This window comes from Protopterus annectens, chromosome 10.part0 (assembly GCF_019279795.1).
Source record: "Protopterus annectens isolate FY-2018-M chromosome 10.part0, PAN1.0, whole genome shotgun sequence".
Lineage (NCBI taxonomy): Eukaryota > Metazoa > Chordata > Ceratodontiformes > Protopteridae > Protopterus > Protopterus annectens.
Genome location: NC_056744.1, coordinates 492,603,622 through 492,675,710, shown reverse-complemented (window position 1 = coordinate 492,675,710; position 72,089 = coordinate 492,603,622).

Genomic DNA, 72,089 nt, shown 5'->3' with positions numbered 1-72,089 from the left:
GTGAAGTTCTCTGCTTGACATGTATGGGAAGTCTGTTCCATAGCATAGGCAGTCTCTGGGTTATGAACCTGTCCCTCCAGCATATTCTGTTAATTGTGGTAATGAGGTTGAGGTCTCTGGAGTGTGTGGTTTGGAGGGATTGGGATTTCTTTAGATGTAGCATTTCTAACAGAGCTGGGTCAGACATGGCTTTGTAAGTCAAGCAGAGATCACCTCTAAGTAGGTGATATGAGACAGAGAATAGTTGGAGATATTTGAGTCTGTCCATAAAGGAGAAGTGTTTAAGGCCTAGGATCCTCTTTGTGAAGTACTTTTGTGGCCTCTCCAGTAGTTGCAGGTGTCTAGTGAGGTGCATGCCAAATGGGGCATTGTACTCAATGACTGGCCTAATGAGGGAAGAGTAGAGGGAGACAATGACCTCTTTCTTCCTGGATGCAAAATCCTTAGTAATGAGATGTGCCACGTAGAATGACTTTCTGATCACAGTGGCAATGTGGTGATCAAAAGAGAGGTTGCTGTCAACCTGTGTTCCCAGATCTCTTATAATGCCTTCTGTGTTCAATGGACTACCATCAATGTGGTAATTCATGGGAACCGGGTTTTTCCCAAAGGGGATGACAACACATTGTTTTGACATTGAGCTTAAGGCCATGGTTTTGACACCAGTTGTTGGTCTCAGTGAGGCCATTCTGTAGGATGTCAACATCACTTGGGGAGTTAATAATAGCTCCCAACTTGCAATTGTCTGCGAACTTTGTCAGCCAGAGTCACTTCGTGTTGGCCTGGACTTCAGAGAATTAGATACCAAACAGAAGAGGACCCAGGACTGAACCCTGTGGGAATCCACTCATGACTAGTCAGCAGTCTGACTTGGAGTCAGCTACTTTCACACTGTCTGTTCTATGTGAGCCAGTTTGCAGCCCACCTAGTGATATAGGGGTTGATGCCAAGCTTAGTGAGTGTTTCTATGTCTCCTGAGTGGGGAATGGTATCAAAAGTCTTGGCCAGATCAAGGTAGTTTGTATGAACCACCTTGCCTTCATCCACAGCTCTGGTGACTGACTCAAAGAAGTTGACCATGTTGAGCAGGCATGATCTACCCTTCACAAAACCAAACTGTGTGGTATCCAGAGTTTGGAGACTCCCTATATCCTTGTTTATTAGGTCCATGATGATGCGTTCCATAGCTTCGCATATCAGACTCATCAGGCTAATGGGGCGATAGTTCCCAGGGTCTGTAGTCACTCCTTCTTTGTGGAGAGGGATGACTGTAGCAGTGCACCATTTGGTAGGGACAGACCCTGAGGTGAGGCTGTGATTGAACAGGGCACACAGGTGAGGTGCCAGTTCACAACCAGTGATATTTTCAGGTCCCATAGAAGCTGTATTCTTGGCCTTGGACAGTGCTGTTTTAACCTGTGCAGCAGTAATACTGGATGTTTGGCAATCTACTGATATTCTGATTGGTCCTTTGGGGGTTTGAGGGGGGAGAGGGGTAAAGTTGGCACTGAATCTGTTGGCCAGTATACTGGCAATATCTGTTGGCTCGGTATAGGAGGTACCATTGTGCAGTAGCTCAGAGCAAATCTGGGTATTGCCATGGAGATTCTTCACATAACTATAGAAGACCTTGTGGTTGTCTTTACTATCTGCTGCAATTCTGTTTTCATAGCTAGCTTTAGAGGATTTCATGAGGTATCTCAACTTTTTGTTGAGGCTGATAAGGGAGTTTTTCCAGTCTTGGGACTTCACCTTATTCCACATCAGTTTCCTCCTTCTGTTGTAGAGTTTTTTTATGGCAGGGGACCACCAGATTGGCTTCCTTTTTTGCAGGACAGTGTCTTGGTTCTAATGGATATGGTGAGATCCATGCATTTGTGTACATGTTCGTACAGTGCATTGGTGAATGATTCTGTGGTCATGCAACTATTCTCCATTTGCATGGGTGCTGTGAAGTTAGCCTCCTCTGGTTTTAGGAGCCCAAAGTAAGCTTTCAAGAAGTTTTTCATGGTGGTTACCCTTGGGGGGAAGGGTGGGAGGGATGTGGATTTCCAAGGTGATTCATTTGTGGTGTGATCTAACCAGGGAGGAGCTGACTATTGGTGTAGAGCAATAGTTGCCCATGTTAGTAATGACCAGGTCAAGGATGTTGCTACCTCTAGTGGGGGTAAGAACGAGCTGGTCCAGGGCATTGGAATTAATGAACTTCAGGAAACGCTGGGCAAGTGTATTGGTACATGAATAGTTTACCCAGTTAATGGAGGGGTAGTTGAAGTTGCCTAGTAAGAGAGTGTTAGGTTGGACCCTGATATTCTCCAGGGTGCTTAGGAACATAGAGTGTGAGTCTTGGGATATGGTTGTAGACCTCTAGCAGGCTATGACCTGGATTCCTGTCTTTCCCAATGTTAGCTGCACCTGAAGTATCTCTGATGCATTATGTTGGGCTACCAGTCTGGAGGTGTGCGCTTCCTTTATGAATATGGAAACACCACCGCTTTTGGAGCTTTGGTCCAAGTTCTGGTGCCGAAATGTGTGGAATGAGTTATAGCCTGGTAGTGCAGGAGTGCTTTCTGCTGCCTTGAACCAAGTTTCTGTTACAGCACAAATGTTGATGTTCTCCATTTTAAGGAGTGCTTCCAGTGAGTGCATTTTGAGATTTAGATTTCTAGCGTTGAGCAGCATGACCCTCAGATTGCATTTGTTTGCAGCTGTTATGGTGGTAATTTGGCCTTTGGAACACTGCCTAAAAAAAGGCACTATAGGGGTGGCAAGAGCCTTGGCCAGTATCCAGAAGCCCAGGGGTGACAGATGCATGCCATCTCTGGCAAAGCATCGAGATCTGTCAATCATGTCAGCCCAGGCAGACAGATACTGGATCCCCTTAGAATGACACCAGAAACTTAGCTAATTGTTGAAATCAATAATTTTCTGCTTGTACTGTGCTATCATTCTGGGTGATGGTAGGATGCTGCTCAGGGATAGGGTCATACCCACCTGAGCTACATAATCCGAGAGCTCCTCCATGTCTCCTTTCATGTAGTCCAGGGAGGTACATCTCAGGTTAATCACACCCACATGTACAATGACAGAGTCATATTTGTATCTGTGGTTGAGGGACCTGTGTGCATGCGTTATGTGGCAGATCCTGGCACCTGATAGGCAGATGATGGTTACTCTCCCCTTATTCAGCCTAGTGAGTGGGACATCAGTGTGCTTCACTATTGAGTCACCTATGACTAGTGTGTTGTGCATACTGTTTTTCCTTAGGGGCTTTCCTTGAGTTGCGCACTGTTTAAGGGAGTTATGTGTCTGGTGATTAGTGTTCTGTTGTGGTGGTCGAGTGTGTTTCTGCCTTGGAGGTCTTTGCTGCTTAGGTAGGTTTTTATTGAGAGCCTCCGTGAAGGTGGGTGTGTGGTTTGTGTTTTTATGTGAAGGCAGTGCTGGTGTGTGTTCTGGAGGGTTATGTGTTCCATGTGGTGTGGTGCAAGTGCTGACCTTCTCCTCTTGACCAGCTATTCCGGTCTTGGCTGGAGAGTGTGTTGCTTCCAGTATGGAAATATGTGTGCATCTCTTGCAAGTCTGAGTGTTGGTAGGTAAGAGGAGAGAATTGTCAGTGTACATGAGGCAGATGCTACATTGCCTCAGGATGCCCAAGTTCACCAGGTTAATAGAAGAAGCACAGGGAACTGATGTTGAGACATGCCTGGAGGGGTGGGCATTGATAATAAGTACTGGATCTGTTTCCTTGTAAAACGTTTAGTGCTGGTAGCACTTTTGTGTGCTACAATAATTGCTACAAGAACTCTGGTAGCAAAGAAATTGCTTACCTTCCTTAAACCGTGTCCTTGTATAACAGCACTTCAGTCTCCTTCCACATTCTCCATTGTTTACTGATGTACTACGCATGCATATGGGACTTGCATTCCCATGCTCACACAGTATATCAGTGCAGTGCAAATGGAGAAAAGTGAATTGTTGTTGCATTTTTTTTTATATTTAAAAAAGTCAGGATTTTATGAGTGACAGCTGAGATATACAGAACATACTTGATTTTTCAAATATTTTGCTGCGCCCCAAGCATATGCCAATAGAGAGTCTGGCTACTCAATGGTAGTTCAGTGGCTGGATTTTTTTTTTTCTCAATTTACAATGGCATGCTGGTTGTGCTGTCCAATCAGCATGCTCAATTTTTGAATAGCAGTAATCATATTTGCATACTTCACATTACTAGCACCACCTGTTCACATGTAGAAGATCACACAGCCTATAGACTATGGTCATTCTCTTCACATAACTAATATGTATCGTGCCAGGGCATTTAACACCATACCATAAGCAGGCATCATAAACAAGTTAAGTGTCTTGAAAGCAGATCTAAACATGACAGCATCGATAGACAATTGGATGAAAGATAGCACCCACATAGTTAAAGTGGAAGGTGCCTCATTAGATACAATGATGGTAACTATTGGTATGTCTCAGGGCTCATTACTAGGACTAATCATATTTGGAATCTACTTCTCTGACCTCCAGATGAAGAATCAGGATCTTTGGTTAACTAAATATACAGATGACTGCTAACTGGATATTAGCATTAAATCTCATCTAACCCTTATAAACAACTGGTGTATGGAAAGAGGAATACAATTCAGTGCAAAAAAATGTAGTATTGTTACATTTGGAAAACAGCTCTAACACACAAGGTACAATATGGTGAATACCACTCTCAAAAATAATAATTTAATAAAGTATCTCAGGATCTGGGTTGATAATTCCCCTCTTTCAACCCCCATGTAGTAGAAGTATTCAGAAAATCCTTCTCTATAGCACAATTATCCCTAAAAGTATATCATACAGGTCAAAATCAGTTATCTTCCCTCTTTTTGAAGCCTTAATTAGATGAATGAGTAGAAAGCCCCCTTCTAAATGTATCTTTCTAGACATGTTAAGCAAGTAGAAAGGCTCCAGAGTTTCCTAAGCAAGCTGATTGCTGGTTTAAAGTCCCTGAGCTACCAGTAAAGGCTTGATGCACTATCTCTTTACTTGGTTTGTTGTAGCTCTTGGATGGTGATCTAAACTTTCCTTTCCTTTCCATTAGAGAATGCCATCCTCCTTAATTTTCTGTACCTTTGCAAGTAAACTATCTCCAGTAAAACTAGATTTAGGGAGTTAAAATTCTACCAGCACATAAATAAAATAAACTGCGGAAATAAATGTATTCCCAACACATATGGCACTACTGAATCTAACTTCCCATACAAGTTAAACAGTTATACCCTAGCATCCTTCAGGTTAAACCAGTTGATTGAATGGGTACCCAGAAATTGACTCTGGGAGTGACCTGTTATGTCTTTATTCTGAAGTGTGTGTGTGTGTGTGTGTGTGTGTGTGTGTGTGTGTGTGTGTGTGTGTGTGTGTGTGTGTGTGTGTGTGTGTGTGTGTGTGTGTATGTCGGGGGCTGGTACAGCATGAAGGTGGGTATTGTCAAGGTGTAAATGGCCTTGTAACTCACTTGCCTTGTATTTGCTATGATCCTACTGACTGGCTACAAGGTATGGTGACAGTTACTGCACTAAATGCATAGATTATAAGCACTGCTGCAGATAATGTGCATGTGGATTAGTGGCTCTCATACATAGTCAACATGTTTTCAGGCATTGAGTAGTATTGCTTGACAGGCTATGTGCATGTGGTCCAATGATGCTGACCAGGATATGATGGACCAGGACAGGGGTGTCATTGAGGTTAGAAGACAGTACTTGACCCACCACTTTCTTAACCTCCCTCTGACGAAGGGAAATACTGCCAGCCCAACTATCTGGAGTTTTGTAAATAATTATATGCCATTTGTGAATATTAACATTATGTATATAGAAGTGTAACAAAAGGAGATACTGCCAGCACAGCTATCTGGAATTTTGTAAATAATTATGTCATTTGGGAATACCAATATGATTCATATGCTTGTATTACAAATGTATTAGAACTGGATGTGTTGAAAAGGGTTTGTACAGTACTGAACTTAGAGGTGTGACCGCAGTGTACCCTGCTGGATTAGAACAGAAATGTATGCATACCATTGTAACTGTTTAGATGTATATATTTTAACAATGGAAACTGGAACACAGGAGGTTCATTTCAGAAAAATAGCTGAAATTTTTAATTACTTTATGACAACCAGAGAAGGGATATCTATACTATGGAGCTCTCTGTGTTATCCTGAAAGAGAACAACAAAAAAACTCAGACTTCAGACTCCTACATATGAGCGTTATCATGATATATATTTATATTTACATTTATATTTATAACTATCATTCAAATAGGAGTTTTTATTATGAACATTCATTACGAATATATGTGCTTTTTTGTTCTGTATATGAATATGATGAGTTACTTTTGCAATTGTTGGCTTGTCTAAATACATTTATCCATCTATTCGCCGTGAGCACTAGGCTGCAGATCTGAATACTAGCTGGAGAAACTGCTTACAAATATTATTGCTTACTATAGAGTTTTGTGTCTTTTTCAAGCTTGTGCACTCACGTAAAGTTCTTAATTGACTAATTATTTAATTAATTGGTAAAGTGCCTAATATATTGGTTTTAATTTGGCGCCCTTTTTTACCTATTTTTTTACCTATTTGTATAAATAGATGTACTAGAGATGTTATTTGTACTGTCTGATGAAGCGTGGTGGTGACCACGCGAAAGCGCTTACTCATTAAAATTGTTTTGTGTCTACACTTTGGATTCGTGATTATAACAGAAGGGAACTGTTGTCATCTCATTGACTGTGTTATACTGATTGTTCAGGAACTCTGAGTTGTTCATTGACTTTCATTTTTCCGTGGTGGGAGTACCTGGTTGTTATCATCATTATCCTGAAAGAGAGCTAACTACTAGACTTGAGATGTGAAAGTAGTTTATTGTTTTATGACTTCCAGGATCTGCCTTAGATCTAAGAAGGGTCCTTGGTTATGTATTTTTACAGGTAGATGCTAAATGTTGTTGTTTGTAAGCTTGGGAACTTAAGTCAGTTGACAAGAAATGATGCCATTCTGCAAGGATCCCAGCAGTAATATTTGGGATATTAAATTAAGAATTCTCTGAGAGAGAGGGATTGAAATTTTGTATTTTGTCTTTGACCTGACAAGAACATCGACTTACCATGTCTGCCTGCTTGCTCTGTAAGTCTAGGGAACAGTATAATTTCTCTTAGATACAGTCAGGAATATAGTAAAGTATAGTTCAGATGTTTTCTTTATTTATTTATTTGAGACTGTTCTGCAATGTTGTTTTAAATATTTTCTTTGATTTTGAACACTGATGTAACTGATTCTATACTGAGTATTTTCTTAATCTTTTATTATTTATTATTAAATGTATTTAAACCTTTAATTTTGGCTATTTGTGAGACATATTTAAGTTTTGAGAGTACTTGCATATTTATTTGGTGACACTGTGTAGGCCACTCCTAATAGCTTTGGTCTTGGTCAAACTGCAGTTTGTATTAATAGTAACATTACACAGTAAGATTGGACACCCTTAGTTAAGGGCCTTAAAGTAGCTCATAAGGATGTGACTGGTGGAAGTGATAACTACCTTATAGTCGGGGCAAAAGGAAGCATAGCTAGTAAGCCTGTGCCAGCCTTTCCCAGGTGTGTGTGTATGTGTGTGTGTGTGTGTGTGTGTGTGTGTGTGTGTGTGTGTGTGTGTGTGTGTGTGTGTGTGTGTAAAACAAACCTCAAAGAGTGTGTGTGCCAGGTACTTGGACAGGGACATGAAGCACTGGTTGAAGAGAGAGGGTGCTAGAGGTCTTTGCTTGGCCACTCAGCTGACATCTCAACTGTATAGCTGTGCCAATGGGGAAAATTACTGGAGATCTGGAGAAAGAGGGAGAAACCAGCCCCAAACTGGCTGTGGTCTCTTTGTGCTCTTAAGGGAAATTGCACTTTACTGTGTATGTACTTGTCATCCTCCCAATCTACATCCCCCACTGGTGCTAGTGGTGAGGATTGAGGCTCCTTAGTTACTCAGCCAGTGTTGGGGAATCACATTATACTTGTTGGTAGTGGTGGGATACCCACATATTATGATTCAGTGGTGTGGATATTGAATTCCTGTAGCCTGTAAACAGTGGTCACCAAGTACAGTGTTTGTACTCTCAATCAGCCACACAGTGAACACTCAGAGTTTCATATCAACATAGTTTTATTCTTTTTTGTTAACTTAGTTAGTCAGGGATAGCAGGCAAGCATGTCAATGGATGATAATGGCAAGCTGACAATGAGCCAGTTGGCTGAGATGTGCCAAGCCAAATGACTGTTGCATGCCAACCTGACTAAAGCAGAAATGATTGCAGACTTAGTGACAGCTGCATCACAAACCAGCAACCAGGAGGACAGCCAGGCTGGCCTTGGAGATGTACAACTCTCAGAAAATGGACAGATCAACCTTTCCATAGAGGACTTAAAAATACATCTGGAGTTAAAGAGACCTGAACTGGAGGCCAAACATTTAGAAACAGAATCAGCAGAGAGACTGGGGCAGGAGAAAAATGGAATTAGAAGCAGCAGAGAGACTTAGATGTCTAGAAGCTGAAGAGAATGAGAGGCAGAGGCAACAAAAAAGGAGATGCTGACTCTTCACCAGGTCATGGAAGTAATGAGGAAAGGAGTAACTGAACCTCAGAATCAAAGGTCAGTAAATTTCTTCCACAATTTACAGACGGTGATAATTTTGACAGCTTTAGTCATATGTTTGAAAGGGTATGTAAACAGTATAATGTTGACCAAAGTCTGTTGGTATGGTTCCTGACCCCCTTACTCCATGGTAAAGCTTAATTGGTATTTCAAAATTGTCTGATACTGATTGCTTAAATTATAATACTGTTAAAAATTATCTATTACAGTATTTTAAGTTAACACTTGAAGCTTACAGAAAAAAACGTTTTGTGAGAATAGATGCAAGGCAGATGAAAGTGTGTGTGAATATACTGTTGAAGTAAGCACTTATTTTCATAGATGGGTGAGTGGGTGTCAGGTCACCACTTTTAAAGGCTGGAAGACTTTGGTGAGGAACAATTTAGCACTTTGCCTGAGGACATGAGAATATGGTTGGCAAATAGGGAATGCAGGATTGCAGATGCGTTGGGGAAAAGGGAGACCTATACCTTGCAAGTTGGGCATCACTGCACAGGAAAGGGATACTCAGTGCTGCTTATGGGTCTAAGGGAACCCATGGTGGGCAGCCTAAACCACCCCAACAGTGTCCAGTAGTAGCAGGGGAAGCCACTAGTCCAGATACACATTCAGGAGCAAGGGTTAAATCTCTTAAATGGAACCAGTTGTGCCATGTACCATATAGATGCAAATGGATGCAAGGTGGGGAACAAAAGGTGGGAGAGACAGTAAGTGGCAATGACAGAATGCCAGCAGTAAGTTGTCTGGAGACAACAAGGGTACCAAACTACCACAAGAGGTTATATCCTCTCTTAGTAAATGGGAAACAGGCCACTGCTAAGACAGACACAGCCTCCGACCTTACCATTGTGAAGTCTGAAAGGGTCAAAAAGGAGCACTACTTGCTTTTGCGGTCTACACCAGTCATATCTTTAGGATTGACCCTATTGCAAATACCTTTGGCTAGGGTTCACCTTGACAGAGAGGCTGGAAAAGGAAGCAAGCAAGTGGATGTGTTTGAGGATATCCCTGCAGATGTTATGATAGGGAATGATTTTGAAAGTGCAGTACCTTGTGTGCATGCAGTGACATGCAGCCAGGCTTGTTGACAAACATGTGGGTCTGGGGGGGACCCATACAGACCACAGACCTGAAGCAAAGACTGGTGTCATGGTTACTTTAGAGAGGGAGCTACCCTGTCACAGTGAGACTGAAAGTGAACCACAGCTGACTGCAAGGGCAGAGGTGAGTAGTAGTACCCAGGCTGACAGTGAGGCACCGCTGTCAGAGGATACCAGACTTCCTGTGGAAGGGGAGCTGGGAAAGATTACAAATATAGAGTTGAGACAGGCTCAGCTGCCAGACCAAACATTACAAGGTCTGAGGGAGATAGCCAGTGAGGCACCTGATTGTCAAGGAAAAGGGGACTCTGTATACTGGGACAAAGGGTTACTGTACAGAGTGTGGACCCCTGAGAGAGAGCTAGAGGGTGAGAGGATACAACAGTTGGTAGTGCCCAGAGCCTACCATCTGGCACATCTAGCCATAGCCCATGATGTTCTCTTTGCAGGTCATATGGACATAAAGCATACCAAGAGATGTATTATGCAGAACTTTTATTGGTCAGGGAATTCCAGAGATGTAATAGGGTACTGCAGGACCTGTGTGCAATGCCAAAATGTAGGCAAGGTATGAGACAAGCTGCAGGCTCCTTCGATGCCTTTGCCTGTGATTGAGGAGCCATTTTAGAGAGTAGCTATGGAGATTGTGGGGCCTCTGAGTACCCAGAGTTCCACAGGCAAGAAGTAAATCCTAGTGGTAGTAGACTATGCTACTAGATACCCTGAAGCAGTGGCACTTTTCTCCACTGAGTCAGAAACGGCGGCAAATGCTTTGTTAGAGATTTTCAGCAGGTAAGATTCCCAAAGGAATACTGACTGATAGAGGTGCCAATTTCATGTCAGACCTTCTGGCCTGTCTGTGGAAGTACTGTGGGGTGAAGCACTTAAAGAACACCCCCTAGCATCCTGAGGATAATGGTCTTGTTGAGAGGCTAAACTGTACACTATAGACCATGCTACTGGCATTTCAAGACCAGCTTAAGAATGAGTGGGACAAATATTTGCCCCATCTGTTATTTGCTTACAGGGAGGTGCCTCAGGAATCCACAGGATTTTCATCCTTTGAGTTCCTGTATGGGCATAGGGTGAGGGGACCTCTAGATTTGATTCATGATGAGTGGGAGGGTGAGTGTAAATCTCACAAGGAGTCTTTTGTGGCATATGTCCTAAACCTCAGTACAAGGCTCAGGGAATTCATGGACTTTGTCCAGGAGAACATGGGAGAAGCTCAAAAGCAGAAAATGGTCTGGCATGACAGGAATGCCTAGAGCTAGAGACTATGCTGTGGGGCAGCAGGTTATGGTTCTCATTCGTGTCAGACACAAGAAGCTGCAGACAGCTTGAGAGGGACCCTTCAAAATGGTAAGGAAAGTCATGATGTTAACCACATTGTAGAACTGCTAGGCAGGAGGCAGGGGCATAAACTGTACAATGTAAACATGATGAAACCTTACCATGGTAGGGAGGCCCTTGTGCTAAGTATTTTCATTAAGAGGCAGGAGGAATCTGAAAGGGATTTATGGCTACAGGGAGCCAGTCAAGCCAAATCCCAAATTGCTATGGTTGGGGCTAGGGTTGCAGGCATATGATAGGACAGTGCAGCATTGTACTGGGGTCAGCAATGCCAAGGCAGCTGGAATCTCAAGACAGGGAATGGGGTAAGGTATTCCCAGATAGGCGGAGTGTGACAAAGGGAAATGCTGCCAGCCCAGCTATCTGGAGTTTTGTAAGTAATTATATGTCATTTATGAATATTAATATGATTTTCATAGAAGTGTAACAAAAGGAGATACTGCCAGCACAGCTATCTGGACTTTTGTAAATAATTATATATAATTTCTGAATATCAACATGACTCATATGCTTGTCTTACAAATGTATTAGAACTGTATGTTATGCGTATATCAAACTGCTGGTACAGAAGTGTGTGTTGAAAATGGTTTTGTACAGTATTGAACTTAGAGGTGTGACCACAGTGTACCCTGCTGGATTAGAACACAAATGTGTATACACTATTGTAACTGTTTAGATGTATATATTTTAACAATGGAAACTGGAACACAGGAAGTAATTTCAGAAAAATAGCTGAATATTTAAATTACTTTATGACTGCCAGAGACAGGATTTCTATACTAGGGAGCTGTCTGTGTTATCTTGAAAGAGAAATAATTACTAGGCATGAGATGTGAAAGTGTTTTATTGTTTTATGCCTTCCAGGATCTGCCTTACATCTAAGAAGGGTCCTTGTTTATGTATTTTTGCAAGTAGATGATAAATGCTGTTTTTTGAGCCTTTGAACTGAAGTCAGATGATAAGAAACAATGTCATTCTGACAGTATCCCAGCAGTAATATTTGGGATATTAATCTAAGTAATCTCTGAAAGAGAGATTGAGCATTTTGTATTTTGTCTTTGACCTGACAAGAACATCCACTCACCATATCTGTCTGCTTGCTCTGTAAGTCTAGGGAACAGTATCATTTCTCCTTGATACAGTCAGAAATACATTGAAGTATACTTTAGATGTTTTCTTTATTTATTTGAGGTTGTTCTGCAATGTTGTTTTAAATATTTCCTGTTATTTTATACTATTTCCTTATTTTTTTATTATTTATTATTAAATATACTTAAACCGTTCATTGTGGCTGATACTTGTGAGACATATTTAAGTTTTGAGAGTACTTGCATATTTATTTGGTGACACTGTGTAGGTCACTCCTAATAGCTTTGTTCTTGGTCAAACTACCATTTGTTTTGATAGCAACATTACACAGTATGATTGGACACCCTTTGTTAAGGGCCTTAAAGTAGCTCATAAGGACTTGGCTGGTGGTAGTAATAACTACCTTATAGTCTGGGCAAAAGGGGGCATAGCTAGTAAACCTGTGCCAGCCTTTCCCAGGTGTGTGTGTGTGTGTGTGTGTGTGTGTGTGTGTGTGTGTGTGTGTGTGTGTGTGTGTGTGTGTGAATGTGTAAAAAAACCTCAAAGAGTGTGTGTGTATTAGCTACTTGGGCAGGGGCAAAAAGCACTGGTTGGAGAGATATGATGCTGGAGGTCTTCACTTGTCCACTCAGCTGAGATCTCAACTCTATAGCCATGCCAGTGGGTAGTAATAATGAGGATCTGGAGAAAGAGGGAGAAACTAGCTCCGGACTGTCTGTGGTCTTTATGTGCTGTTAAGGGAAATTGCACTTTAATGTGTGTGTACTTGTCATCCTCCCAATTAAAGCTCCTTGATTACTGGGCCAGTGTTGGGGCATCACACTCCCTTTTACCCTTTTAGTCTATTCCAGTGATGCAACAACTGCTATCTCAGTGAGAGCATGCAAAGCAACTACTCCTATTGGGTTCCTCTCCTGAGACCTCCCCAGTGTTTGCAATTTTTCCAATGATGATGATGATGATGATTTTTCAGTAGTTTATGGCACACTTGGTCTCTGCTGATAGGTTTGTGAAAGGACACATCAAAGTAAAAAACTATACTCAAGCATAATATACATTTTAAATACTCCATCAAGACATGATAATGTTTTACTTGGTTAAGGTTATTTGTTTTTCTTTCAGTCATCCACATCATGATGAAGAAACAGCAGGTGCCACTGTTTCCATCTATAAGTCATGCAGCCCTTTATTTCTAGCTTGAAAACAGAAACAGAAATATGAATTTACCAAATATATTTAGTATAATTATTTATTTATTTATTTTACATGTGTTTACCAAGATAGTCTGACTGGACTGGGTCCATTTACAGCAGAGGCCGGGAGAAAAGCTCCACATATATTAACAGAAATACTAGAATTTAATACATAGTAATAAAAACTGATAATAACACATTGTGACAGCAAAATTCAGCCAATAAGACAGAAATGTAAAACAGGCTACAACTCAGCAGTTAAACAGACAAAATAAATTTTAGCATTGAGAGTCATTACATACATCATGTTAAAATGAAGTAGCTATATTAAAGAGAAAAAAAATTGTTGGATTTAAAAAATGTAGCATTTACAGTAGGCAAGTAATAAGCCCTTCCAACTTTCCACAGAGCTAAATCAGTGATTTTAGGTTTAATATAGTAATATAATATAACTAATATAATTATAGTATAATATAATAATAATATAATATAATATAATATAATATATAATATTATTATAATATAAGTCAAAACAGTAACTTTTTGTATATAGACAGTATCATAGTTACCCCCAATAGCCCATTATATCACATTTTGTATTCCTTACTAAAATACAGTATACACGATGCATTTGTCAGCTGTTATTCATATAGAAGAATGATTGCAACATATATCTGGACAACCCTGCACAGCTATGATGGCAGCGTTATTTTCTGTGCTTGTGTAAGACTACTGGCCAGATTCACGAAGGCTTGCACGGAGTCTAAAAGTAGAGTAAGACTCCAGCCAGCCAACATGCCTGCCGAGCGATCCAGGAACAGCCGGCAGGGGCGTGCAATAGAGCTCCTAAAACGACTCTTGCACGGACAGTGTTAGTTTATGCAAATTACCTCATTTGCTGCTGAAAGCTATGCAAATGAGGTAAATTTGCGATCCAGGAAACACTAACCTGTCCGAGTAAGAGTAGTGTTATTTGCAGAAATGTACTCGGTTGGCAACTGAGTATCGTTGGAAAGAAGTATTATAGACAAAAGAAAGGGGTGGCCATGGGGTCATCGGCTGTTCCAGCTTTTGCCAATGTAGTCATGGCTTGGTGGGAGTTTGAAGTTATGCCAACCCTAAACAGGAAATTTAATATTAAGTTTTATTGTCATTTTATTGATGACTTATTATTTGTTATTGAGGGTGACTCCTCTACAGTTGACAGTCTGATTTTTGATATCAATACATCTTCTGATTTTTTGAAATTTACAAAGGGAAGTGTAGGACTGCAGGTTAATTTTTTGGATGTATTACTATATTGGGATGAAAATGACCACAGATTTCATAGCAGGGTTTATCGTAAGGAGACATTTACCAATGGTTACTTGCATTATTTAAGTAATCATCCTAGGCATGTTGTTAAGAACATCCCCCATGGTCAATTTATACGAACTAGTCGAATGACGTCAAAATGCAGTGACCTTTTTGAAGAATTTGATATTATTATTTCCTTATTTGGACAGAGGGGATACAATGTTGTTGAATTGACACAGACAAAAGATGAGATTTTGACTAGACGCACTACCTCTTTTAAAGCTTTACTAGATTATCCCACATTACCAACCAGTGTTGGTAGTGATTCAAACATGAGTAACGACATCAATCCACATGTCATGTGCTCTTTGGACATTAGTTCCGATGGGGGACAGATTAAGCAAATTATAATCAATAATTGGAGGATAATAAATGGGAATAATGACATACGAAAGATAGTGGGTGATCGACCGTTGTTTGTTTTTAGGAATCACAACAATTTAAAGAAAATGCTAGAATTTAACACTCAAGTTCAACTGAATACACTCACTAATAAAACTGGAATGCATTGTTGTCATGGTTGTAACATATGCAGATTTATTTCTGAGGGACCTTATATTAAAATTGAAACTATAGACAAGACATTTAAGGTTCCTGGTTATGTTGATTGCAACTCAAAGGGGGTTGTCTACATTAGCCAATGTTCTGGATGTTCAGCATTCTACATTGGAATGACGACCAGATGCCTTAAAACTAGAATTAGGGAGCATTTATACAGTATTAAAACAAGGGATGAAAACAATGCTCTTTTTAAACATTCAGTTGTTTGTAATAATTTTAAAAAATTTTTATTTTCTATTTTGGATATTGTGCATTCTGATTTAAGGGCTGGTTATTTTAAAAATTATTTAGAACAACGTGAAACTATTTGGCAAATCAAACTTAATTCTGACAAATTTCCAGGATTAAACGACACTATTAATGTGAAATGTTTTTTAAAATACAGGAAATTACATGTTGATAAAAACTGTAACACTTTGTTATTGCTTACTTAATTATACAGTACTTTTATAATTTAATTGTTTAGGTTTATTGGTTGCATTTTGGTTTCTCATCTCGTCTTTTGACTCAGTTTTGGTTAACTGAGTATCGTTCTGCAAATAGCAAAACGGAGCTATGACAGCTCCAAATAAAGGATGCATTCAGTTGAGGAAGCATGCCAATGGCCAAATATACAGCCACTGGCATTTTTATCTGTTGCAAAATAATAAAAAATAATTTTTTTTTCCTCGATCTCCGATGTTTCAGCGTAGCACAGCGCCGCACAAATGTGTGGAGCTCTAAAAACCAGAGAAACAAAAAAATACAAGCCACAAATTGGGATTTTATTCAAAATATTCATCTGCCATACTGGTGAATGGCAGGCTGAAGGCAACATGGCTAGTGAGTAGTGGTTGCTAAGGGGGGAAGATCAGTCTGAGAGATGTAACCAAGCATTAGTAGGCAATCCTATGCAAATAAGTATAAGGATAGTGAATCCCAATTTTCCCTGCCATGTGAACCATATCCCTAGAGTGTAAGAGTAGGATTAGGGGAGTAACAGAGTAGAAGATAGGTGACATCAATAGGGGGTATGTATCAAAAAGACTGTAAGCTTATTGGAGCAGAGTAGCATGTGTTTGCTGTGAGTTACTCAGGACTGGAAAAGACGTGTCTATAGTTGTCTAAACTGAAACCCAGAAACTGAAGGTGTATGCCGTGGCTATCACTAAAGTTTCTTGCAAAGCTGCTTACACTGTGGCACACGTGTGCATGCCTGTATACCCGTCTAAGCCTGTGTGTGCATGTGTGCACCCGCGTAAGCCTGTGTAAGGCTGTCTAAGCCTGTATACATGGATGTGCACTCGCCTAAGCCTGTGTAAGCATGTGTAAGCCTGTGTGCGCATGTGTGCGTGCGTGTGCGCATGTTTGCACTTGTTTGCGCGGCGCTGCCCCCTGTGGAAACAGAAATGGGAAAAGGAAGGAAAAGAAGTAGTAGGAAGTTAACCAAGGAGAACTAGCAGTGCTGCCTGGTGAAATCAATCAGAATCAGCCAATTACACAGGCAGTACATTAGCCCAGCTCAGTCCAGCACTTAAAACTCTGCAAGCTACATTCCCCCATGTTTTTCTCAGAAATACTGCAACACTGCAGTCTGCAAAGAGAAGTGAAAACTTAAAAAGCTTAACCGAGACAAAAATATGTTAGGGGCTGCTATTGCTATTATAAGGTGACATGTGCAAGATGCTGAGGGTGGTGCCATTGCGAATGCTGCTGAGCAATCCACAGTGAGGAGACGGAGAAGAGTGTACAGACCCAGGGTAACCTACCAGGGGCTACATGAGCTGGAGATAGTGGAGCACTATAGAGTGGGCAGAGAGCTCCTGCAGCAAATTGTTGAGCTGTGCAGGCCATGCCTCACACACAGAAACAACAGAAGGGAACCCATCCCAGTGGAAACCAAGGTATGTGTTGGCCTAAGAATACTAGCAACAGGTACCTTCCAAAGACCAACTGGTGATATGATGGGGATTTCACAGGCATCAGCATCCAGGGTACTGCACCAGTTCCTGAATGCCATGTCAGCACATGTCGGTGATCATGTATATTTCCCCAATTCCAGTGAGGTATTGGCCAGCAATATGGGTCTCTTCCATCAAATAGCGGAATACCCTGAGGTAGTGGGTGCAATTGACTGCATGCACATACACATCAAAGCACTAGCTGGTGAGCAGGGTAGGGCCTACATCAACCGCAAGGGCTTCCACTCCATCAACTGCCAGGTCGTGTGAGATGCCCAGGGCATAATACTGAATGTGTGTGCTGGCTGCCCTGGAAGCTACCACGATTCTCATATCTGGCATCTGTCACAGCTGTACCAGACATTTGCCAATGGGGACATCCCTGACGGTCACCTAGTGGGGGATGCTGGATACGCACTGGAGCCGTGGCTGATGACACCCATCAGAAATGCGCACCCACCTGAACAAGAACTCCATAATGAGGCACACGCACAAACACGAAATGTAATTGAGCATGTGTTTGGGATGCTCAAGTCACGGTTCCGGTGCCTGGACACAACTGGTGGAGCCTTGCAGTAGTACTCACCAACTACATGTACCCAGATTGTCATGGTATGTTCCATGCTACACAATATGATCCTGCAAAAACAGCTGTAGCAGGAACAGCATGGGGCAGGGCCAAACAGCCCCCCACCATTGCCAAGGCCTGCACAGGCACAGTGTGACTCGGAGGAGGAACAACCTTAGCCTGCCCCAGTAGGCAGAAGGAGGTGTGCCCAGTATGCCTTGGCCTTGGCAAAGAGGCAACGCATAGCACATACACTGGCTCAGTAGGAACCCTGGAAATGATACCTCTCTCTGACTCGCACATAAAATAAAAGGGTTGCCTAACTTGACACTACCTGTTTCCAAACATGTATAGGGAGTGTACTATGTGCATCCAACATAGGCAGCCCTGCAGCACCACCTGAGGCATGATTGCCATGTTTTAAGCAATATAGCAATTTAGCAGTGCTAAGCAGCTTTTACCAATATCTAGTATATGTAAACAAAATTGCTTGTGCTAACTAGCGCAACATCGGGCAACATTGAGCAATGTTGGGCAAGGTCAGGCAAAGTTGAGCAAAGTCAGTTAAACATGCTCATATCTGCTTTACTGTTCCTTAAGCAGTCTGGTTTGCCCACCATGAAAATAAAAAGCAGTGACAGGACTCAAACCCAGGATACTGTGCACTATAGGCACAGTACTGATCCACTAAGCCATGATAGCATTTCAGTGGTGCTGACACAGCAGGACAATTGTACACTAATGTAAACACAAAGAAATGCTGTATCATGCCCCTAAAGAGGCAAATGGGTAACTTCCCCCACACGCCTATGCAGACAGAGAACATCAGGCCAGGCGGTGTGATGTGGGTTGTGTAGGCTATGAAGTTGCAAGATAATATACGTGGCATTGGACGCCCACACACGCCAGCAAATGTAGTGGATTTCATTCAGCATCACACTGAAAGGTCATACTGGGCATGCTCACACACTTAGGCTAAATACGGATGTGATAATAAGAGATCTATGGACAAATGTGGATAGTCATCTCTACTTCGAGAAACACATTCACAAAGTGGTCGGAAAATCATGCTATATGTTCACACAAACTGTCAAGGTCTGTGCATGTAGATCAAAGGAGGTTCCCACTACTCAGCAGTCATTAGATCTGTCAGAGAGTACCACAACACACTTGCGATGAATCTGACTAGGCACGTTCAGCAGCTAGAAAGACGAATGAAGTACCTTAAGAAGAGGATTACTGGCCTCAAATAGTTGTCCCATGCAACAAGACTGAATGTAACCCAATCTGTACTCTGTTGCATACTGTCTACTCAGGAGATCTCTGCCCAACAGACAGGTCCATGTCATGGTTACACTCAGATCTGTTCTGTGTTACAGCTCAATGGCACTAAATGTACAGAGCCAACTGATATTGCCAACATCCTGGCAGATAGGATCAGTGTTAACTTTACCCCCCTCTCACCCATGAAAGAGCACATCTCTATAATGGAAGACTGCAAAGTTGCTGTCATCACGGCTGCACAGGTAAAAAACACTCTCCAAAGTCAGTATCATAGCAGCAATGGGACTACATAATTTCCCAGGCTGTGTAGTATCTACTTCCTGAAGTAAACATTAACATAGAAGGTATGCGGCTACTGAAGTTTCCAGAGGACTGCAAACTAGGAGCCATAATTGTAAACACTAAAGATGTGGACATCCTACAAAAGGGCCTCACTGAGACAGATGGATATTGTCAAAGCCATGGGCTCTAGCTCAATGCCAAAAGGTGCATTGTCATCCCCTTTGTTAAAAACTCTGTAGCCAAGAACTACAACATAGGTGGTAGTATACGTCACACTGAAAGTGTGACAAGAGACCCTGGGTCACAGGTGGACAGTGGATACAACTGTGATAATCACATTCCCACAGTAGTCAGGAAACCCTCCTATGTGGCACACCTCATCACAAAATGTGTGTCATGCAGAATAGAAGAGGACATTGTTCCCCTCTACTCATCACTCACTAGAACTATAATAGAGAACAACACCACTGTTGCTATGTACCTCACAAGACAATTACAACAACTGGAAAGCCAGCAGCAATACCTCACAAAGAGCTTTAGTGGCCTGAAATACATGCCATACACAGACCATTTCAAAATGCTCCGTCCGTACTCCCTTGCATATCGCCTACTCAGAGGTGTTCACTGCCTAACATACAAAGCTATATCAAACACAGAGCTGTTGGATATGCTCCACATAAAACACTCACAATCCCTCTGACCTTTAGACCCAAAACCACAAGTGAAATACAAAAGGAAGGGGTGTACCCATTTACCTTATGGATACCCACACCTTCAGGTTAGTGGCACAGCATGAGGCCTTGGAGACCATGCAAGTGCAACTAACATTGGGCAAAGCTGCCCATCAGATTGTAGCCTGCTACAGATCACGTACCTTTTCTCAGGAACCTCACTCAGTATTCCGGAGAACAGTGGAAAATATAAAGGTCCTATCAAACACCATTATATGAGGAGATTACTACTACCCAAACATTGAGTGGTGGAATTACTTGTGTACAATGTCCTTTGCCCAATGTTTCCTAGAGTTTAAAAACTGTAACACCCTGGAAGAGCTGGTCACCATGCCCACTAGAGGTGACAACATACTGGACATGATCATCACCAACATGGGGCACCAATATTCCACAACAGAGATAAACCCATCGCTGGTAATATCAGATCATTAAGTAATCACACTGGATATCCACATCCCGCCTCCCCACCCAGTCAATGAAACCACTGTGAAGACATTTGCAAAAGCAAACTGCACACTTCCCAATACCAAAGTGGAACGTTCCGAAGACCTCTTGCTATAGGATAATGGTATACAATCTGCAGAATCATTTACAAGTGCATCCTATGAGCATCTACAGGGATGCATGAAATGAGACATCACAAATAAAACCAAGATGCACTCCTCCAAAAATAGGACAACAATCAGGTGGTTGTTGGCCATAAATAAGCTAGACAACAAAAGGAGGAAATGAACACATGATCGATCTAAATTCACTAAAGGAAAGGCATCACTGATCATTATCAGAAAGAAACAATGATCGCTCATAAAATAATCCAAGGACAGTTTCTAAACACAAATAACCAAGGAATGTAAGAATAACAACCACAAAGCCTTCGGTAGCTATACCAGACATGTAGGTGTCAACTTCCAAATATGCTGTCAGCCACTGAAAAAAGGAAAGAAATACACCAAACCAACTTTCATTGCCCACATCCAGGGGGACAAGTTCAGTGTAAACTCCCCCCATCACCCCCAAAAGGGCCTGTGTCCATCACAGAAGGATGCAGAGCCCCAGACGTCATGGGCATGCAGGTAAAGACAACCCTCACCAAAGCTAAGAACACAGCATCAATGTGACTGGATACACCAGGCTGCGTCTTACACTAGGCCCATAAGGAACTACACCCTCACCTACATTCACTGTCTAGACTCAAGCGTACCACAGACTGTGTACCCAAAGAATGGCATACACTAACAGACATCCAGCTCCACAAAGGAGGTGCCACAACAGAACCTGAAAACCATTGCCCAATATGTCTACTCAGCCTGGTCTACAGAGCTATTGAGCAAATTGTCATGGAACCCATAAACTGAGACATTGGAGACCTCCAGACACTGGACTCTACACAACTTTGTCTTGTTAAAGGCAGATCCTGGCTCCCAAACCTAATTGACTTATTTCAAACAGTTACCAAGGACATAGATGGAGGTGAAAGTAGTCCACACAGCCCACCTGGACCTCACAAAGTACTTTCAGCACCATTCCTCACTCTGTTATCATGGACAAGCATACCCGCTTGAACATTAACAGCTATGTCACAGGATGAGTGGCCAAGTGGCTCACAGATCAAACACACATGTTCAGAGTTGCGGGTGCCATGTCCAACTCTAAGCCAGTCGCAAATGGCATCCCACAGGTCTTGGTCCTGGGACCCCACCTGTGCAGTAGATATTGCTCAGAGGTACAGGCAAGCACAGGAGGTGTATGATTGAACAGGTTTGCAGATGGATGGTAACTGTGGTCCATTATCGACTGTATGGCTGACACAGACATCCTCCAGAAGAGTCTTACAGAGACAGATACCTGGTGTCAAAAAAATGCCCTCAAGCTGAATGGCAAAGAATGCATAGTCATCTCCTTTGGGTAAAACAAAGTGCACACAAATTACCACATAGGTGGTAATCCAGTATGTACGGAGAAAGTCATTATGGCCCTGGGGACACAGGTAGATAGTAAACTCCCCTTTGATGATCACATGGCCAAAGTGTTTAGACATTCCTTCAATGTAGCCCACCTAATGTCACCTAATGTAACCCACTTTGTATAGTCTGATGATGTCACCATCCTACAAATATACCTATGGAAAGAAAAATTCATAGCAATGTGTATAACGTGGTGTGTGAATGCGTACTCCTGTAGTATCATAAAGTAGTTAGGTAGGGGTTTGAATCCTGCACTTGACAAGTGTTTTTGTGTGGTCTCCTTGGGAAGGAGCAACCTTTTAGGAGAGTAGTAAAACACCTTAAACGTGGTAAACTAATCTTTGTCAAGTCTGATGATGTCACCATCCTACAAATATACCTGTAGAAAAAAAGCACTCTCATTAATGTGTATAGCGCATCGGGTTAATGCGTACTCTTCCAGTATCATGAAGTAGTTAGGTAGGGGTTTGAATCCTGCACCTGACAACTGGGTGTGTTTGTGTGTGGACTAATCTTTGTCAAGTCTGATGATGTCACCATCCTACAAATATACTTGTGGAAAAAAGAACTCTCATTAATGTGTATAGCGCATTATGTTAATGCGTACTCTTCCAGTATCCTGAAGTAGTTAAGTAGGGGTTTGAATCCTGCATTTGACAATTGTGTGTGGTCTCCTTGGGAAGGAGCAACCATTTAGGAGAGTAGTAAAACACCTTAAAAGTGGTAAACTGATGTTGTCACCATCCTGCAAATATACCTGTGGAAAAGAGAACTCCCAGTAATGTGTATAGCGCGTTGTGTTAATGCATACTCCTCAAATATCATTAAGTAGGGGTTTTAATCATGCACTTGACAAGTTTGTGTGGGGTCTCTGTGGGAAGGAGCGACCTTTCCTTTTAGGAGAGTAGTAAAACACCTTAAAAGTGGTAAACTATTCTTTGTCAAGTCTGATGATGTCACCATCCTACAAATATACCTGTGGAAAAGAGAACTCCCAGTAATATGTATAGTGCGTCGTGTTAATGCGTACTCCTCTAGTATCATGAAATAGTCAGGTAGGGGTTTGAAACCTGCACTTGGTGAGTGTGTGTGCTGTATGTGTGTGACACTGTTGGTCAATGTGTTGTGGGTTTTGCTTTTACTGCTGTATGACATATCAGTATGGATTGCACATGTGAGCTAGCTATGTGGCAAATACATATACGTACATGTTACCTCATTTATTGCATGTGTGGAAACCCTGCTTTCTGCAAGAACACAGCTGTCATCTTTGCCAGACTGTGCTGCTGCTTCCCAGACCTTAGGTCACATCTGTATGCTTGTGACAAGGCCAGCCACTGCAGTGATTCCTGGCCTAGGTCATCTGTGTCACACACACTCATTACCATTTCTATTGAAATGTGTGAGTGAGGGTTTATGGCCGAGGTATATGTCAGACCTGTTCAAATGCAGCAAAGTCTGTCAGTTATGACTATTCATTACAGGTGTACAACAACCTTTATGGATATGCATGCAGACCCCTTATTGCTTATGTGATCCACCGAGGGATTTCAAAATACCTTTGGAAATGTGATTATCAAAGGAGAGATGATGCAACACTTGGTTGCATGTACACATCGGTACCTGTTCATCATGTTGGTGGCTACTACCTATGTGCTACTGTGGGGATAATATGTTCCATAAAGATGGATGACTATACTTAGTTTGTCTTATAGCTTTACAGCATGGGTTTGACAACAGGCATCTGTCTGTACGATACCCTTGTGGAAGATGCGTGTGTCATCTGGAGAATGCATTATAGGCCACAATATGCATTACCAGACAAGGACGGACATATCCCTAATGTGATTGCTTGTACCCAAGAGAGCTATATGCCAAACAGGAGTGGTCTCAGTAATGGGTGCAGGTGAATATCACTGGTTACTGGCATAGTATAGTACCTGAAGGATCCAAATGTTGTTGTGTGTCAGTTGTCAAGACATCATCTAACGATTGGTTATCGTCAGGCTGTTTAAGTTATTTATACTACCAGAATGTAAAACAATGACAGATAGTATCACCCACAGCACAGTGTCAGACCATGTCATACACACATGTGTAGTTACATTCCAAAATGTGGGTAGTACAATGCATACTGGCCACCAATAGAAACTATGGAGTGTTAACACTGTGTAATACAGGGCATGTCACCCTACCCATGTGTCCACTATGCACGTACATGCAGACAGTGCACCTCCACCATGTTCACAAATGTACACCTGCAAATCTGTGCTACACACATCCTACACATACTGTCCATGCTCTAACACATGCTGCCAATACTACACACATCAGCCAAGTGGCACGTGGGCGGACAATACACTATTGGAACTAACCCTGGTGTAAACAATACTACATTGACAATCATAGCTTTAATGCATCATGCCTGCTCAGCTACACCTTCAAGCATATCATTACACTCTACTGCTGACAACATGCTAACATTGCTATACTGCTATAAAGTCACCTTGTGCATCAGCACCATGGTAGACTGTTCCTGCAACGATGTTACAGATGACAGGAGGTGGCACAGGTTTTATCGTATGCACAGGGTGTGTTGTTGGTTTGCCAGAGGCCTACAGTGAGCCATCCAATCGACATGTGTGTATGTGTGAGAGGCAAGAGCACTGCTATGGGCCAATGTTGATGTAATGTGTGCGGGTATGTGTTAGCCCTAGGTGTGTGATTTATGTCTGTGTGTGTCTGCATGCACACAGTTCCACCATGTGGCTGCCATATACGGGTATTTGTGGGACAGCCACAGACTGTACCTGCCAGGCTTTACAGATCACCGTCTCTGGCCACGGATATGGTACCTGTGCCTGGCAGAGGTGCTACTGACACTATCAGGTACTAAGCCAGACTGGGTACTATCCCCAGAGGTAGATGGATGTACACTGGACCCAGGTCCCTGCTGGGACTATCCAGAGCCATGTGCATGTGGTCTTCTAGGACGTTCTATGGACAGCCCACCCCCAAAATTGCTAAGGCTGATACTGGCACTACGGGAACGGTTGTGGCTTGATGGACGTCTATGGTGGCTGCCAGCTGCTGATGTTGCTGGCATACTTCCACGTCGACGACTCAACCATCCCGCACTGTCCTGACATATGGACATGACATTGCGGAGGACGTCTTATGTGTCTCCCCAATGTCTATCAGTGACCTCGGTGTAATTACAGATGGCACCTGCTAGGTGACGGATACTGTCAATGATGGTGGTGTTATGTGCCCTCTGTGCCCTTAGTCCCTGTCTGGTGTACCGTTCCATATATGCCTGTGCCTCCATAACAGCCTGAACATGCATGAGGTTGTAAGACCTGTGGCACATCTGCCAGTGGCATGATGAGCAGCAGTGCTCCAACGAGAACCCCTGGACATCTGCCTATGTGGTACCCTTCCAGACATCTGGGTATATCTGCTGTGTCGGGATGCATGTGCCATGGATACCACACTGTCCTGGCCAATGCCGACTGTACTCTGTCCCTCAGCTAAGGGCATTGGTGATGGATGTATTGGCAGTATGACTGTGTGCATGGATGGGGTGGACACTTGTGTACTGTCGATTGATGGCCCAACGACTGATCCTGGCAAACATGCCTGTGCCTCAACACACCTATCATCAGTATCACTATTTTCCTCAGTGACATCAGTTTCCCTGCTGCAGTGAACCAGACCAAAGTCAGCACCTGTGAGAGGAAGACAGGAAACACACTTTATGACCGGCACATGATGTCGGCACACATGCACACATGAACACATGCACACATGCACACATGCACACATGAACACATGCACACATGCACACATGCGCACATGCACATATGCACACATGCACACATGCACACATGAACACATGCACACATGAACACATGCTCACATGAGCACATGAACACATGCACACATGGACACATGAACACATGCACACATGCACACATGAACACATGAACACATGCACACATGAACACATGCATACATGAACACATGAACACATGCACACATGCACACATGCACACAAATGCACTCCTCACTAAAACAGACACACACGCACACACACACACACACACACACACACACACACACACACACACACACACACACACCAGCAGCAATCCAGAACATACTCAATAGCGGGTGATGGTGGGGTACAGTATCACAAGGCAAACAGTTTTATCACATGTGTCAGCATGCAGGACGTGTGTTTTCCAACAGCATGCAGTGCGGGTGTTGACAGCCCTTGCCAATAACACTATACATGTCTTTGATGCATGTGTGTTGTTGTTCAGTGATTGGCCTCACCCTGGAAAGCACTGTGTACATGGACACGACATTGCTGTGCAAGTATTAAAAGCTCTGCAATGTCCTGTGCACCATCTCTCACAGGTATACATACCATGGCTGGATGTGTATCTGTGTGTCACATAGATATCCATTTCTGATTAGAGCATCTGGGTCTTTAGCAGATAATTGTGGACACAGGTTTAGCACATGCATGCTATGTATACACACAGGATGAGTGGTGCATGTATACCTGATGGAATACCATTGCTCAACATAGCCATTGTACAGTGGTTATGGTGAGTGTAGGACATATTGTGTACATGCCGGTACCAGACATGACATGGCATGCTACAACACATCTGCAACATTAAACATCACACAGACACAGTGTGTGTCATGTGACCTATACACTCAATAGCATTACAAGACATATATGTGTCACTTTGTACAAATGGTGATTGTTATGCATATTGTGTATAGGTGCCTATGTTTGCACACACACAACATTGAGGTGCATAGCAGGTAATGCTATGTGTAGTACTGCGGTCACTGTAACTGGATGGGGTGTACTACCATGAGCCATCATCATCCAGCATCATGTTGTCACTCAAGGCTACTAATGTGTGCCAGACCGGCACATGCCATGCTGTACCAGAACTGCGGTACCATGGCTACATTCACCATTTCTCAGCCAGTTGTTACATGGGTTTGTAAGGTGCACAATAGGGGGCATTACCTAACATGAATGTGTTATGTGTTGAAGGGTGTCGCACAGCCACATGTGAGGCATCTACCCCTCAGGTATATTTTGTGTGCTGTGTGGATGACGTTTGGGATACTGTAGTGTGACCTTACAGCGGGTGTCTTAATATGCCATGTGTAGCATGTTAACGTGTACTGCGTATGACAACATTGTGTATGTTGTGCGCATGTGTATCGACTCTGCCTATCCAATGTCCACTACAGTGTTGCCACAACTGTGTGGGATGCTCTGTGTATTGTATGTGTTTTAGGCAGCTACCCACATTACTGGGGTGTGCATATTCTCACAGCAAACATGCACAGCATGCATTATGCGTAGGTGTGTTACGGTTACATGGCCTACACCTCACCTATGATATGCACATTTATTTAGCAATATTAAAGGTAGAACACACTCACCAGCATGGGTCTGGTGCCTTGCTGTCATACCAGATGGACCTACAAGGATATGAGACACTTTGCCAGTGGCAACAACTGTGGCATTGCTACTGTGTGTTTGCAATCTTACAGTAGTACAACGGTTGAGAGTCACAGGCCTACAAATTATATTCCTAATTATTAGTATTGCACAACACTAGGCACCACATCTTCTAACTACACAGTACACATCTCACATAAGCATGCTCTACCAGTAGAGGTAACAATAGTCTACAGCTATGCCATGTTACCTGCATGCTCCATGTCAACTTGCTGGGTGGCTCCGGCCTCCGTGATGACACATGTTACTTGTTGTGGTTGTTGTTGGCCAGGAGCCACCTGGCTCAGGAGCAGCACCTCCACTGTGGTGAGGGGGGATGGATGGCTACCCCCCACCTGTGGCAGGCTGTTGTCTGTGGATATCAGACGCACGCTGCTGGACATGTCTAATTAAATCACTGCAGTGATGGCATACCTGCTCATATGTCCTGTTATGCATGCCTATGTCATTTACCCTACGGACAAGATCTTGCCACAGCGCAGTCCACTCATGCTGGTTCTGGCTGGTTCTGGAGAACAGCAGGACATAGTGCTGCACCAGGCTGGCTGTGATCTGTTCTTCCTCTGCCATGCTATAGGCGGGATTACGATAGTGGGACATGACCCTGGAAGACAATGAAACAATATGTGTGAGCGAGTCATGTGGCACACGTAACATTCTAAAGTACAGATATCAATTAACTGCCATATATAGCAACCTATTGGCTGTCAGAAGATAAACACTTTCAATACCATATATCAGTTCTCAACCCACAACTGCCTGACAGTGCCTGGCACACTCAATATATCAAACTATGTTTTGCACAGCAACAAAGTTTACAACAGTACATGGCACATTGTATGCGACACAATGCACCACCTAGCCACAGGAGGTATATATCATGCTAATGCATCATGAACTATGTAATCCATTGCAATGATTGTAAAGTCCAGTGACAGTATTACCAGTATACGACACTAGTCGTTGATGGCAGACCCCTGCCTAACATATGTGCACATTCGTTAATATAGGTGGCATATTGCTGTACTGGACTATACATTTTGCTAGATATGCAGTTATATCCTGTAACACACATATGACCAAGGCCATGGTACAGGCATACCCACACATACATCAGACAAACATACCAGACACATAGGTATGGAAACCCAGGTGACCTTTACCTGTGTACCTTACAGTACTGTGTGTCAGTAGTTACGAGACCTTATGCCTGAGGTATATAATCTGTGAGGACTACAGGGAACACACTAAACAGTGGTTCCAGTAAATGTGGACATACACCATATTGTGCTGTTTAGGCATACAGCTTCAGGTAGTACTACATTTCATACAGGAGTTGGATTCACCAGCAGTAACACTCAATAAGCATACATGTACTGCTTTAGCCTACAATGGGCACACCAGTCGACAACAAGGAACTACGTCAGACCGTATGGCATACTGATTTTTCTGCCTAACAATTGCATAAACATCTTTTGCTGGGATCACAGCTAGGACAGATAATACCATGACAGAAACAGTTTCCCACTAAGCTATCACACATATACCGAACTCTGACACATTCACCAACACATTCACCATCACACTCAGTCAACCTCACATAGCAATTATTGCAACAAGTACATGTGAGTATGTATCACTTCATAGGTAGGTAAGAGGCTATTGGCCCTAGGGCCTATAGAAGTCTAGCCATACACTACCCTGGCCTTTGACACACAGGTAATTACATTTCACGTGGCCCTGTCAAGCAGAGACACAGAGGTGATTGCCTGGGTGTATTCACTATCTCCCATACAATCTTCAGGATTATTTATGATGACTGCTAATTAGGAGCTTTGTTTGCTATGGATAGTTGGTTTGTTCCAGAGTATGGGATGTCTCTGAGATAGGAATCTATCCCTTCAGCATGTGCTGTTTATTGTGGTCAAAAGGTTTGGGTCCCTAGAGCATGTTGCTCATAGAGATTGTGATCTGTTTATGTGGAGCATGTCCAACAGCTCTGGGTTTGACATAGCTTAGTATGTTAGGTAGAGGTCACCTCTGGGTAGGCGGTATGCGACACAGTCTAGTTGTGGGTTTGTGAGATGGTCTGCATAGGGCATCTGTTTGAGGCCAGTATTACTCTTTGTGAGGTATGTCTGTGTCATTTCCAGTTGCTGTAGATGTCTTGTGAGGTTCATACCATATGGGAGATTGTATTCTATAATGGGCTTTATGTGTGATGAGTAGAGGGGAACACTGACCTATATTTCCCTGGATGACACACCTTTGGTGATGCCATGTGCCACATAGACAGATGACATGACTAGTGTGGCACTGTGATCATCAGAGGGGAGACTACTGTCCACCTGTGTCCCCTGGTCTCTTATCACACCTTTGGTGTTAGGTAGGCTACCACCTATGTGGTAGTTAATGGGTACAGAGATTTGGCAAGAAGGGATGCCAATGCAGTGTCAACACTGAGCGTGAGTCCATGGCATTGTCACCAGGCATCTGTTGCAGTAAATATGACCCTGTCTCTCTCTCTCTCTCTATATATATATATATATAGATAGATAGATAGATAGATAGATATATATATATGTCTATATATATACATATATATATATATATATATATATATATATATATATATATATATATATACACACACACACACACATACATATAAACATCCATTGGTGTACATATAGAGATGCATATAGGCACATATACAGTCCACCTTTCATGGTGGGGATATCAATTATGCAAAGGTTGTGAGGTATACAGTTATGTCATAATATTGCACAGTGTTGTGCGGAATGCATTGAAGGTGTTCTCAGCCCATGTAGCTTTAGCAGGCCTCATCGGCTGCAACACTGCAGACCTGATGAATCATACCCACAACGTTTAACCACCACATGTCATATATCAGCACTGTATGTTGTCTTGTTTGCAACACACTACAACCTACTTAGAAATATGCACATAACAACATTCAACAACATATATATGTCTACCCTTCACAAACAGTTGCAGTATGTCCCTTGCTCTATGCACATGTACAGATGCTAATATATCTGACACAGACAGATCTCTCCGTATGTGTGTGCCATACACACACAAGGTACAAACTGTTGTAAGTTTGTGTATCTCATGGCTGACCTGTTGGGCCTTGCTGCAACATGAACAGGTGTCACATGTGAGCACACAGTAGTATTAGAGGGTGTATATATAGCTGCAAATGCTAGGTTAGCATACTAGCCTGGTACAGCTGTTGCCAGTACTAAGCTACATGTTAATATGGCTATCATGCATTTGTTACTCTGTCACATCCATGTTTACATAACCATATGGGCTACTCACCCAAACAGACATTGTACACACTACTGTACAGAACACAGATAATATGGATCAGATGTTTGACATTTAATGCTGAACTACATATGTCACAGTCACATCCCACTGCACACAGCTACACACTCATTTCTCCATGCCAGTAGTTATGCAGGGTATCTGTGCATTGATACATACTGCTGCCACATATGGATGATTCAAACTATGTAGAGTACTCTTTATAAACATCTACTACATGCCAGTAAATATATAGTTGTTACATACCTTTCCTTTGTATGTGATTGTATTTGTTGTTGTATATCTTGAATTAATTTTTAAGGTATATTTGTTTTTCGATATACGTTTTCTTTTCAATATATTATTTAATTTTCAATATTTTTTCAATATATTTTTTATTTCAATATATATATATATATATTTTTTTTTTCAATATATTTTTTATTTCAATATATTTTTTCTTTTTCAATATATATATTTTTCAATATATATATTTTTAATATATATTTTTGCAATATATTTTTCTTCAATATATTTTTTTCAATATATTGTTTTTCAATATATTTTTTTTTATTTACAGTATATTATTTTGTTTTCAATATATTCTTTTTGTTATCTTTTTTTTTTTGAATATATGACTTTTTCTTTCAATATATATTTTTTTGGATCTTTTTCTTTTTTTTCTGCTGCAGCTGTTGTCTGCCTCTGCATGCGTGCATGTCTTTCTCTCTCCCTCTGTACCTGCAATGAAATGATTGCATGTGTGGACAGCAAGTACAGACTGCTTTTACAAGTATCTGCACATGTGCATGTGATGGCCTCTGTACCAATTGGTGGCCACCATTTGGCAATTGCATGCAGCCTGCTGTGTGGTACTTGCAGTACACACTGTCATAGCAACCCAGTGCTATAAAATGCTAAGTCAGGTAGGCGTAGCCCTTTCAGATTTCCAAAGTGGGGACCATGCTTGTTTGCTGTGGACACCATTGTGTAAGTCAGAAGCTTGGTATACTTCTTCTAACTGTTGCTAGGGGTGTAGCCAGTGATTTGAATGTTATAATCAGGCTTGAATGTTGCCACTTCCAGTACACAGTTGGCAGTGTAGAATTGTACTCACCCCTACAAATGCTAACACAAGATACATGGGAGTATGTAGTTTCTTTTCTACTTATACAATTAGCTGCCATACATACATAGTTATTGAGATGTTTTCATTTGGCACATGAACTGTTTGGGAACTGCTATACTGTGGATATTAATGTACGCACTTCTGCACAGTTTGTGCTTTTTATTTGGTTGACATTATCACAGGATGCTCATGAAACCTGGACAATTCCAGTACTGAGTATGCCTACCTACATCCTTGCTGGACCCTGAACACACAGGTATTTTGTATGTTTGGGTGGGGATTATCCCGCTATGATACTGTGTGGGGGTTGTAAAGTGCTGCTGTAACATTATTTACTGCTAGAATGGCTGGTTCTGTTATCACAGTCATGTAATGCAATTCCACAACAACTGCTGGTAAAGTTCCACAGAACAGGTTTTGTGTTATGGCATTCCTATCTTTCCTTTACATTCATATATATTTCAGCAACAACCTGCTATATATTTACTGTAGCTTAGTGGTACTTCATGCAGTTTAGTGTGTCAAAGGTACGGGGTTCGGGACTAACAGTGGTGTTTTATTTTGCTGATGAGCAGAACAAGGGCCGACACATGCAGGTTGACTAAGGCACTTTTAAGCAGTTATAAGTGGGTTTGCGTGGGTTTGTGCAAAGCTTAGCAATACTTAGCTAAGCGCACACATGCGCACACTCGCACAAACCCGCTAACTACTGCTTAAAAGTGCTTACTCCTGCTAACCCCCACGCTAATTTCTTTGAAAGAAAAGAAAATGAGGAGCTAGGAAAGTGGTGAAAAAGGGGCACAAAGAGGGTAAGACAGTAGGGAAAACAGATAGGGATGTGCAGGACGGGTGTAGGGAAGGTCCATAGCTGCCCATTTCTTTAACAGCAACAGCTGTGCATATACTAGTAATTTGGAGGGAATTTTGAAACCTTCAACCCCTGAGAGAGGGGTGAGGACAACAAAGCATGTTGTACTGCCAATTAAATTTCAGTTTATGTGTCCAGCGGACATGTGTGCAAAATGGGCAGCTATGTATGGGGCATAATTTTTTTTGTGGGAGCAGATTGTCCATTTTTTTTTTTCAGCTGAGAGTGAAATGTGGGGTAGGGGAAGTAGGTATATTTGGGAAGGTAGGTTGGGGAGGTACACAGACAAGACAAACAAGATGCATACAGGGACGGAATATGACACATGGGGTGGGTGAACACCACTGACAGGGAAGGATGTTTGGAAATCGCAAGCCTATGAGCCCACAGATGGCAACAGTGGAACTGAGATCCCCACCCATGGGCAGTCACCACTGCACCTTCACAGCCCAGAGGGTGGCTGTGCTGGGGGCTGTGTAGGAGGGGCAAGCTCACCTATGAGTTGCGCAACTCTCGCCTCGAGCTGGCATAGAGGATCAGCGACTGAACGCTGGATCTCCCTACGCACCACAGCCCGGACCATTCGGAGGATGATAAGTGGCCCTCCTCCGGCCACGCTTGCATGGGGGGGTGAGCCCCATCCCCTGCAGTGCTTCCACCCAAAGGTGGCACAGAGCCAATGGAGGAGGAGGTCCCGGGCTGGGCACTGGACCTGCTGGTGCCAGGTGCCATCGCCAGCTGAGGTGGGAAAGGTGGGTCCGCTGGGACTGGCCTTCCCATACGTTCTATGTTTAGTAGGATTTAATGACGATATGGGTTGGTAACAGCCAACAGCATTCAAATTGGTTGTAACAGCATGCAGTAATATTCCCATTTACCGAACACACCAGAGTTCCAACAGTTGAACAGCAAGCATAACACATGCATATATAGAACAGCAGTGGACATTCCAACAGCATGCAGGATTGATTGGTGGCAACAGGCCACCAAGATTGTGGTGTTTGAACAGGGCACATGCATCAAAGTAAATGCAGATATTCATAAAACAATAGGACATATGTCCCAATAAATGTTTTGAGATTAGACATACCCATTGAGGTGTGAAATTGCATTGTTTATGCACATACAGTAGGGTGCAAAAAGATACCTCCATTAACATCTTATATGTACTTATAGTTTACACTACATTCCTATTGACTGCAGGTGTATATCCCCTACATGTATTATTACACTAGGCAATCTGCATTAAGTTGTGTAATGGGTTTGGCTAGTTCCTTATATACCTGACCTGTATGAGACATACAAACTGCCCAGGATGCAGATGTTACTGCTACGTATTTATATATTTTATTTATATTTATATATCTACATATCTGGATGTGTTCAGGTGACATTATCAGTTATATTTCTACAGCCCCCTACATTTCTAGCAGCACACTGACATTTCTGGGGAACACATTAACAAGCTACCCATGTGCCAGATTTACCTATGCATGCCAGCCATTAACCAACAGTTGAAGACTGTATATATGCTTCACAGCTACTGGCATTCCCTTCATCCACTTTATATGGGCCTGGCCAAGTGTGGGTTGACAGTGCGTAATACAACAGTACTATTTATATAATGCAAGAGTACAACAACATTTCGAAGTAAGTGACACAGACACACTCCAGGAATTATACCTTTATTAATTACATTACACACTTTTCTAGAGGCTCTCTCTCAATTATTTGATATTACAGTGCATGCAGAGGACTTATTCAAGGCGTATTATACCTTTATTAATGGGTTACAACACTCATTTTCAAGCTCTCTCACTTATTTTATATAACAGTATATGCAGAGGAATTATTCAGGGCTTATTATGCCTTTATTATTGGGCTACAACACTTTTTTTCAGGCTCTCTCACTTATTTTATATAACAATACATGCAGAATAATTACTAACCTGCCTGGTGGCGCAGCCTTAGCAGCCTATCTGCACAGGCTTGCTGATTCGCAGCACAGACACCTGCAGCTGTGAAGTAAATGAAGGGATATTGAGACATACCTGTCCATTATATAGACTACAATAGCAATTCTTGCATACTCCATTCCATGGCTACCTACTCAGTAGTGGGGCATTTTCTTTTCCACGGGCCTCCTGTATCCATTGGTTCAGTTGATCCTGCTTCCGTCTCTTCAGGTCTGCATGCTGTGTAATTAAATCAAAAGGTGCTTCAACAAAGTATTAGTTTAAGGGTGTGCACACTTATGCAACCACCTTATTGTACGCTTTTTATTTTTTATATTTTTTCCCTGAACAGATTTGTTTGTTTTTCAATTGAATTGTACAGTTTATAGGTCACATTAAAGGTGGGAAAAGTTTTGAAAAGATTTATTGTGGCCTCATTTTTTTATATCACAAAAACCTGGCATTTTAACAGGGATGTGTACACTTTTTATATTCACTGAATATATTTATATTACACAGATATTATTGTCATTGTTATGTTTGCTTAATGATTTTTTTCTATGCTGCATATGTCAATGACTGTGGGGATGAAATGTGCAATATGAACATTTTTTGTGCTGTGCAAGATCACAGAATTCTGCAGAAAGACTGAAACCTTTATTTATTTATTCATTTATTTAGTTGTTTGTTTTTCTTACACGAATGGAAGCACCTCATATTTAGAATATGTGAATAAAAGAGTTGATATGGACTAGCACCCCCAACACACACAACTCCTCCCTGACCCACACCCCCATAGGAAGTAGTGGGTATCTAGCTCATCTGGAAGCATGCTTGGAATAATAATTTTTTCTCTTCTACTTGTTGAAACTATCTTTCATTGAGTACATGAATTTGGAATGTTTGCATTTTTGAGGTATTACAATTCATGCAACATTTGCTTGTTTTACATTTGTTAACTAGGTGAATGGGCTTAACACAGAACCCTTTTCAGCAATGCCCAGTTTCAAATACATTACACTAGAATTAAAGGCAAAGTGGTTGAAATATAGACACCGTGAAGAGAGATACCACTGTATTGTATAGGGGCCAATGTAATAAGTGCAAGGTAGAAACTTAAAGCAAGATGCTTTATATAAGGAAAAATTTAAAACAACAAGGGAAGGAAACATAGTTAAGGGAGTAAAAAAGGTAGTATCATGAGTTAAGTGATCTTACTGAAGGATTACAAATGATATAAGTACAAGTATAGCATTACAGTGGAATACTAGAGGAGAATGAGTGAAAAATCAGAGTTTAGACAGTATGCAAGGAAGTAGAAAGTATGGGAGGAAAACGAAGGGAGTGAAGGAGGGGATGAAGAAAGGAAGGGAACTGGGGGTGAAACATTTTTAGTCAGAGAATGAAATGGTTTGAGAAGAGTGAGTTCTGAAATAGGTGAAGTTCAAGGAGATTTAAAAAGTCAGGAAAAATAAAGTACCAGGCTGCTGGTACAAGGTTACGAAAACAACGTTTGGTGGTACGCATGCAGAAGTGGATACCCACATAAGGTGTTAGAGCCATGGTGTGCCAGTCAAGGGGTAGTGAGAGTTGCTAACAGTCAATTTGCAGGGAAGCAGTAGGTAAGTGTCTAATTTAAGCCATTTGCAGAGATTGGAAGTGAATAGGAAGGTTGTGCATTAGCAGGAAATTATTTAATGGAATAAAGGAGAAGGCGGTGGTAGGTCTTTTGGTCCAAGAGGTTGATGAATCTGTTAAATTGTTTCAGGTATTTTTAAAGCTGCATTGTTGTCCAAGTTTTAGATGCAGGTGGAGGTAAAAGGAAGGATGAAGTATTTACATGAAATAATATTTCTTGAGAGGACAACAAGATGAATAGGGTTATTAAAGCTCATAGTTTGGAAATTTAAATTAACAACACACTCTGTGGTTTTCTTGCAAGCTAAGTTTGCTTCAATTGAATTAATAACAAAGGGCAGAAAGCTGGGCTTGAAGATCTTGTTCAGTGATATCCTTACATTCATTGAATCATTGGTGTAAGGAATGATTTTAGATGAAGTACAATTGAAGGGAAGCTATTAATTAAAGCTGTGAAAGGGATGGGATCAGTCTTTTACCCCCCTGTGAACACCTGTGGTTTTGAATGTAATATCTTTGTATATGCTATAAAGTATGCTGAGACAGTGCAGTCTGGTAAGTAACTAGGCTAAGTAAAGATAAGATGGAAGAAGACTAACAGGGTAAGTTTGAAAATAATTATGATATGTTCTACAAAACAAAATGCTAACTTTAGGTCTGTAAACACTGTACCTGTCAATATAACTTTTCTCAGACTAGAGGAAAATAAATATATGGCATGAATAGTGGCATATTGGTTTTAAAGGATGGTCTAAAGTCATGATGACAATCTGAAAGTACATAAAATATCTGACTGTAATCCAGACGACCCAAGTTTGAGTAATGGAAGAAGCAGGGGAAGCGAACAAGGCATTTATACAACATGCCCATCTTGGGGGAGGGAAGTAGTAATTCTAAGTGGCCAGCATTTTCCCAACCAAGAAACGTTTTGCATAACAATGATGGCCACAGGAGCAAAAGATGCAGGTGTGTCATTCCATGGCATCATGATAGACCTTGTGCACATATAACTGGGAACATGCATATAACAGGGCAGGGTAGAGAATGCATCCCACAGTGATGATAGTGTTCACATTAGCCACCTGTGGTGAAGTTAAGGGCCAAACCAGAAAACCCACAATGGATGCCTATATGACATCTCTTAATGATGGGAGGCTGATGGCTGACAAATAATAGAGAAGATAAATTATATAAAATATTGTTGGCTAAGTCTGAGGGTATAAGGTGTTAAGGTAAAAAGGCTGGATGTCACAAGGATTATCTTGAGTGGAGAAAGAGGTAGGCAAGTTGTGGTTTTGTGAAAGTAGCTACAGTAAGATGTTGTGAGGAATGGAGTGGAGATGAGAGAACAGATTTGAAGAAGATTTTGTGGATGATAAGGGTTTTATATTATGTATCCTAGCTACAGGCACTTTTCAGAGTGATACAGGAGATATTTTAATTGTGTCACGGCCCTCAGCCTACCAGACATCAATTTCTAAATGTAATGCCACAACACATAAGGGATCATATCTGGTTTCCATGCACTCCAGAGGAGACAGCTACAAGCATGCAAAATGTGTATGCAATAGCACACTTCCTTGAGGTTCCATGGGGCATACACTGCACATGCACTGAACAAAAAGTCCCAGTGTGACAAACTGGGCACCAATTCAGACACAAATTTCTAGGTGCGTTTCAGAAGGCATGGCAGGTGAAGGTGAGGATGATGCTCCATTTAGACTACAAAGGTAGTGTGAAGGGGAGAACAGGATCTTTGTGGCCATCCTTGTCAAGTGCTACAGCTGTAGGCTTCAGTAATGTAGATAAGTATGGCTTAAACAACATATCTGATGTGTACATTTCCAATCAGGAAATATATTTAAACTAGGAGAGGGCTTGCCATCACTTTCTTCCATTTTTGTTACAAATGTCTTCTGTGCAACACACCATTTTAAAAATGCACTTTTTCACTGTTGTAGTCAGACTCCCCCATTGGCACTTGGGGTTGATGTGTTCTTTTGATTGTGTCAGTGGAGAGGTAGGTGGTTTGAATTCAACACTGTGTAATTGGATGTATAATTGTGAGTGTGAATGTGTAAGTACTATTAGGAAGAACTGGTTCCATCAAAAGTTGCATAGTGTTTACGTCTACTTACAATACATATTTACAGTGGGAGATGCTCCTCTATCAGTCTGCATTTTTAGGCAAAATACTTTCCCTCCAACACAATGATGATGTCATCTGTTCAAATGTGTACTCTCTCAATGTGGTAATCAGACTTCTGTGGTACTTGCTATCAGCAGTGTGAACTCTAAATTTTGTAACTAGATAAGTAGGTGGTTCAAATCCAACAATGTTGAGTGTGTGTGTGTGTGTGTGTGTGTGTGTGTGTGTGTGTGTGTGTGTGTGTGTGTGTGTGTGTCTAGTCTCAGGTAAGTATGAATTAAACAGCAGATCTGATGTGTTTACCTCCACTTAAGAGACACATTTATAATCGAAAAGAGCTGCCTTATCATATTCTTACACTTTCAGCAGTAACATTTGTTATGTTACTCACTGATGATGTCATCCTTTCAAATGTGATGTACCTAATGCTTACATGAAGAGTTCTCATGTGGCTGATACTGCATAATCTAGATCCTTTAACTAGGTAGGAAGGTGGTTTGAATCCAGCTGTGAGCAAGTACCCTGAGTATATGTGTCTCTCTTATACTAGCTAGGAATGGCTGCACCTACATTTAAGATGTGTAGCTCTATTGTAGCAGTGCAGTCTGCCACAACTTTCTGTCTATAAAACTAGTATTGATGTCATCCTTTCAAATATGCTCTGTCCCATTTGTAAACAGACATCTTGTGTGGAGCTTGTGATTCATGCAATGTCCTCTAGCTTGAGATCATTAGGTAATTGGTTGAAAACAGACATTACTCCATAGATTCAGTTGTGTCAGTGTGTGGCTGAATGTACATGTAGGCAAGAATGGCATCACCCACATTTGTGATGTGTACATGTATAGTTGGAGAACTCTTTCACTATTTTCTGTCCATTTTTGCTCAGACAACTGCTTTGTTAAACACCACAGCATGGCTGTCCACCCAGTGTTGTAAACCTTGGCTCAAGATGATTGTCACTGTTGAAGTGACACCCCAATCCCATGTGCAAAAATGTGGGAAAAAGGAGTTGAGGATGGATGGATGAACTGCTTTGTTAAATAATGATGAGACCATTTGTTGAAATGTGCTTTATCATACTAATAGTAAGTGTTCTCCTCTTGCGTGAGGAAATGATACAATGCCCTGTAGTTTGTTGTCTTAGTAAGCCATGAGTTTGATTTCAGGGTTATGTACACATTGTGCTTGAGTGTGCTTCTATGACCACAGGGATGACTGAAGTATGCAACACATGTGGTTGGGTATACCTGTTCGGTATACCATCAGACAACTGTGACAGACAGGAATGGCTTAGACATGCACACATTGTGCATGATTGTGCTTCTACTGCCACAGGAGATGACAGCAGTATGCAGCATGTGTGGTTGGGTATACCTGTTGTCATATGTACGCATTGTGCATGATTGTGCTTATACAACCACAGGGATTACTGCTGTATTCAGCACATGTGGTTGAGAATAACTGTTATCATTGTGTGACAAAGAGTCAGAGCACACCACTCTTTCAGTCAGTGTCCCTGTCTATCTGTGTATGTGAGTGTGAGTGTGTGTGTGTGTGTGTGTGTGTGTGTGTATGTGTGTGTGCGTGTGTGTTTGTGTGTGTGTGTGTGTGTGTGTGTGTGTGTGTGTGTGTGTGTGTGTGTGTGTGTGTGTGTGTGATGCTTGTTGCTGACACCACTTCCCTTTAAGAAAATGTTTCCTTATACCAATATTTATGGAAACATCCTGTATGAAACATACTGACAAAAGTACACTCTCCTTAAGAATCAGATTTCACTTGTGATGCTTGCAACTACTACATTGCTCTGTAGAGTGTGTAACTAGCTAGCTAGGAGGTTCTATGCACAATACGGAAGACTGTGTGTGCATGTTTGTACGTGTGTGTGTGTGTGTATGTGTGTGTGTGTGTGTGTGTGTGTGTGTGTGTGTGTGTGTGTGTGTGTGTGTGTGTGTGTGTGTGTGCGTGTGTGTGTGTTTGTGTGTGTATGTGAGGGTATTTGCAGTTAGGCAATCATGTGCTCAATCAATCTCTGCTCTAAAAATTATTGATGACTACACCCTGCCCTAAGCCATCCTTTCACATCCACAACTTCTTTGCAACACAAGAGTTTAGCTTTGCATTTTGTTTGTACTGTAATGATTGTTATTTTCTATGCATGCAGTAAGAAAACAATCCTTTATTAGGCAACACTCTGTCCACAAATTTCTAAATTAATGTTTTAAACAACAGTATCATGGGTTGAAAAATAGCAGTTTAATGTTTTTATAGGGAAAGTAATGCAAACATTTGTTAAATGGTTAGGGGGTGAACATTTCTATTCTTCAAGTAATGTGTTTTGTGTAGCATCATAATTGCATACAATCACAACACTATATTGTCGGCCTACATCTCTGATTCAACACACTGATGAGATCATTGTTTTGAAAATCAACTAAGGCTATTTAAATGTTAGACTTCCCCTGTGATGCTTGCATGCTATACTTTATTCTCTAGAATATGTAACTAGATAGGAAGGATGTTCGAATGTAACAGTGCTTAACTTCTACAAGCGTGGTGCCAATGGGACTTATGATTGTTTTACACACATTTCTTGTGGCAACTTTTATAACTCCTGATTGGCTGTTAAAATTATGTTACCAGATAGACCTCCTTTGCAATACACTGCTGATGTCATCCCTTCATAGATGCTGTCTGTCTCATTTGCAGTTTTCACTCTCCTTTGATGCTGGCTGCTAATAATGTGCAATATAGATGTAGTGGATAGACAGATGATTCAAGTTCTTCACTGCTTTAACAAAGGGACAGTTATTACTCTCATATACTATTGGCCACCTCACAACCACCATTATGTATCATTTTAATTATGAGATTGAATCACAGTGGCACTTTGTGACACTAGCAAATCCTAGCATCACTAGGGAAAATAACGTTTTTGCCCCACAATGATTATATATTGATAACATATGTGCCATATTTCAAGTGTGGATTCTCCTGTGTTGTGTGACTTTGACTTTGTCTTTGTACACTGTGTAAGTACATATGTAGGATGTTTGTGTTTAGCTGTGAGAGTGTCTTTCACCTTCATACTGTGTATGGTACTCCACAAAGACTCATACGATGTGTAGCTGTACAGTGTTATTGTGCACTTAAAACACTGTTTAGCATAAGCATCCAGCTAATGAACGGTGATGATGCCATCCATTTAACTGTACATTTGTACCTCAACATGGTTGTCTTATCCTGGCTATCCAGGCAATGATGTTTATCTTGTGAACTTGTATAGTAATTTGAAATCCATCCATTACTTCTCAGACTATCTTGTGTCAGTGCTATTGTGACTGTGCATGGCACTAACACTGATGTCTAGCATATTCACTTTGTACACATACAGATGTTGATTCCTCTTAACTAAAAGCTAGGATAGTTTTTCACATAGCAATGCTTTTATTGAAGAAAAATGATGACATTTCATTTCATGTTCCTTACATAACATATGTAGGAAGTGTTATTCCTTAGCATGCGGGATTGAGACAAAGTGGTGTCTGTTGTTGATACACTACAGCAATTACAGGTACACATATCTTTCCATCAATAACATGATATAATGTCTTCATGTAACCACATATGTTACAACTGTACTGATGTTTATTCCATGGTACATTGATCCTGTGAAATATCATGTATTGTTTGTTGTCAAATGCTCATGTGTTCAACATCCATGTCTAGTGTCTGCCAGCATTGTTGTGCCTTATGCTGTAAAGCATGAATGGTATATAGCACGATTATAATGTTTCCATTTACACTGTAAGAGTTATCCACAATCCCTTTCATGTCAGACATTGTTTGCTGCACATACATTTGATGTAATACGTTAGCACAGGTGGATTTATATGCTAGCTGTAAGATTTCTACTGTGGTGCTTGCATTTCATCCAGATGTCATTAGTCTGTAGACTCCCATGGCTTGCACTTCAATTCCTGAAAGGGGCAACACTGCATGAATGCACTCATGTTACATAAGCACCATTATATCAATTTATTCATAGCCATTTTTTTGTTGAACAATGGTATATCATCAGAGGCATTGAATGTTTATTTGGTCATATCGTGTTGTGGCTGCTTCTGTGGCAGGTGTATTGAGTACCAGCTTGTATAGCATACCTACACAAATAGACTGATGTTCAATTCTGGGACAGTGTGTGTCCTACATGATGGAAAAAGCTTCATTGTCAAACAAGCAGTCATGTTATAATGCTAAGTGTTGAGTGGACAGTAATATATGTTGCTTCTTTTGAACATTGTGAATACATCAAAGTGTCCATATATACCTACTGTACTAACACACACACACATTCATTTCTATCTGATGTGGCACATGCAGTCAATACAAGTTTCTGAAAAAACTCTTGTGTAATAGGCAGGGATGTGAATACGCTTACATCAGTCTCTTAGACAAGTGTGTCAGACAAAAGTGGCTTACACACACTGACAGAGCCACCTTTTTCAGGCATTTTCTTAACACGTGTGTCAGCAATACACCTTTTTTGATATGAAAGTACAGTAAGACCTTCAGACTGTTCTTCCTTACATGACTAATATATGTACAGCTGTGACAACCATGATTGTTATGCATCTTTCTGATATTTGTCCTGGCATGTGCTCAAAAAGGACATGATACAAATGTTTCTTAGGTCATTCCTTTCTCATATGCATCACCTCTTCACAAGATAATTATGCATGTCTTCCTCCAGACATGTGTTTAACTCATTCACTCCAGAGCAGCTCAGATAATGCTGTCTGTTTGCTTCCTTCATAGGAACAACAGTGCAGCCTGATCTCATTTTCAGATAATCCATTTGTAATACCATACAGAAAACAAATGTTCATAACTCTTTAATCATAAGAGCTAGACTAAAAATATAAATGCGAAAGTTGTTCAGCAGATACTGACCTTTCCAACAGTGTAAATGTTGACAGTATGTATGTAAGTCATTATTAAATATTTGCGAGGAAATGCTGATATTGTGCATATTTGTTACCTTTTTGGTACAACAAATCACACTATTTTGGTGACTGTACCAAGTAGTCCTATACAATTTGAGATTATCTTATCTGTATGAATGTCAGCTTTAAAATGATACCTTAACCATTACTGTGTGAGGCTCCACTACGGAGATATTCACAGAAATATGATCAACATTATATTTTTCATAACTGATAATTAACCAAAGCATAATATCTCATCACATGTAACAGACAGAGACAACATATCATTGAACAAGTTGTGTGGCTGAATGTCAGCTTCAAAATGATACATCAAGTGTGTTGTCCCATGCTCCCTTGCAAAGATATGGGAATAATAATGAGAAATATCCTAATTTCCATAATACGACAAATAAGCTGAGTATTTAATTCCTCGCCTTGTCATAGATGAGCATTATTTTTTAGCAGAAATTGATGTTTGTTTGTTCTTCTGTGAATATTACACTTCACCCCTGCCTTGCCTTACTTCTTTTCACACATATTCATAGAAATATGGCAAATATATAAATTTTCATATTCCTACAAGCAAACAAACTGGGATATTTGTCCATGTATAATATTCACAATTCATATTATTATATGAAGTTGTAGATTTTGATAGTGGCTTCAAAATGATACTTCACTCATCACCTTGTCACCTTTCATAGCAGAGTTATTTACCAAAATATGAAAAAAATATAATAATTTCTTAACCTAATTCATAAACAGACTATGATATCTGTACATGTGTACAGCCTACAGATACAGTTCATTACTATGTTGTAAGTGCTAATACCGCCTTCAAAATGAGGTCTTACTGAGCATGTTTACATGTTCCCTAGCAAAGTTATTTACCAAAATATGAAAAAATATCCTTAATTTCATAACCTAAATCATAAACAAACTGATATCTGTATATGTGTATTACATACATATGCAGTTATTTTACCATTTTGTAAGTACTAATACTGTCTTCAAAGTGCAGTCTTATTCAGCGTGTTGATGTGTTCACTACCACAGTTATTTCCCAAAATATGAAAAAAATACAATAACATTTCATAGTCTCAGCCATAAACTGTGATATATGTACACATGTACAGCAACCAGATAAAGTACTTTTACCATCTTGTACAGACTAATACTGTCTTCAAAATGATGTCTTACTCAGCATGTTGAAATCTTCTGTGGCAATTTACCAAAATATGAAACACACATAATAAATTTCATAACCTAAGTCATAAAAATATATTTGTACATGTGTACAGCATGCAGATGCCTTCATCTGTATCCTACAATATAAACTACTGTGCAACTGAAAGAAACTGAATGAAAGAAAGAAACTGGGGGGAAACCTCTGCATGACTCCACATTGACAGAAACCAAAATACGGCATGTGCATTCATCAATGTGATAACTGTTAGTAATGTGAATACGGCATGTGCATTCATCAATGTGATAACTGTTAGTAATGTGAATACGGCATGTGCATTCATCAATGTGATAACTGTTAGTAATGTGAATAACAATGGGAGCTGATGGATATCTTACCTAACAGGTTTCCATCACCCTATACAGCTTAATAGAAGATGAGTGATTCCATAAACATTTCTTACTGTATTGCACACTGCAAAACCATCAGAAAATGTGATTGGTTCTCAACATTTTATGTTGTGTTGTAGAATTAAGCAATAACCTACGTCTGGGTGTGGGTAATGCTAGATTTACCCACAGTTGGTGTGGTTTGGTCATAAGGGCAAACAAAGACAACCGTGGATAAATCTGGCATTACCCACACCCAGACATGGGTTATTGTTATTATACAATGACATTATTTAAGAAAAAAATACTTACTTTTCTTAAATAATGCCTTTGTATAATATCTGCATGGTGCCATTCCACATTTTTCCACTATCCTGTGGCTTTTTCTGATGTACTGTGCATGCGTATGCTTACGCAGTACATCAGAGCTGTGTAGAGGAAGCAATAGAGAAAGGAAGATCTCCGTTGCTTTTTTTAAAGCTGTTTCATTATGTTAAATGAGTTTAACATAGAGATATATCTTTAAAGAAAGCAACGGAGAAAGGAAGATCTCTGTTCCCTTTCTTAAAGCTATCTCGCTATGTTAAACTCATTTAACATAGCGAGATAGCTTTAAAAAAAGCAACAGAGAAAGGAAGATCTCTGTTGCTTTTTTTTTTAAGATGTCTCACTATGTTAAATGTGTACCATAATGAGATTACAGCAATGGAGATCTTTCGTTCTCCATTGCTACCTAATACAAACAAAAAAAAAATCAAGACTTTTACTAATGGAAAACGTCTGGGTGACCGGACCTTTTTCCATTAGTATATGTCGGATTTATAATGGGGACGCTGGTTGGGCTGGCCAATCAGCATGCACGTTTTGGATTACTAATCATCATTCATTGTATAATTGCTGTTATGGTACAGTTCCCTGTATGTACATGTGAGCATGCCCAGTATCACTATGTCAAACATGTTTGAGACTAAGCAATGACAAAAATGGACTCCTGACATGTTATCCACTCTGTCTTATCATTTGACATTTATTTATGTTGTTTGTTAATAGATTGACATGTAGCATTTACATAACCATACAACACTTGCTTGTCTATTACATGCTCATAGGTGATAAACACTTTTCCTATAGGAGACACTATCATCTCTTTGCATAAACATAAACATTTCTGATTTATCTGATATTACAGTTGTAAGGTCCTTTTGTTTTTGTGCATACATGGTGAGATGGATAATATGGTGGTACTGTCAGCTTATGTACAAGAATTCCCTGTATATACAACTCATATAACAAAAACTACATTCTCTGCATTCATTCCCTCAAAATAACTTCTGCCCTTTCAAACTGTTATCTCTCAAGTCAGAATTTAATTAACATGTATATCACATTTTCACTCCCCTGTTTTACATTGCAGCTTTATGATCCTGCCACACCATTTATTAGCATGTTAGTTTTTATTCATGTGTGTAACTGCAGGATTGTCATTGAGATTAATTGTCATTGCATTGATGTTGCAGGATTTATGTCAGAAATGTTTCTGTCACAACTGCATGCAGGATATGAATACACTCTATACATTTCCCCTCTTCAACATTACTTATTCATTATGATACAATGTAAATATTCTCCCGTTTCACTTCCCCTCCTTCAGTAATCTTTCTCTGTACTTGCCCTTAATATGTCTGGGCTATAGTGTGTGCCTGTATCTGAGCATTGCCTATATGCGACCCGTTTTGTTTACATTGTGCGCTTGTGCTTGCAAGCATCTTTCCAGAGCTGTGAAGCCTATTACTGGCAAATGAAAGTGCTTGTAAATATGGAGGTGCAATGCGCAGCATTCATATTCATTTAGCACTGCTGCTCATTGCCCTGCAGACTTACATCATGTAGGCATTGAGCGGTGCCTACACAATTGTTAATAAGTCATAGGGTGAGACTTCTCTGAAACTAGAAACATCATGATGCTTCATGTCTAATGATTGTGTGTCAAACTGCTTCTTTAACTTTACATTCAAACAATTGAAATAACTCTAGACATTGCCCTTGTATAGTCTATTTAATTTACTGCACAAGTTATGCTGTGACCAATGTAGCATACAAAATGGTTTGCAGAAAGCACAGCTGCTGCCTTGTATCGCTTACTTATTGCTGCTGCTTTTGCTTGTACAGGGCACAGATTTAAACATTTTTGAATAGGTTGTTTGTATTCGTGTGGAAACAATGAATACTGTATTAGACTTCCACAAAGCATCTTGCATGTAATTAGTTATTGAACTATGGTGGTTCTGTTGAATATTTTTAATGTGATTAAATTTCACTCAAAAGACTTTTATCAGGGTATAATTCATTTGTGCTTGCCATGTTTTCAGTAAGTTTCCACCTGGTTTCTTTAAATACAAGAAAGCATACTGAGATATATTCAGAAAAGCTTGCTGTGGTGAAATGAGATAGACATCTCTATAACTGATATTTGTTTCCATGAAGTAGAGCTAAGTAGTGTTTTATTTTTCTCCAAGCACCACTTAGAGTGAAGTAATTAATATTAAGATTCCATTATACAGTGACTGCTGCTGTGTAAGTGTAGATCAGGCTTCTGGTTTAGTACATGAAATAAGTGATAGTACTCACTTGAGTGGAGAAAATGAAGGTGTATTCAACAAGCAGAGATACAGAAAGTCTGAATGACCTTGTTCTCATTTTAAAAATGTAAACTAAGCAAGCTGTATATTATGCAGAGCTGTAGGTATGTACGACATCCCCAGTTCTGAGAATTCTGCATACCTATCCTGCTAATAGCATCTTCACAGGCAGGCAGTAAACAATACAGACTTAAGTAATATTGTATTGATAGATACAACACCAAGCCCTAAAAATATCATGAAAAGTAAAGGTTGAGCAAAAAGTTTATCATGAAAAGCAAAGGTTGAGCAAAACATATCATAAAGAGCAAACAAGAATGAACTTGGAGAAGTTAGCTACTTTTAATTTGGTTAATATTATACTAGTGTATGAAATTCTACTAATGTATGAATGCAGTCATATAAGATGCACTGCATTCATGGAATAGAAAAAAAAAAATCCCTGTGTGATCTGTGAGAATTTATTAAACGTATAATGGAAAATTCAGGGAATTCAAACTAGCAATGCATACAGATATGTTCTATCTTATTATGCAACAATAGAAATACTTTAGTTGCATATTCATTCATATTCCATGATGTTTAAAGATTTATCATTTCTGATGTTAATAAAAAATGTACATGTTTCATTTCCTATGTTGTGTCTGGAAAATAGGAAGGAATATCCACATGTTCAATGTTTCCTGCCTGCCTGTCTGAAGAAGTTTAGGGCTGAATGAGTGAATGTGATGACATAGTGATGAAAGAAATTTCTTTCCACTACTTTCATTGGTACATTTTTTTTTCAAATTATCAAGGAATATTCAGAGGAGATGCAAAAGCATTATTATTTTATTTTACTTTAGAACTGACAGTGGATGACTGTACTTACCGTACTTTGCTTGTATAAAAATATTTTGCTAAAATTTCTAGCAAAATCACCATGCAGGTATTTTTCAGTTTTACTATTCCTTCTTTTTTTCTTGGACTCAAAATTCAACCTCCAAAATACAATGAAATTGCCTACAGAAGTGATTAAGCAGTGAAAGAAAATATCTTGAAGTCATCAGGCACAGTTAAAGTTTTTCAGGAAACAAAACCATGAGTAAAGACAGCAGACTTTACCCCACTTCCAAACAAGCAGATGATGCGTTTTTGTTACAAAATGAATGACAAGAAATTGGAAAAAATTAACACTGAATATCATAAAATGGAGGCTATCTTGATTTTATGAAATTACTTTTCAACCATTAGAAATATGCAGCAGAATATTTCATAACAGTACCATAAAGCATTTCTAGAGGTGTGCACAATCCCAGCCTGATATGCTTCTTCCAACATTGCACCAGTATGGAGATTGTGTAACTTTAAAGAAAGAGCCAGAGAGTGTGGGGTACATCTCCCACATCATCATTACAGATCTAACTTCTATTACTCAACTGCATTAAGATGGTCTGCTAGGAAAATGTAAGTTCATCTTTGGAAGACCACAGGAGACACATTTGAGTTTGATTATAAAAAGGTAGACCCTAAAATATGATGTACACACTATCTCAAGTATCTGAAATCCATAACTGAGAATTCTGATGAGCAAGTCTCCCAGAACAGTAGAAATAACAGACTGAATGTAAGAATTATTTAGGAAATTTCTAAGATAAATGAGCTAGCTAAATAAATAAATACATAAATAAATATGTGCATACATAGATTAATAAATAAATAAAACTGGAACCAGTAAAGGAGTGGTGAGGGAATAAGTAATATGGTGGTCACCACATTCCTAATATTTATCAATGGAAAAAAAAGCAGGATAATTTTAAAACGTATTTGTATGAGTTAGGAAAAAATATGGAAAATGAATAATAAGAACCGTAATTGATATAAATAGCAATGATAGTATGAATAACTAAACTGCGTCCTTGTCAGAAGAGCAGTACTGTGATATAAATTCAATGATTTATAACAAGGACTCTAAAATCAGGTGTTAGTTTATGTGTTTGTGTGTGTGCGTGTGTGTGTGTGTGTGTGTGTGTGTGTGTGTGTGGGGGTGGCGTTGTGTGGGTGGGTTCAAGCAGATAGAAAGACAGAAGGGAGGGAATATGGGTTATTATGTTTTCTTAGTCACTGTAATACAAACAAAATAATATGAAGAAACAATAGCATATATTGGATGTTCTGCAAAATTGCAAAATAGCTGTTTAATAAACGGTATTATTATTATTATTATTATTATTATTATTATTATTATTATTATTATTGATATAAGCTGTTAGTGAACTTCATTTTGTATCCCATGATTTATTGAGTCTTCATTTATTTACAGTGTGTGTAAATGACATTTCTAGTTAGTTCTCCTGGATCACCCTTGAAAAGGGTGCTTAGCAGGTATATTTGTCTAATAAATACATTAAATAATAAATATGCAAAACAAAATATTTGAAAATTTATCAGAAAAAGTTAGATACTTAAGAAGGTTTACAAAGGGATTTACATGGCTGGCTGTCTCCAGTGATCACTGACTAGGTTTAAATTATTATTATTATTATTATTAATATTATTATTGTTGTTGTTGTCTTTGCTGAAAGTTACTAATTTGAAATTAATTTCATAGTAATGATATGTAAAAGTGCCCTGAATTGCAGACTGACAGAGTATATTCAGATAAAAGAACAGGTTGCGGTTTTAGAAGTTGACTGAAAAACAGCAGCCTGACCTGAAAATGATGATAATGTTGATGATGATGAGAAGGCATTAGTAAGTCTTAATGTGGAAACTTTGAAATTGTGCTAGCAAGGATTTTGTATAATTCAACGAATTTATCTTGGTTGCTAGACTGATATTCTAGAACACTGGAGGTGTACAAAGTTATCTATTGTGATTTCATACATAACTATACCATGCTCTCAATAATGTAAACAGCAAGTATTTAACAAGTGTTTAGACATTTGGTTACTTCAAACTGATTAGTAAATTGTAATACTGGAAACTAATCAGTAAGTACAAATCCAAGAACAAGGTGCCTGAAACTGTAAAAGGAGTGAATTCTCTTGAAACTGATGAAATAAAGAAGGCATACTTCGACTGGTTTTAAAAAGAAGTTGCTATCATTAAGAGCAGCAAAAATATGGTATACTGAATCAAATTTACATAGTTTATGCCATGGTATGAAAAGATTCAATGGTGGTAACCAGGAAAGAGATATACTGTGGAAAATGAATATTTAATAACCCATGATATAAATAAAATCACACTGCAGCATTGATTATAGTCTATGAAGAATTTAAAGAGTAAACATGAAGAAAGATTAATAATAAATTGATGTTCCCACCAGAGTTGAAGGTATTTTCCTGGATATGATGTACGTGTGTGTGTGTGTGTGTGTGTGTGTGTGTGTGTGTGTGTGTGTGTGTGTGTGTGTGTGTGTGTGTGTGTGTGTGTGTGTATGTGTGTGTGTGTGGTGTATGCCTGTGAGGTTGGTGGGAGGGTTCAAGCAGCTAGAAAGGCATAGCTCTTTCAAGATGGTTGATCCTTCCAGTTGTTTGGAAATAGGATGCAACAATGTGAGGTATTGCTATGTGTGACAGGGAGAATATAGCAGTGCATGTGTAACATATACCAGCATACTTAGCTAGAGTTTTGTACATAATCATTTGACTTTCACACTGACTCGTACAGATGCTTGTGTTATAAATATATCAACAGTGTTATTATAATGATCAAATGAATATGTTTAAATAAAGAATTTTGGAAAGGAAGAGTAGACGTTTTTGAAATTGTTCTATTATTTTCAAATACTGCAACAGATCTTACAAAGCTCTGAATGTTTATTATACCAGAGTCAGGTGATCAAATGTGATGTCATTCCATAACCAGCACTGAAAGGATAGAACTCTCACAGCAGTTTGTTTTGTATTGTTTTCTTTCTGAATGTGATATATAAAAGGTCTATGACAGTTATCACAGTCAGCTAGTTGAGTTAGTTGTTCAGTTCAATTTAGTTTGAAGCTCATCACCTTGTCTTGTGGAAGTAACCATCTCAGCATCTAATCTTGCCTTGCTGTATTAATTAAGTTAGCTAGGAACAGTTGTTCTTTAGACAATCAGGAAATACAGTGAGATTAGTTTAGTAGTGTTTTTCTACATCTGTTTGAATTTGTCCAATTGAGTTATTTTTATTTCTCCTGTGATTGAAACTGATGTTTATTGTACTTTAATATTTATTATCCTCATGTTTTCTATTTATTTATTATTAAATATTTGTATACCTTTCATTGTGGCTGTTTTTAGTGAATACTTTTAATGTCTTGAGAGTACATCTGCTTATTTTAGTGATGACTTGGCCACTCCAAAAAGCCTGACTGCTTTAGTTACACTCTACCATTTATGCTAGTATTGATTTTACTCAGTATAATTGGATACCCTTGTAAAAGTCTGACAGTGGTTGACTGGTGACAGCAAGATTACCTTATAGTCTGGACAGAAGGGGTAAAGCTAGTAAATCTTCACCAGCCTTTCCCGTGTGTGTGTGTGTGTGTGTGTGTGTGTGTGTGTGTGTGTGTGTGTGTGTGTGTGTGTGTGTGTGTGTGTGTGTATGTGTGTGTGTGTGAGAGAGAGAAAATCAAGTACTTAGGTGTGTGTGTGTGTGTGTGTGTGTGTGTGTGTGTGTGTGTGTGTGTGTGTGTGTGTGTCAGGTACTTGGAACTAAGGCACAGTGCTCCAAAGTGAGTCTTGTTTAGGATCTGGAGAGACAGAGAAAGAACAATCCCAGTAGAGCGTGTTCCCTGTGTGCTCTTGGGGAAACTGTGTTTGATGCAAAGAGCTGCACTTGAAAATTCTGTATAAATTCATTCCTGTTTTTAGTGACCATCTTGCACTGAGGTCAGTGGTGAGGATTGAGGCTGCTTGATTACTGGCTAGTGGGCAGGGGTAAATAGAGACCATCAAATAGAAGATAAATAATAAAAACAGCTTGATTAAGATGCTAAAGGAGGAGGCTGTATACATACAATGAAAGGCTTAAAATTTCTTGAGAGGATTTATTTATCCACTTGACTGAAATGATAGAGTAGCTGAGCTGCCAAAGAGCTTGTGTGCTGGACAGTGAATCAAGTGTTCAAAGAATGGAAAAAAGTGATGGATATTAAAAATGCTGAGCATACTCTTTCCCTAAAAAATTTCTACTAAAAGAGATCTGCATTGAATTTAAGACTCATGACATAGTTTTCTCAATATGCAAGGCTGCAAGGATAATAAGTAAATGTGGATGGTATGGATGGATATTAAACATGCAATATATTGCTTACATTAAAGTATTATTAGTGATGTATAAAATACAGAGTGGATTTAACTTGCTAGTGATGTGCACTACTATGTTGAATAAATGATAGAAAAAATCAGATGAAATGGTATGGGGTCTGCTTGAAATGTGCAGTCATATAATTAGCAGAAAGGCAGTTATATAAATATTTTGGGGGCTTCTTGATGCCCTTATGTTGCTAATTAGGTTGATAATTGAAACTGATAATTTCATTTGTTTATATTTCTAGATATTATATATTTAGTATAAGTACTAAGATTATTTTATGACACAGAGAAAACATACCCTGTATACTCAAAGCAAGAGCATTATTAAGTTTCACTAAGATTGCTTGTTTATAGATTGTTAAACCAACTATAATTTTATATTGCAAAGTTTTGTTAATAACTGACGTTTACATTTTTCACAAAATCAAATGAAAAGACACATAATAAAGAGTAGATATAAAATGAGGGATAGTTTTGTTATTTAATATCAACTGTTTAATACTAACTTATATGGAACCACTTCAGAAAATTAAGAAAAGGCCAACATTGCCTCCATAAGCATGATAATCAGTTGACATGGGAGTCATATATGAAAATTCGAGATAATCCAGTCAACAATTCCACAGTCCTGGTCACAATAGGTGTAGAAGCACTTTATACAGTGCTTCCATACAGCTACTGTATTCAAGCTATAACAAAAGCACATGAAAAGGGCAGGAATGTATTAGCAGGAGGGACAGAAAGCTCAGGGTGGGGTGCAAAAGCCATTGTTTGTTTCCATTTTATACCAATTTCATTTTTATTGGCTGCTTAGCCTACATTTAACAAAGTTTCTGTAATTTGCAGTACAATAAAAAATATTATCCCAGGGCACTACTCCACACTGCTATATTATTTATACCACAGGCACAGTTTGTCTATCATCTAGTTAATCAGCTGTTTGTCTAGCTGATCTAGTTGATCAAAGAAGATCTGAGTTTATTATTTTTATGAAAAGTTTTTTATATTCTACAGTTCACCACTTGGTGTATTTTTATGCTTATATAAAAGGTTCTGAGGTCTCAAACTTTACTTAACAGTTTTTCTCCTACTTGTGTACATCTACAAGCTCTGTAAGAATGAGCACTGTGACTTGTTTCCACAATAAGTCATTTCTCTGGATGCGTGTATTGTTAAAAAAATTGGAGGAATCACCTTGTGCAGCTCTAAATGAATATCTCCCCTGTAAATAAATAAAGATCAGTCATCGTCAGGAAGAAGGTCACATTAATCAAGTATATGAGCCTTTTACAAGCTGGCACTGTAATCATACTTGCTATACAGAAGAGAAGATTAGTCTTTCATAATGTTTCAGGAGATATGAGCCCCATAAAGGTGAGCACACCATCTCATATTACATATGATACAAGCATTAATAAGGGCAAGTCAGACTGAAAAAAAGTTCTGTAATAAAGCTTTCTTAATTAGCTCCAAGGAATATGAGCCCCAATACGGCAGACACAACTTCTCATATTACATGTGTTACTAAACAGGCTAATGATGTCTGGTGATAACCTCACAAAAGCAGGGATTTTCAAAGGATGAAATGTTATCTGCTCTATTAGATGGACGTTTTGAAGTTCAGGTGGAAGTGTTTTCTTAAATATAGTTTTATAGTTGCAGCTCATTGTTTGTTGTAATGTTTTGAGTTTCCACAGGCTACTTAGCTGGTAAACCACCATGGATCTTTCAGGAATATTGAAATAAGAGACTAACTTCTAAGCTTTGGGATTGGCTCCTTGTTTTTCCATCTCCCAGATTTTCCTCCAGTCAGCTCACTTGGGCCCTCCCACTACTGTCTGTAACAGACTTTAAATAACTGACCTGCTGAATGTGATGTATTAGAACAAAAGAACACTCATCCATCTACCAACTTAACTGAATAAACTACTGAAAACTTTGTGTTTGTTCCTCCCACAAGGAAGGCATCAGAGAGAGAGAGAGAGAGAGATAAAGACACAGAGAAAGAGAGAGAGAGAGCGAAAGAAAGAGAGAGAGAGAGTCTCCTACATTTACTAGCTAAAGTAATTTTATCTGAACTAATCCTTTGTCCTCTATTTCTTGATAGTCCTATGACACTCTGGGCCATAGGTTGGATACCAGACATGACTTGAACCTTCTGGATTACCTCTGTTTTCTTTTAGCATTTAAAGAAGTAATTACTACATATCTTCATAAAGGTTTTTTCCATAGGTTTATGGGTAAGTAGTTGGCCTTTATGGGCCATTTTAAGCCATTTTAGCTTTAGATAATTTATTTTTTATGCCTGAATTAACCTATCCCATTTGGTCTAAAAAAGGACATCTAAGAGGCTACCACTTGCAAATGCATTGTTAACATTCCTCATCACTAAATACTGACACCAAAGTATAACAAATATTGCAGTATCATATTGATAATCATAAATTCCATGTGGGATATGGAGTGTCTCCATTAAAATGGCCTCAATTACATATCTAATAATGCCTTCTCACTTTCTCTCTCACTTTTCTTATTCCTCATATGGTATATTTTATATTGTTGTAAGTATTATCTTGCTGCAAAAGCTCTAAAGGATGAAATAACCTCAAAAATTTTAAAGAGAACCATCCCATATATTGTTTATTGCTAAAATTATAAACATTGACATATTTATTTATTTCTTTTACTGAATATATGCTATCCTTGGGTAACTCTGAATATAGTCTCTTGGATTTGTGCTCTAACCTAGTTAAAATGCGAATAAAAAAACAGAACTGTTACATTAAAGAGTATTAAATCAATAAGACAGAAGTAGATCTGCAAATAGAAACTCTGAGTAAGGAATATTTGGCAGAAAAGGCTCTTGACCTGGGTCTCCTGAACTGTTCATACCACGAGTCACTCCTTCATAGATTAATTTTTTATTATTTTATTTTATTTTACATTTGTTTACCGACGGGACACAGGTCCTTTTTCAGCAGAGGCCTGGGCAGAAAAGCTCCAATAGTAACAAATACATACAAAAGAGAAACAAATACAGTCAGATGAGAAAAAAATACATACAAGATAGTGATTTCAGATTCAATAAGTAGAGCAACAGTAATTTACATAAAATATGGTCGTTTACAATTAGTGGATGTAACCAAATGATTATGTACAGTTAAAGTGAAACTAACGTTAGTGGTAGAGCATGCTAGTAGAGTAAGAGTAATGATAGTAGAGTGAAAAGGAGGAACAAGTTATCCAGGGGAGTTGCAGGTGCAGAGCCAGGTGTTAGTAAGGTGGATTTTTAGAAGTTTCTTAAATTGAAGTGTTGAGGAGTGAGTTACTAGTGAGTTAGGTAGACTATTCCAGTGTTTGGACATGTAGTTGTAAAAAAGTGATTCACCTGCTAAATTGTTAGCTTTGGTGTTGTATTGAAGTAGTTTGTTGCTGGAGCGAAGGGGTCTTGAAGAAGAAAGTGGCTGAATGATATCTTCGAGCGCAGGAGTTTTTTTTCTGATTGATAGAGTAGTTTGTGGGTGAAGGTAAGTTGATTAAAGAGAAGTTGTTGAGGGAGTTAAAGCCACTTGAGCTGCTTAAGTGATAAGCAGTGATGTGACTTGTATGAGGCATTAGTGACAAATTTGGAGATTTTATTGTAACAGGCTTTGAGTTTGGCTACATCTGACTTGTTGCGGAGGTTGGTTAAGATTGGGGAGGCGTACAGAAGAGTTGAGAGGAGGTGGGGTCTAGTAATGGTGGCTTTTGTGTTATTTGTCAGAAATCTGTTGTTTCTATACAGGAGACCTACTTTTTTGTGAACTTTTTTAATGGCTTGGGCAATGTGAATTGAATATCAAATTTCAGGTTATTGTCAATTTATATTCCTAGTAATTTGGTATGGTTTGTTGTTATTTTATTTATGTTGTTGTTTGTTGTTAATGTAACAATATATCTGAACCTGATGATATGCAACATTATCTAATAACATTAGGTAGACTCATCTATTGCTTTGGACAGCCTAGAATGCACTGGACAGCCCATTTGTTTGTAGTAACCAGCTGAAATGAATCAGAAGGGAATAGTAGCTCTATTTCAGTGCATTAGATTCAGCTGTTGTGTATAGGGTGGAAACAGTGGAAATTGGTGGATTATAAATAAAGTTAAAATCTTTTTCATGACAGTCAGGAATTTCAGATCAGACTCAGGAAATCTGGTTTCAGTGACCACTTATCAGCTATTACAAGTTATTATAAGTCCTTGGATATTTCAGAAGTACATTTTCTTGTATTACATACTTTTTCTCTTGGATTTCTAAGTTCTGTTAATGTTCTGCTGTGAGAAAAGATTTTTGCTTGTTTTAACAGGTGACCTGGACTTCCTGTTTGATTATCAACACATGAACATATTGGATTGAATTGCAGCTTCAGACTACATGCAGTATATTAGTTTTAATTTCAGTAATACATCATCATCATCATCAATCAGTCCTCATTATAAAATTATGATTATTATCATTATTATTATTATTATCTATACAAGTGCACCCCTGCAATATCTCTGCCACGCAGTAAGCCAAGGATGAACCTCAAAATGTACTGTGTACATCTGTCACTAGATTCTGACACTCCAGGACCATTTATCTCAGACTCTGCTTTTTTCCAGCACTGGATATAGCCAAGAAAATTAGAGTGTTCACTTGTTTAGCACACATCAGTCATTAGCTAGAGTCTGTACAGAGATCATCATGTTAATGGTCAGATCCCAGATGAATCATCAAAACCTGATGTTCATAGGTGGTTCATAGGTTCATAGCTGTGTACTAGGCTAATGGCCCTGGAGCCTTTATAAGCCTAGCCCAAAAAAATTGTCCAGACACCGTGCCACCTGATGTTAGTTCACAGTGCCCCTATCCAATAGGGCAACTGAAATGATCCCTGGAGTGAACTTTCTGTTACCCATCCACTCGTCAAGATATCTCTTGAAGAGGGCCAGCAAGGTGCTCTGCTTGAAATGAATGTTAAGCTTATTCCAGAGTATTCCAGAGTATGGGCAGTCTTTGGGAGATGACTCTGTCCCTCCAGCATATTCTGTTAATTCTAGTAATGAGGTTGTGATCTCTGGAGCATGTGGCACTGGGGGATTGTTATTTCTTTAGGTGTAGCATTTCAAGTAGAGCTGGATCAGACATGGCTTTGTAAGTCAAGCAGAGATCTCCTCTAAGTAGATGATAAGAAACTGAGAACAGCTAAAGTTTCTTGAGTCTGGTCATGTAGGACATGTGTTTAAGACCTAGGATCCTTTTTGTGAGGTACTTTTGTGGCCTCTCCAGCTGTTGTTGGTGTCTAATCAGGTACATGCCAAATGGGGCTTTATATCTGATGACTGGTCTAATGAGGGATGAGTAGAAAGAGATGATTACCTTTTTCTTTCTGGATGTGAAACCTTTGGTCATAAGATGTGCCATGCAGAAGGACTTTCTGACCACCGTGACAATGTGGTGGTCGAAGGTGAGGTGGCTTTTGACCTGGGTGCCCAGATCTCTTATGGTCCCTTCAGTGTTCAGTGGGCTCCTGTCAACATGGTGATTCATGGGAACTGAGTTTTTTCCAAAGGGGATGATAATGCATTTTTGGCATTAAGCTTCAGGCCATGATTCTGACACCAGTCAATGGTCTCAGAGAGGCCCTTTTGTAGGATGTCTGCATCATTTGAGGAGTTGATAATGACTCCTAGCTTGCAGTCATCAGTGAACTTGGTCAGCCATAGTCCTTCTGTGCTGGCCTGGATACTGAGAAGTAGATGCCAAACAGGACAGGGTCCAGGACTTAGCCCTGTGGGACTCCACTCATGACTGGTCAACAGTCTGACTTGGAATCTGAAACTTTCACTCTGTGGGTCCTGTCTGTGAGCCAATTTGCAACCCACCTTGTGATGTAAGGATTGATGCCTAGTTTGGTGAGTTTATCAATGATATCTGAGTGGGGACTGGTATCAAAGACCTTGGCCAGGTCGATAGGCTGTATGCACTGCCTTACCCTCATCCACAGCCTTGGTGACTGCCAGGTTCAGCAGGCAGGATCTTCCCTTGACAAAGCCAAACTGTGTGGGTTCAAGCTTTGCATACCAGACTAGTCAGGCTAATGGGGTGATAGTTTCCAGGGTCTGTAGTTGCTCCCCCTTTATGGAGCAGGATGACTATAGCAGTGCACCATTGGTTAGGGGCATAGCCTGAGGTATGACCGTGATTGAACAGGGCACACAGATGTGGTGCCAGTTCATTTTGTAGCAAATGTAGGACACATCCAGGGATATTATCAGGTCCCATGGATGCTGTATTCTTGGCTTTGGACAAGACAGCTTTTACCTGTGCCACAGAAATACCAGGCTTTCTTCTGGTATTGTGATAGGGCCCTTGGGGGGAAAGATGGGTAAAGCTGGCACTGAATCTGTTGGCCATTATGTTGGCTATATCTGTTGGATCAGTATAGGAGGTGCCACTGTGCAATAACTCAGAGCAAATCTGGGTATGTCCTTTGAGGTTTTTGATGTAGCTATAGAAGGCCTTGTGGTTGTTTTTGGTGTCAGCTGCAATTCTGTCTTCATAGCTGGCTTTAGAGGATTTGATAAGGGATCTCAGCTTTTTGTTGAAACTGATAAGGGAGGTTTTCCAGTCTTGTGTCTTCATTTTTTTCTGCAACAGATTCTTCCTTCTGTTGTAGAGTTTATTGATGGCTGGGGACCACCAGATTGGCTTCCGTCTCAGTTCTATTTGGTATGACAAGGTCCATGCATTTGTGTACATGCCCGTACAGTGCACTGGTGTATGATTCAGCAGTCATGCAGCTATTTTCCATTGGCATGGGTGGCGAGAAGTTAGGCACCTCTGTTTTTAGGAGCCCAAAGTCAGCTTTAGAGACATTTTTCAGGCTGGCCACCTTAGGGGGGGTGTGTAGGTGGGATGGAGATTTCCATGGTGATCAGTCTGTGGTCAGATTTAACCAGGGAGGAATTGATTATAGGTATGGAGCAATGGTCTCCCATGTTGATGATAACCAGGTTGAGGATGTTGCTTCCTCTAGTAGGGGACAGAATGAGCTAGTCCAGGGCATTGGAACTGGTAAATTCCATAAAGCGTTGTGCCTGTGCATTGGTACTTGAATAGTTTTCCCAGTTGATGGAAGGATGGTTCAAGTCACCCAGTATGAGAGTATTGGGTTGGACCTTGATAGATTCTAGGGTGCTTAGGAACTTGGAGTAATACTCTAGTGACATGTTTGGGGTTTTGTAACAGGTTATGACTTGTAGTGCCATCTTACACAGTGTTAGTTGTACCTGAAGTATCTCAGATGTATTGTGCTGGTCTACCAGTCTAGAGATGTCCGTATACTTTAAGAATATGGAAACACCACCACCTTTGGAGCTTCTAGCCATATTCTGAGGCCGAAAGGTATGGAATGAGTTGTAGCTTGGGAGCACAGGGGTGCTTTCTGCCTGTTTAAACCAGGTCTCCATTACAGCACAGATGTCGAGATTCTCCATTTTGAGGAAAGCTTTGAGTGAGTGCATCTTGAGAATTAGACTTCTAGCATTGAGCAGCATGACCCTCAGATTGCATTTGTTTGTAGTTGTTACGGTGGAATTTTGGTCTTTGGAACACTGCCTAAAAAAAGCATTATAGGGGTGGTAAGAGCCTTAGCCAGTACCCAGAATCCCAGGGTGACAGATACAGGCTGTCTCTGACAAAGCATTGAGGTCTGTTGATCATGTCATCCCAGGCAGACATATACTGGATCCCCTTAGAGTGACACCAAAAACTTGGCCAATTGTTGAAGTCAATAATTGTCTGCACATACTGTGGTATCAGACTTGGTGATGGTAGAATACTGCTCAAGGCTAGGGTCATACCTGCCTGGGCCACATAATCTGAGAGTTCCATCACATCTCTTTTCATGTAGTCCAGAGAGGTACATCTCAGGTCATTCACACCCACATGGACAATGACTGAGTCATATTTGTACTTGTGGTGGAGTGACCTGAGTGCATGTGTTATGTGGCTGATCCTGGCACCTGATAGACAACTGACTGTCACCTTCTCCTTGTTTAACCTAGTGAGTGGGACATCAGTCTGTCTCACAACTGAGTCTCCTATGGTTAGTACATTGGAAAAAGTGTTTTGCCTTAAGGGCTTGTGTTGAGGAGCACAATGTGGTGGTGAGCTATGTGTTCTGATGGTGTTGTGTTGTGGTGGTTGAGTGTGTTTCTGTCTTGGGGGGTCTTTGTTGTTTGGGTAAATTTTTATTGAGCCCCTACATGCAGGTGGGTGTATGGTTTGTGTTTCTATGTGTGGGTTGTGATGGCTGGTGTTTTGGAGGGCTATGTGTTTTATGTAGTGAGTTGCAGGTGTTGACCTTCTCCTCTTGATCAGCTAGTCTGGTATTGGTTGGAGCATGCACTGCTTCCAGTTTGGTGAAATAAGTGCATCTCCCACAGGTATGAGTGTTTGGAGGTAAGAGGAGAGGGTTGTCTGTGTACATTAGACAGTTGCCACACTGTCTCAGAATGCCCAAGTACACCAGGTTAGCAGGAGAAAGCACAGAAAATTGCCTTACAATCATACCAGGAGTGGTGTTCATAACCAATAAGTACTGGTGCTGTTCCAGCATAGGAACAGCTAGTCTTGATAGCACCTAACTGTGCTATAATAAATGCTACAAAAGCATGTTAAAGTGTTAGCCAATTAAGCTAATTGAAGTGCAAGAAGTAAAAAAAACAACCATGTTCTAAGGGGAAAACTGAAGACCAGACTTTCTGGCACTGGTAATAGTTTACCTCAGCTGAGCGCTACTGCACGGTGCACAAACATGGGCTTTTAAACCAGAAAGTTGGCTTAGTAGGCTACCTAGTGCTTACTACTCCCACTGATAAGCTAGAAGGCTTCCCTTCAGCACAGAAATGTCTGGAAGGGTCAGAAACTTACAAAACAGTCCTGGATACAGCAAATCTGTAGCTGGACTAGACTAGCTACAGGAAAGGTGGGAAACAAGCTTAGAACTTTTTTTGTTTTGTTTTTTTTGCAGAAAAGCAGTTAGAACAGTAGCAAAAACACTTTAAATGCAGTACAAGCTAGCACACTTGAATGTGTAGCAATATTAAGGCAAATACTGTTTAAATACATGCAAATACATTAAAAATGACAAAAAAACAAGTGCAGAGAGCAGTAAATTATGAAAAAAATCAAAATGGAAGCACTTAGAGTATCTCTTTCTCCTTCCTGTTGCTCTTGTAGTCTGCAGAATGCCCAAACTGGATCTGCAGAGCTTAAACAAGTGCAAAACTGTGCAAACCTGGGCTTTTGAACCAGAAAGTTGAAAAGGAAGGAAAAACTGACCAAATGGGCGATAAGCTACAATTTCTGGGACAGAAACCACTCATATTGTGGTAGATAGGCTACCTAGTGCTTATCACTCCCACTGATAAGCTAGAAGGCTTCCCTCCAACACTGAAAGGTCTGGGGGGAAAGTCCAATAGGGAAATTTTGCCTAAGAAAGGCACTATGGGGGCAGTAAAGGTTTTAGCCAGTATGCAGAAACCCTGGTGTGAGCAGTTTAAGCTATCACGAGAGAAAAAGTCTTATCTATCATCTCACCCAAAGTTGATATATATTGGGTCCCCTTAGAATGACATCAGCTACTCCATAAAATGTGAAAGCATTTTATATCTTGATATCTAGGCATCATTCTTTATGAAGGGAAGATAGTACTAAAGATCACATGTCTTTACTGCCTCTAACAAATGCATAATAAGTTCAGTCATATCTCTCTGCATGTCTCAGGCAGTATAATTACATCAGCTGGAGATACCAAATAATCAAACTAGGACCAGCAAACAAAGCAAAGAGGCCTTTTGGGGCTAGTTTAATAATATTCATATCTTTGGTCTCTCAGGACAGCTGCTTTTTCCAATGGTAGTCTCCTAGGTTAACAGGTTATATGTTTGGACTTCTTATTCACGGGAGAAAAATTCTTATCTGTCATCTCCCCAAAGCTGACATATGTTGGGTCCCCTTATAATGACATAAATGACTGCATCTCCATGGGAGATTAAAAAAGGAATTACTAGAATGGTAGATCACATAACGAAACTATGAGACAATACCTCTGACATGAAACTACAGTTGTTGAAGGGCAGCATGAGATTCCCTTTCTGCTGAACTTTACTTCAACCTTAAAATGATCGTATAGACAAGCAAGAAAACCGGGTTAGTTTAATAATATTCATATCCTTGGTCTCTCAGGACAGCTGCTTTTTTCAATGGTAGTCTCCTAGGGTTAGCAGGTTATATGTTTGGACTTCTTATTCATTCTTGTGTGCAGTGACATTATTGGGTGATTGCTCTGTCCCTACCACTGGTTTGTATATCTGATGGATACTGAAGTGTTGGTTTATGGTAATATCCTCGACTGTAAGAGTAGTTGCCTTCAGTGCTTGCTTGCTTTCCCTTTGCATATTTTCACAGACAGATTGCCCTGTTATTGTCTTAGAACCGGGCCTTTTTGCTTTGTTTGCTGGTCCTAGTTTGGTTTTTGGTATATCCATATGATATAATTATACTGCCTGAGACATGCAGAGAGATATGACTGAACTTATTATGCATGTGTTAGAGGCAGTAAAGACATGTGATCTTTAGTACTATCTTGCCTTCATCAAGAATTATGCCTAGATATCAAGATATCATAAAATACTTTTGCATTTGACGGAGTAGTTGATGTCATTCTAAGGGGACCCAATATATGTCAGCTTTGGGTGAGATGATAGATAAGACTTTTTCTCCCATGATGGTTTAAACCACTCACACCAGGGTATCTGCATATGGGCTAAATCCTTTACTGTCCCCATAATTCCTTTCTTACGCAACATTTCCCTATTCAACTTACCTTTATAAGTATATTTTTGAGCATTCAAATGGTCACATAAGAATTTTGGATATATTTATCAGTGTCACTTGTGTATGCACGACAAACCCATAATCTAAGCTATACTTTAAAGCTAAAAGTTATTTGGATGGGTAATTTTCTACTGATGTTCTATATTGATATCTATACTGTTAAACATGCTTATGTTTTGCTTTAGGTATGTAAACTACAGTTTGAGTGATGTCTTCCTTTGGTTATCCTCATTATCTGTGCAACTAACCAAACACACTGGTGCTTTGGTCTAGAGGAAGTCAGGCAGCTGCTAACACATTTGTATGTTACAAGAGCTGTATAGAAAGGAATAGTATTTTGTGAGATGAAATCAGCTTGTCTATATTACATACAATTTTCATCTGACATTGTAGTCATTTTTAGTTTAAAGTATTTGATTGTTCACAAGGTAATTGAATGGATCCACAGACTTACTTCATACATGACCTGTCCCACAAGACAAAGATAACTGCAATAACTATGAGCTGTATTTTAGTAGTCAATCAGCAGCATGCTTTTGGGAGGTAGGAAGAACCTGAAGAACCTGTAGAACATGCAAAAACACTGTCCTGACACAAGGAGAACATGGGCATTCAATACAGATGGGCTTGTCTACTGAAAAATGTAGTGAACATTCCGTTCATGCATTCTACACACTGCATTAAAACTGTAACCTGTTATTACCATGATTCATGGACCTGGAATGCAAAAATGTCTTGGCCTAGAAGCATTTTTCTTCTTGCTTTTAACACAGATATTGCTGTCCAGCTCTATTAAATGGGAAATGCATCAGAAGAGAGGGGAGATCAACACAGTTGCAAGTACTACTGTCCACATGTAAACAGTTCTAGTCCCATAAGAATAACTGCAGGTGGTGAAATATTTCTAACTGCAAATGACCTTGGGGTGTAATATTTGCACTTGAACTCCATGCTCACTGTACCGTTCTGCCTGATATGGTAAGCCTGCATGTTAGGTCTTACTACAGTAAGTAATATTATCTGTGAATCACACAGTTTCACCATGATGCATGAGGCACAATGGTTAGGAATCCTTACCAGCAGTGAGCACCAGTTCCACCACGATACATGAGGCACAACGGTTAGGAATCCTGACCAGCAGCAAGCACAGTTCCACCATGGTATATAAGGCATAATTGTTAGGGATCCTGACCAGCAGCAAGCACAGTTCCACCACGATACATGAGGCACAATGGTTAGGAATCCTAACCAGCAGCAAGCACAGTTCTACCATGGTATATAAGGCATAATTGTTAGGAATCCTGACCAGCAGCAAACACAGTTCCACCATGGTACTTGAGGCATAAAAGTTAGAAATCCTGACCAGCAGCATGCACAGTTCCACCATGAAACATGAGGCACAATGGTTAGGAATCCTAACCAGCAGCAAGCACAGTTCCACCATGATGCATGAGGCACAATGGTTAGGAATCCTGACCAGCAGCAAGCACAGTTCCACCATGATGCATGAGGCACAATGGTTAGGAATCCTGACCAGCAACAAGCACAGTTCCACCATGATGCATGAGGCACAATGGTTAGGAATCCTGACCAGCAGCAAGCACAGTTCCACCATGATGCATGAGGCACAATGGTTAAGAATCCTGACCAGCAGCAAGTACAGTTCCACCATGATGCATGAGGCACAATGGTTAGGAATCCTGACCAGCAACAAGCACAGTTCCACCATGATGCATGAGGCACAATGGTTAGGAATCCTGACCAGCAGCAAGCACAGTTCCACTGTGATACATGAGGCACAATGGTTAGGAATCCTGACCAGCAATGAGCACAGTTCCACCATGATGCATGAGACACAATGGTTAGGAATCCTGACCAGCAGCAAGCACAGTTCCACCATGATGCATGAGGCACAATAGTAAGGAATCCTGACCAGCAGCATGCACAATTCTACCATGATACATGAGGCACAATGGTTAGGATTCTTGACCAGCAGCAAGCACAGTTCCACCATGATGCATGAAGCACAATAGTTAGGAATCCTGACCAGCAACAAGCACAGTTTCAATGGTTAGGAATCCTGACCAGCAGCAAGCACAGTTCCACCATGATACATGAGGCACAATGGTTAGGAATCCTGACCAGCAGCAAGCACATTTACACCATAATGCATGAGGCACAATGGTTAGGAATCCTAACCAGCAGCAAGCACTGTTCCACCATAATGCATGAGGCACAATGGTTAGGAATCCTGCCAGCAACAAGAAGTCAAGCATGAACTTTTGAATCTGCAGCTATAAAGACAGCAGTCTTAAACACTGACCCACTATGTTGCCAGTAAGTAATAATATGAGTCTCAGTGGTGTCATTTATGAAGCCTATTTACATTTGATATTAAATAATAGGGAGGTCTTTTAACTATACATGATGGAAGTAGTGGCTTAGAGGAACGTCAGTCATCAGATACATGGTTACCATTAATGATGTGAACTCCTTTTGAGGAAAATGAACCAAGTCCTTCACAACAGTTGGAGGAGAAGCAAAAGTTCTTTCTTTCTTTGCAAGATTTTTCCCAACTAAGTTGTTAAAAAATGTACAATTATCCGTTGATGCATCATAGTGAAAATTGCTGCTTTCAATGTAAACTGAATACCAAAAGCAGTGTATTTAACGTATGCAAATAATCTCTAAGGTGATCCCTGATACCAATGCACATTATCCAACAGTCACCTACAAGACAATGCTGCATAACCATGTCGGGGAGAAACATGTTCTTTTGCTCTGAATAGTTGTGCAAATTTTAAAAATGTAGACTTCATCTGCATTTCAAGTCAGGGTCTTCTTTTCACAAGCATACTCTGTCTCTATGAGCATAACCATACTGCATGAGCATAATATTCACTATACTTCTTTCCTTCATTTAAGTCATTACAATTAGTTAATTTTGCAATTGCAGAAAGCTGGCTCAACTATTCTGGCACAGTTCATCACATTCCATAAACTCAGTGACTTTAATAGTATGCATTATGCTGGTTATTATGTTCACAAGCAGCGCACTTTTATTATCAGTAGTACAAAATTAACTGAGCTATATGACCCACTTCCACACATTTAAAATAAAGCATGCCAACAGATGATACTTTCTGTTACTTGAATTTGACACAGGCTTTACGATAGGTTTACACTGTTTGGTGTTAATATAAATAAAGTTTCATTGCAGACCAGTCTCTCTACCAGTACAACAACATTTTCAGTGTCAATTTGAACCATCAAATTTCTTAAAGTATTAGTCAAAGCTTTTTAAATTTATCAGTGGCTAATGCCTCTATGAAGTAACGTTTACTTTGATGATCCTAAGGCTCTCGCCATATTGCAAGTACATGGTTTAAATGACATAAGTGAGATCCTATCCTTTTGCTAGGCAAAAATATCCAGATGGGAAATGTTTGAGCTTGTTTCTCCGAGTTAACACCAGCCTGAGCTCATACTTTTTAAACTTTGTCATAAACCTGATCTTTAGTCCTTTCTAGTGCCATGCTTAGATGATCACTAGTTAACTGGACTGAGAGCATTCTATCCCAGTCACTTTAATTCCATCCCTTCTGGTGGGTGAGGATTTGAACACCTCTGTGTGATCCTCAAACTCTTCCTCCCTGGTTATTTGTTTAAGAGGTCGAACTATAGTTAGCACCATTGTGGACTTGGCAATTACTACCACAATCCCCTCAGCTGAACTGCTGATATTCTGAAACAAATGCACCACAGTCAACCTCTTGGTACAACAACAAATACAGATGTACAACACATGAAATATACAGCCCAACATACAGGACTGTTGTCTCTGAGAATGAGAACAATTTGCTCAGTTTCTGGCAATGAAAGGGTTTTGCAAACAAACTCAACCTTATTGTATACAGAAGCAATGAAAATTCATAGTTAATAAAAAATAAAACATTGCTTAGTATTGCTTCAAATACAGAAAACAAAAGAAAGAATGTGTCATAGTGTAACAGAGGAGATTCGGTTATAATCATTAAAGAGGCAAACATTGAAATGATGACAGCTCTGTTACCCTATGCTGCATTACACAAACTAGCATTTTTCCAAGAATAATTGTAATCTTCCCTAAACGGCAAAAGAATTTGCTAGAACATATTGCTAACAAAGGGAAGTGTCATGTTATTCAATTCCATCTGGTACTATCAGCAGAAACATTTGCCCACATTAACCATCTGTATCATTCATTAAACTTTAGACTTGCTGAGTGTTTCCACTGCAGACCTATACATGTGAGGGCTACTGCAGTAATATGAAGTACCCAAACAGGAATACTTGTATCTATGTACGTAAAATTTGTTAATTTATTAAGCGGAGTGGCCCAAGGACTCTTTTCAACCATGAGGTTGTATAAGCGAAGACTAGGAACACAGTTAACATATAATAGAATGTAGCATGTATATAAGTTTCAAAAATATTAACAACAGACTGTGAAATGTAACAGTCAAACAAAGAAAAGCTTCTCCACAAGGGTAAAAGGCATAGCACCAGTTAGCTAAATTGATGATATCAGAATAAGAAATGGCTGAATGGTAAGCAGAAGAAAACAAGAAGGTGCAGAAGAGTAATCCATCTTTAAGGCTAAACTAAACATATTTCTTAGCTTATATATACATACACACACACACACACACACACACACACACACACATATATATATATATATATATATATATATATATATATAAAATTAACAGCACTCAAAAAAATTGAACAAAGAGAAGAAATTTTAACTAAGAACTGAACTTCGTGACAATAAAAGCATTCAAAAAAATAGTAAATCACACCAACAACTCTTGTAGAACTTTAACGCTTTCATCTTATTTATTATCAAGACTTCTTCAGAAAGACATGTTTCATAAGTATGAGCAACCATTTTCACTTCCTTTATATACATTAGTTCTAGCAGGCCATTTAAATTAACAACAGTTCCTTTCCAATAGTAAAGTGTGAACAAGCAGGGGGCTGTGTGCATTTTCATTAACATTACAATTGCAGTTACATAAGGTAAATTAGTCAGACAGTAATAGTCTTGTGGTGCCATGTGCATACTAAAAGGGATTGTGTACTAAAAGGGATTGTGTGCAAAAAAGGGGATTGTGTGCAAAAAGGGACTGTGTGCAAAAAAAAAAAAAAAAAAAAAAATGTCTGATGTCTATCCAGGTCTCAACGAGACACTGAACATTAAATGTGCACTTAAATGGTATAGAGATTGAAATGTGATAGGGTTTGAAGAACTGTGCAAGAGGGTTTGAAGAATTGTGCAAGTAGATTTAATGTGTTTATGGATTTACAACTGTGCAAGTGAATATAATGTGTTTCCTCTCTCTCTCTCTCTCTCTCTGACTTTTGACTCCCCCATACCCCCTACACACATGCTCCCAATCACCAGGCTTGCCCTTGCTGACCGCACCAACTATACCCCCCGGTCTTACTATTTCGCGCAGCCATTCAAGGGGTGATACCATCCAAACCAGCCCACAGCTGGTACCATCCACACTGACAGTCTTCTGGGACACTCTGTCATTCATATGCTCCTTGTCATGGGCGGCCCCCTACCAGCCCCCCCTCAAGTCCACACCGCATTCCTCCCACTCCCCCATCAGGTGGCATACCCACACATTTCTCTACACACACACCAATACCAAAGCATAGTAGGACTCTCTACCTGACTCCTCCACCTTCCTCCGTTCCCTTCTTTACTTACCTTTGGAGGCAAAGACTCATAAGTTACGTGTTTATATTAGAATCATCACAACATGACTGTCATCCTTCCCGGTTCCCCCATTTTTTTTTTTTTTTTTGCACACAATCCCTTTTTGCATACACTCCCTTTTTGCACACAATCTTTTTTTGCACACAATCCCCTTTTTTGCACACGATCCCTTTTTGCACACAATCCCTTTTAGTATGCACACGGCACCACAAGGCTATTACTGTCTGACTAATTTACCTTGTGTAACTGCGATTGTAATGTTAATGAAAATGCACACAGCACCCTGCTTGTTCACACTTTACTATTGGAAAGGAACTGTTGTTAATTTAAATGGCCTGCTAGAACTAATGTATATAAAGGAAGTGAAAATGGTTGCTCATACTTATGAAACATGTCTTTTTGAAGAAGTCTTGATAATAAATAAGATGAAAGTGCTAAAGTTCTACAAGAGTTGTTGGTGTGATTTACTATTTTTTTGAATGCTTTTATTGTCACGAAGTTCAGTTCTTAGTTTAAATATAGATATATATATATATATATATATATATATATATATATATATATATATACATACATACACATAAAATAACTAAAATAATAATACTAATCACCTAGATGTACAGAAAAAAATTTATTTCAAAATTGTAGCTGTTTGCTGGGTTCATGAACAGAGTCTTAAGGAATAATAAAAAAGTATATAAATTTAACAAATAATGGTGTTTGGCCACACTACCATGGTTTATCATAGTCCTTAAGAGGGTTTAGACAGTGAAGTTAACATGTTATGTGTTACCTGCAGGTATTGAGGTATTGTTAATTATTACTGATGTTAGCCAATCTTGTGGGGCACCTGCACTTGTTTTCATTAGTAAGGTATTCATTGAGATACGTCCTGAGCAAGGTAAGCTGATCAATTTCCTTTACTTTTTCTGGTATTCTTTTCCAGCTGGTAGGAGCAATTTTGTAAAATGCTCTTTCACATGAAGGTAGTATGAAAGATGTCCTTAATACAGTATACTGTTACTTTTCTTCAGTGAATAACTTTGGCTTTGATGCATATTTTGGCAAGGGGGGGGGGCAGTACCTTTCCTACAAAATTTAAAAAGTAAAAGTGTTAGGTAAAAAAACTCGCTATAAATGAATTAGGAAGCCAGTTATTTTTTCACAATTTGGCACTGTGGTGCTCACTAATATGGGAAAGTTGAATAAATCTGAGAATATTATTCTGAGTGGATTGAAGCATAGTAGTACTATCAGAGGACCAGAGTAAAACAATTGGAAAACCATATTCAATTATTGATTGGCATCTAAGGACTGGGGATGCACAACCCAGTACATTTCTTTGTGCCGATCCCAAGCCAGGATAAATGGGGAGAGTTGCATCAGGTAGGGCATCCGGTGTAAAATTTTGCCAAATCATACATGTGGACAACAGTACAAATATTCATACCGGATCGGTCGAAGCCCGGGTTAACAACGACTGCCACCCAGTACTGTTGGCCAACAGGGTGCTGGCAGAAATTGGGCTACTGTTGGCCGAAGGAGGAGAAGAGCGGGAAGGCATGCCTGAAGGTAGGTAAAGGCTAGGACTGTGGTAGTGAGGGTCGGAGCTTTGAATGTTGGCAGTATGACTGGTATATGGAGAGAGCTAGCGGATATGATGGACACAAGGTAGGTTGGTATATTGTGTGTGCAAGAAACCAGATGGAAGGGGAGCAAGGCTAGGTGTATCGGAGGTGGGTTCAAATTGTTTTATCATGGTGTGGATGGGAGGAGAAATGGCCTAGGGGTTATCCTGAAGGAACAGTATACTAAGAGTGTTTTGGAGGTGAAAAGAGTGTCGGATAGAGTGATGTTTATAAAGGTCGAAATTGATGATGTAATGATGAATGTTGTTAGTGCATATGCTCCACAAGTTGGGTGTGTGATGGATGAGAAAGAAAAATTTTGGAGTGAGTTGGATGAAGCAGTGATGACTGTACTCAAGGGTGATTGGAGCAGATTTCAATGGGCATGCTGGTGAAGGGAACAGAGGGGATGAGGATGTGATGGGTAGGTATGGTGTTAAGCAAAGGAATGCAGAAGGTTATATGGCAGTGGATTTTGCGAAAAGGATGGACATGGCTGTGGTGAATATGTATT